At 47.5% G+C, this 71,415-nt stretch overlaps 5 protein-coding genes across 5 annotated transcripts; 1 reads left to right on the top strand and 4 right to left on the bottom strand.

Annotated features, from left to right (window-relative positions):
• Window positions 1-17,509: 17,509 nt before the first annotated feature.
• Window positions 17,510-18,444, bottom strand: LOC139830288 (uncharacterized). Its single transcript, XM_071818295.1, has 2 exons — window positions 18,040-18,444; window positions 17,510-17,572 (listed from the first exon to the last, which is right to left on the bottom strand). Exons 1-2 carry the CDS (start codon window positions 18,442-18,444, stop codon window positions 17,510-17,512), a joined length of 468 nt encoding a protein of 155 aa, XP_071674396.1.
• A 6,224-nt stretch (window positions 18,445-24,668) lies between these two features.
• On the top strand, window positions 24,669-27,630 carry LOC127296809 (uncharacterized). Its single transcript, XM_051327034.2, has 6 exons — window positions 24,669-24,861; window positions 24,959-25,056; window positions 25,327-26,841; window positions 26,926-26,994; window positions 27,108-27,176; window positions 27,263-27,630. The coding sequence occupies exon 3, from the start codon at window positions 25,365-25,367 to the stop codon at window positions 25,932-25,934; it is 570 nt and encodes a 189-aa protein (XP_051182994.1). The 5' UTR covers window positions 24,669-24,861; window positions 24,959-25,056; window positions 25,327-25,364; the 3' UTR covers window positions 25,935-26,841; window positions 26,926-26,994; window positions 27,108-27,176; window positions 27,263-27,630.
• Window positions 27,631-33,350: 5,720 nt separating this feature from the next.
• LOC127349179 (uncharacterized) lies at window positions 33,351-33,915 on the bottom strand. Its single transcript, XM_051374955.2, has one exon. The coding sequence runs from the start codon at window positions 33,824-33,826 to the stop codon at window positions 33,548-33,550; it is 279 nt and encodes a 92-aa protein (XP_051230915.1). The 5' UTR covers window positions 33,827-33,915; the 3' UTR covers window positions 33,351-33,547.
• A 4,279-nt stretch (window positions 33,916-38,194) lies between these two features.
• On the bottom strand, window positions 38,195-43,236 carry LOC127296810 (probable RNA helicase SDE3). The gene is made up of 5 exons (XM_051327035.1): window positions 43,049-43,236; window positions 40,809-41,590; window positions 40,574-40,735; window positions 39,019-40,470; window positions 38,195-38,944 (listed from the first exon to the last, which is right to left on the bottom strand). Exons 2-5 carry the CDS (start codon window positions 41,580-41,582, stop codon window positions 38,507-38,509), a joined length of 2,826 nt encoding a protein of 941 aa, XP_051182995.1. The 5' UTR covers window positions 41,583-41,590; window positions 43,049-43,236; the 3' UTR covers window positions 38,195-38,506.
• Window positions 43,237-47,717: 4,481 nt separating this feature from the next.
• Window positions 47,718-48,577, bottom strand: LOC139830286 (uncharacterized mitochondrial protein AtMg00810-like). The gene is made up of 2 exons (XM_071818294.1): window positions 48,254-48,577; window positions 47,718-47,735 (listed from the first exon to the last, which is right to left on the bottom strand). Exons 1-2 carry the CDS (start codon window positions 48,575-48,577, stop codon window positions 47,718-47,720), a joined length of 342 nt encoding a protein of 113 aa, XP_071674395.1.
• Between the last annotated feature and the right edge of the window lie 22,838 nt (window positions 48,578-71,415).

Genomic DNA, 71,415 nt, shown 5'->3' with positions numbered 1-71,415 from the left:
TTATCATGAGTCTCATGCATAAAATAATTACTACTCCCAACATAAGCATAGTCATTCTTATTAATTGTAGTGGGAGCAAATTCAACAAAGTAGCTATCATTATTATTCTCATCAAGTGTAGGAGGCATAGTATAATCATAATAAAATTTACTCTCCATAGTAGGTGGCACCAAAAGACCACTATCATTATAATCATCATAAATAGGAGGCAAAGTATCATCAAAGAAAATTTTCTCCTCAATGCTTGGGGGACTAAAAATATCATGCTCATCAAAACCAGCTTCCCCAAGCTTAGAATTTTCCATATAATTAGCAACAATGGTGTTCAAAGCGTTCATACTAATATCATTGCTACTAGCATGCAAATAAGATTCCATAGATTTTTTAATTTTCGCAGCAAACAATCCATGTCTTAACTCAGGAAATAGATTAAAAAGCTCACAGTTGCTTTCCATTATACCTAACTAGTGAAAAACAAGAAACAAAAAGATGCAATTGCAGGATCTAAAGGAAATAGCTTCGAGCACTTACAACGGCACCAGAAAATAACTTAGTTACCTGAGACCGGAGTGTGAGTGCCTTTTACCTTTCCTCCCCGGCAACGACGCTAGAAAATAGCTTGATGTCTACTCACGCTTCTTTTCCTGTAGACAGTGTTGGGCCTCCAAGAGCAGAGGTTTGTAGAACAGCAGCAACTTTTCCCTTAAGTGGATCACCCAAGGTTTATCGAACTCAGGGAGGAAGAGGTCAAAGATATCCCTCTCAAGCAACCCTGCAATCACGATACAAGAAGTCTCTTGTATCCCCAACACACCCAATACACTTGTCAGATGTATAGGTGCACTAGTTCGGCGAAGAGATAGTGAAATACAAGTGGTATGAATGAATATGAGCAGTAGTAACGGCGCCAGAAAATAGCTTGCTGGCGTGCAGTTGATGGTGGTAATATTGCAGGAAGTAAAGATGCAGTAAAACAGTAAATAAGCGATGATTGCAGTATTTGGAAACAAGGCCTAGGGATCATACTTTCACTAGTGGACACTCTCAACATTGATCACATAATAAAACCACTCTACACTCTCTTGTTGGATGATAAACACCATTAATTGTGTAGGGCTACAAGAGCACCTCAATGCCGGAGTTAACAAGCTCCACAACATTCGATGTTCATATTTAAATAAGCTTAGAGTGCATGATAGACCAACACAATTATACCAAGTACTAACATAGCATGCACACTGTCACCGTCAGACTACGAAAGGAGGAATAGATCACATCAATACTATCATAGTAATAATTAACTCCATAATCTACAAGAGATTACAATCATAAACTACGCCAAGTACTACATGATGCACACACTGTCACCATTACATCATGGAGGAGGAATATAGTACTTTAATAACATCGCTAGAGTAGCACATAGATTAATAGTGATACAAAGCTCATCATATGAATCTCAATCATGTAAGGCAGCTCATGAGATCATTGTATTGAAGTACATAGGAGAGAGATTAACCACATAGCTACCGGTACAGCCCTTAGCCTCGAGGAAGAACTACTCCCTCCTCATCATAGGAGACAGCAGCGGCGATGAAGATGGCGGTGGTGTCGATGGAGATGCCTTCCGGGGGCACTTCCCCATCCCGGCGGCGTGCCGGAACAGAGACTCCTGTCCCCCAGATCTTGGCTTCGCGATGGCAGCGGCTCTGGAAGGTTTCTCGTACCGTGGCTTATTCCCCCGAAGTTTTTAAGTCAGGGAGGCTTAAATAGGCGGAGAGTCAGAGTCGGAGGGCTGACGAGGCGGCCAGACAACAGGGGGCGCACCCCCTGGGCCGCGCCGCCCACACGTGTGGGGCCCACAGGGCTCCCCTCTGGTGCCTCTCCGGTGTTCTGGAAGCTTCGTGGAATTATAAGATGCTGGGCGTTGATTTCGTCCAATTTCGAGAATATTTCCTTACTAGGATTTCTGAAACAAAAAACAGCAGAAAACAGGAACTAGCACTTCGGCATCTCGTCAATAGTTTAGTTCCGAAAACGCATAATAATGACGTAAAGTGTGTATAAAACATGTGTGTGTCATCATAAAAGTAGCATGGAACATAAGAAATTATAGATACGTTGGAGACGTATCAGTCACACATAAGATCTTCATACATCGACTTCACTGTAAATAAACCATTTGAAGACAATTTCCAAACAAAACGATCATTTTCTTCATTCAAAGTTACCATCATGAGTTTCCTTCATAATTGCACCATAAAGTCCATTTATTTCCACTTAAAACCCTTCGGAATGTAATGTTCATCGGTGTTTGGGCTAATACCTGTGCAACTGTTATATGGTGTACAATATTATACAATGATGGATATTGATGAGCCAAATAAATATTTCCCAACCAGGTATCTTCCCAAAAGCGGGTATTCATACCATTACCCACTTTGAAGAAGCCCCTAGAAAAAAACTCCTGTTTAACTCCCATCAATCCTTTCCATAATGGGGAATCGGTAGGCCTAGTTTGTACCTCCGATAATGTCTTCTGTCTTAGGTATTTATTTTGTAGCAATTCTTGCCACACCCCGTCTTCATTAAGAAGTTTAAAGAGCCACATACTCAATAAGCATCTATTTTTGATTTCGAGGACCTCAATACCTAATCCCCCTAGTCTTTGGGACGACAAACAATGTTCCATTTGATAAGCCGGTATTTTCTTTTGTTTTCATCAGACTGCCAAAAGAATCGAGATCTATAGAAATCCAAGCGTTTCCTTACCCCAATATGTATTTGCAGGAAAGACAACATAAACATTGGTAAACTAGTTAATACTGAATTAATAAGGACTAACCTATCACCATACGATAGTAACTTCCTTTTTCAGCATCCTAATTTACTCTCAAACCTTGTTTCTACCGGATACCAATCTGAATTCCTAAGTTTGTTTTAATGGATTGGAATACCCAAGTATCTAAAGGGGAGTTGTCCAGCATCACATTCAAAGATCTGCTTATACTGGTCTTCTTCCTCCTTTGCCTTTCCAAAACAAAAAATCTCACTCTTCAAAGAGGCACAAAATTAATTTCATATTAACCGCTTTGTTGAGGTCATGTTCCATAAAAAGGATGGTATCATTCGCGTATTGTAGTATAGAGAGTCCTCCATCAATTAAATGTGAAATTAACCCTCCAACCTGACCATCCTCTTTTGCACGTTCAATTAAGATGACAAGCATATCCACTACAATATTAAACAACATTGGGGACAAAGGGTCCCCTTGCCTTAATCTTTTTTTTTTTGTCTGGAAATAATGACCAATATTATCATTCACCTTCACCCCAACACTACCTCCTTGAACAAAATGTTGCACTAATCTACCCCATTCTGGAGCAAAGCCCTTCATTCGCAAGGTTTGTTGTAAAAAAGGTCATTTCACCATATATAGGATGCATATTCTTAAGAAGACTGAAAATCGCTTGTTTCCAGTGTACTGGTTGTCGTTGCCTAATCGACGGTACCTCGGAGGAGGGATCCTCACGAGGGGGAGAAGAAGTAGGGGCCATTGGGCGGAGTGCACACGGGACGGTGGTACGCGAGTTACCCAGCTTCGGAACACCTGCACGATGACAGGGCCTACTGCTGCTTGTCTGGAATTATCTGGGCGCTTTCGCGTTGTTACAATGAGTTGTGGTTGTGCCTCTAGGGCTCCCGGGATCCGGCTTATAAAGGCGCACGGATCTAGGGTTTACATGGAGAGTCCTAGCCGGATTACAGATAGCCTAGCTACGGTACAATATCTTGCCGTGCACGCCACGGATCCGCCTCCCATACACGTCGTACTGGATCCGGGTTCCTCGTGGACCTCCATGGATCCGGGTTACTCCTATGTCGGTACGGATCTGGGCTGCTGATCCTGGGCTGGACTTCTTCCTTCATGATCAACAGCAACTGGGCCGCCCGATGGGCCACATGCCTCATCACCGTCTGTGGGCCACCCGGGCTTGCCGGATCTAGGCACTGTCGATGGTACACCCATGACGGATCCCCACAACAGGAGCCCCCGGAGTGCTCCGAGTTTCACCTGCCGTCTCCGCCCTGCTTGTCCCTGAAGTTTCCGGCATCGACGGCCCCGCGGCGAAACATGAAGACCTCCAACTTTGCATTTTCTTCTTTTTCCAACTTACAGTAGGAAAATGCTCTCATCCTGCGGGACTTCACCCATCGACGTTCCAAAGAACATTTCCGGGTTACTCCCTGCGCGCGAACGAGAGCCAACTTATCTTCACGCACTTTCCCGGAATCTTAAAAGACTCAAACGGTTCCGCCAATTCTGGCGCCATTTTTGCGCGATTCGCGCGGTAACTTATCTCTAGCCATTTTTACCGCTAGGGTTTGGGACACGTGTCACGCATCCAACGGCGCGACACTTGCGTTCCGACCACAGGATGCGGAACACGAATCTTATCCCCTCAGCCTATAAATATCAGCCGTCGACCCTTTTACCCCATTCACCCCCCTATTCATCTCTCTGCCGAGCGCCGCCCGTGAGCCCTTCCTCCGCCACGCCGGAACCTGCCGGAAAGTCACCGGAGCATCGCCGGAACGAGCCTTCCGCCGCAGTGTTCTTCGTGTTCTTAACTCCGGCGAGCCACCGCACGGAAAACTCGCCGCCGATCAGCTCCGTCCACCGCACGCACCATTACGGTAACCTTCGAGCTTTACTTTCGCGCCGTAGTTGGTAGGGATGAACTTGGGGAAGACAACGTGGGATCCGACTAAGAAAAGTTTCCGCCAACCTTTTTCTTCAGATGTCTTCAACAACTCCGCCTCCGAGCTCGGAGCCAATCATGGCGACGCCAATCTCCTCCGCCCCTCCTCCCTTTGTCCCAATCAGGCTGGATCCTTCAAAGGATTCCGGCAAGGAGACTGAGGGGACCTCCGCTCACCCGGAGAAAACTTCCAGGGCGGGCCAGTCGGAGCAGCAAACAGAAGAAGCTGCCAAGAAATCGAAAGCTCGGAAGCACGACTCCGAAGCTAAGGGAAAATGGTGGCCCTGCACCACCACCGAGATGGAATTGAAGAATCTCGAGTCGGAGGGCTTCCTGCAACCCGGAAGCTGGAGGTCAGTTCCAAATGAACCTGCTCCGGCTCCAAGGGACGACGAGATGGTGCTGACGAAGGCACTGGTGGAGCGCGGATTTTCATTTCCGCCTTCGGATTTCTTCCGGGAGATTCTGAAGACGTATGGACTCCAACCCCACAACATATCTCCGAACAGCGTGCTCGCCATCGCAACCACGTCGCTCTGCGAAGGCCACCTCCGGGTAACTCCAGAGCTTTCCCTCTTCCAATACTATTTCTCTGTCAAGAAGGAGAAGATCCGCCAAACTTCCGAGTTGGCGACTTGCGGATCTGTCACCTTCATCATCCGCCCGGGCCGCGTCTACCCCCCCCACCGACCGCCACGAATCCGCGAGATATTGGTCTGGGGGTTTTTTCTATCTGAAGGACGTCTCCGACCCCGCGAGCGACAAGAAGCTACCACCTTTCAAGAACTGCCCCGCCACCGAGCTTCCGTCATGGACGCACTGCCCCCACTTCTCCGACTCGCCTCAGCTGACCCGCGCTGTCAGGCGGATCTGCAAGCTCACGGAGGAGGGGCTGACGGGGAAAGACCTAACCCTCTCCTGGTTCACGAAGCGGATCCAACCGCTGCAACATAGAGACCGCCTGATGTTTGAATACACAGGGCGCGACGATCCGATGCGCGCCACCAAGGATAATCTCTCCGCCGACGCCATCGACAAGAGGATCCGGGTCCTCATCAAAATCCCTCGTGAACTCCACGTTCACGTATGCAACAAAGACATCCACACGGAGGGATCCGGAACTGCGGTACGTCGTCTTGACTTTGGTTTATCGTTTTTCTTCAAACTTTTGGCTAAGTGTAACTTTGAACTAGCTCGAGGCGCTTGAGGAAAATGAGCTCGGAACTCTCCTCCGAGTCCCATCCACCGGCCACGCGGATCCGGAAGCCACGTCAGAGGCGGAAGCTCCTGAAGCTCCACGTCCCGCGAAGAGGAAGAAGCCAGCCCCTTCCAGCCCTTACGCGAAACGCCCCCGCGAAACGCTCGCGCATCGCGGCTACCCGGAAAGCCGAGGCGGAAAAGAAGCGCCTCGCGCTGATTAATACCAAGAACAAAGGGCAGCCTGCCATCCAAAGACTTTTTCAAGCCTTCCGGTAAGCGTCTTCTTCCGAGACCCAAGTTCTGGTTTAACACTCGCTCTTATATTTGTATGTTTTTCCCGAAGTTCCGAAGCCAGCCTCCCAAGGCCCCAAGGGTCATCAAGAAGAAGGCCAAGCCATCTCCGCTTCTTTCCCTATCACTCCTGAGGTGGAAGTTCCGCCCAAGGCTTCTTCTGCCAGCAAGCCGGATCCGAAGGACATCATTGACCTTGAAGACCTTCCTGAAGACCCTGCTCACCATGGCGACTCCGCCCAGGGGACTTCCTCACCCATTCCTCCACCAGATCAACCAAGTTCCGCTTTCGCGGGAGCCTGCGATGAAGAGCAAGAGCAAAGGTCAAGCTTCTCCAAGTTACCAATGCGACCCGAGTCAGCCTCGAGCCAACTCCGTCCCTCCAAAACTTACCCTCGCAGCGTCACGCGGAAGTTTCCGCCATGCCGAACAAGGTATGGGGGAAACCGGAGGAGGAGGTGAGTTATCTCGCCGAGCCGGAAGACACCGAAGGAATTTTTCGCCAAGCACAAGGAAGTGCGGCAGGTAATACTAGCCCCCAAGCATTGGGTGATATAGTTCCGTGTAACATGTATTAGCCAATGCTTTCTCAAAATGTACCGTTAGGCGGAAATTTGAAATTTTTATCCAAGTCTTTGAAATCTTCGCCAGCCCCGCATTTTAATATCCGACTAACTCTCTCTGCGCTTCTCACCCACGCGGAATCGCACGAAGATTTGCGCATACACGTGCCGGAGCAAATCACGGAGATCGAGGGCCGCGCCAACACGCGGAAAATAGCCGAAAGGCTATCCAAACCGCTTGAGACCCGACTTCAAGGTACGAGATCCGGATCTTCACTTTTTTGTACCGACAGTTGTTCAGTGGTGCATAATATGTTCAACTCGCTTTCGTAAGAAACCGCCAAGCATTCCTCGCTTGATGAACTATCTCACAAGGTCAAGGTGCTTGAGGCGGAGAACGAGTCCCTCGTAAACTTCATGAAAGAATCCTCAAGCAAAGAGACTGAGGCGAGGAAGGAGCTCTCCGAGAAGCATGCCCGTGAGCAGGCGGAGCTGATTGACAAGCTAGAGAAAAGCCAGGGCCGCGTGATCTCCACAATTGCCAAGAACAAAGCCCTGGAAGCGGAGGCGGAAGCCATTGACAAGCTTATCTTTCGTAAGCATTTTTCCGCGTCGTTGCTCCGACCACCTTGCATGTTTTCTCCGACTTAACCGACCTCTTTCTTTCATAGCAAGCCTTGGCTTTGAGTGGACAAAAGATTCAAACCTGACGAGGACGGAGGCGTACGATGAAGCGCGGATGTCAATTGATGCGCTGTTTGAAGCCTGTCGCGGAATCGCCACGGCTCTGTCGCTAAAGAAGGCCAAAACCACAGTCATCGATACGATGACCAAACTTATGCGACAGTGCCGGAGTTCATCAAGGATCGGCAGAAGTCTTCGGCGCGCGGAGCCGCCTCCTTAGTCCTGGCCACCTGCAAGGCTTTCTTCCCCTCACTCAACTTTGGCGCAAGTTGCACGCGTGAGCTCCCGAGAGTTCCGACATGAGCGCCCTCCTCGCGGAAATCGAAGGCTATGAAGAGCTGTTTGTCGTGCGAGTGGATCACTCGTTCGGTACAACAAGCACAATCTGCCCGAAGGTTTTTCCGATGCAGAGGAGGAAGCGAGCGAGCAGTATTATGGGGAAGGATCCGGGTCCAAGAACGAGCACTCCGGAGAAAATTCTCGAGACGACTCAAGCCGGATCCGGTGGCAGCGACAACGGCTCCAGCCTACCGGAATCAAGAGGAGGACTCCGAGTAGAGTTCTCGTTTGAAACAATGAAACAAGTTGCATCATTTTGGCCCCGGCGAGGGTTTGTAATAAGACTAAATTCTTAAGTAGCTAGGAACGAAACGATTATGCATGGGGCGGAAACACTTATCCTGCTATCCGTTAAATATTATCTCGCATGTTTCGTTTTATGTCGGAAAGCAAGTGCTGACTTCGTTATTTTCTCGGCTTGCCCGCTTGACCTTCCACGAGCCGGAAAACCTTAGCCGGAAACGCTCGCCAATGCGACGAAGCCCAATGGCGATCCGTCCATAACCGCGGAAACAAGCCCCCAGGCATAGGTGCCGGAAATCGCTACTAGGAATCCACGAGTTCGCAATGTATAACAACTTAATCGTAAAACTTAAGCTTACGTCCTAACGGACGCCTTTTAACATCACAACTTTCATACACGCCTAGGCGGAAATATCCTGCTCTGCGGTTTTAGTCGGAAAAAACATCCACGATCTAAAATGAACAAGTAAAGGAGGTAAACGACTCAAAGAGTGAACCATAAGCTTTATTTCATTGATCATGTATAACTATTACGTAGTTTAGAACTCGGAAAATATATGCTAAGTGTAGAAAGGACGTATCTGTGCAATGTTCAAAGGGCGATCTTTTTCCTCGTAGATGTCCTCCGGATCCTCGCGCTTGCATTTCCGGGGCCATTTCGCAGGTGTCTCCCTTAGCGCACGGAAATCAACAAGGTAGTACGACCCGTTATGGAGCACTTTGCTAACGACGAAGGGTCCTTCCCATGGAGATTGCAGCCTTATGGTCTTTCACCGTCGAAGGCGGAGGACCAGGTCTCCTGCCATGAAGGAGCGTTTCCGAACTCGACGACCGTGATAACGTCGGAGCTTTTGCCGGTAGATGGCGGATCTCTCGGGTCTGCTAAGTTCCGAGCTTCCTCGATCAGGTCCACAGATAGCTGTCCTGCCTCGTCACTGTTTCTTCATTGTAGGCGGAAACTCGCGGTGAATCGTGGATGATGTCGGAGGGAAGCACGGCTTCGGATCCGTATACCAGAAAAAGGGGTAAACCCCGTCGATACGTTAGGGGTAGTTCGTAAACTCCACGTAACAGCTTCCAACTCATCAGCCCAAGCTCCACTGCTCGTCGCAGCCGGCCCTTCAAGGCGTGGTTTAATTCCTGATAATATTAGGCCGTTAGCCCTTTCAACTCGACCATTGGACTGTGGGTGAGCCACGGATGCGAGGTCCAGTCCGTATCCCCATTGTTTCACAATAATCCCTTAATTCTCCTTGAGCGAAGTTCGTGCCATTATCTGTGATTATGCCGTGTGGGATGCCGAATCTCATCACGAGGTCACAGACGAATTTTAGTGCCGTAGCACCATCGGCTTTTCTCACCGGCTTAGCCTCGATCCATTTGCCGAACTTGTCAACAATGACCAGGAGGTACTCAAAACCGCCAGGAGATGATCTTTTTAACTTACCAACCATATCGAGCCCCCGGACCGCAAATGGCCAGGTGATAGGTATGGTCTTCACTTCTTGGGCTGGAGCGTTTGGTTGAGTAGCGTAGTACCGACAACCTCGGCAGGTCTTGACTATTTTATCGACGTATTTTATCGGCGTCTTCTTTAGTCAGTAAGCCAATAGAAACCTAACCGAAAAGCTTTTGCAACGAGTGATCCGGGAGCGGCGTGATGCCCGCAATCCCTGCGTGGATCTCTCTCGAGGATTTCAATGCCATCTTGATTGGAGACGCATTTAAGAAATACCCCGCCGCACTTCGTTTGTAGAGCTGTCCATCAACTATTGTGTAGGTTCTTGCTCGTCGACGATCTGTCGTGCGAGGAGCTCGTCCTCCGGCAACTTCGATCGATGAGGTAGTCCAGGAAAGGCTGTGTCCAAGCCGGAATGATAGCCATCACTTCCCTAGCCGGAGATACCGCCACCTCTCGGGTTTTCCGGGTTAGCGCCCTTAATCGAGGGTATCCGGAGATGCTCCAGGAAAATGCCAGCGGAATTGGTTTCTGCCGGATCCGAGCTTGGATAGCATGTCCGCCGCCGTGTTATCGTCTCTCCGACGTACTTGACTTCGTATCCGAGGAAGCTCTTGGCGATCTCGTCAACTTCGTCTCTGTAGGCCGCCATGACGGAATTTCGGCGTTCCTGTGTTCCGGCTACTTGTTGTGCCACCAGGTCGGAATCTCCACAAAGATATGATGTGCTTGATCCCAAGTTCCTTAGCGATGCGCAGACCGTGTAATAGAGCCTCATATTCCGCCATGTTGTTAGTAGCTTCAAGTGGATCTGCAGAACATACTGCAGCTTCTTCTCCGTGGGGACTTCAGGAGTGACTCCGGCTCCCGAGCCTTGATGCTGCTTGGATCCGTCGAAGTGCATGACCCATGTCTCTCGGTTCCGGCTCCGGACTTGCATCCGAGCTTCGTCCAATCTGCACCGAAATCTGCGTAACTCGGGATTTTACCGCAGTCCTTGGCTTGTAAGCGATGTCGAAGGCGGATAATTCGATGCCCCATTTAGCCGTACGTCCTGTTGCGTCGGCGTTGTTGAGAATTGTTGACAGCGGAGCCTTGCTCACGATCACATCGGATGCTCTTGGAAATAATGCCTCGCCTTCCGCTGCCTAGGAACACGCCATAAGCTAGTTTCGAAAGTGAGGATATCTCTGTTTTGATTCCGTCAAGACTCGCTAATGTAGTAGACAGGTCTCTCGGACGTCATATTCATGACCTTCTTCCTTTCGCTCCACCACGATGACGAGGTCGACGACTTTGTTGGTAGCTGCCAGATAAAGGAGCATTGGCTCGACTCTACCGGAGCTGCCAAGATAGGAGGGAGGTAAGTATTTCCTTCAACCCTCGAAGAGCTGCGTCGGCCGCGTCATCCCGCATAAATTTGTCCTGCTTTCTTCAAAGCTTGTACGTAGGTAATGCCTTCTCGCCAAGACGGCTAACAAACCTACCGATTGCCGCGACACAACCAGCTAGTCGTTGCACATCTTTGAGACAAGTTGGCCTTTTGATACAACGTAATTGCCTTGATCTTTTCCGGGTTAACCTCAATGCCCCGTGAGAGACTATGAAGCCAAGGAGTTTTCCTACCGGCACGCCAAAGACGCACTTCAGCGGATTCAACATCATCTTGTACCTGCGGAGGTTGTCGAAGGTTTCCGTGAGATCGCTGATCAAGTCGGATCCTTTCCGGGTCATGACCGCGATGTCGTCGACGTAAGCGTGCACGTTCCGGCCAATTTGGTCCTTCAGCACCGCCGCATCGTACGTTGGTAGGTAGCACCTGCATTTTTCAAACCAAAGGGCATAGTAACATAGCAGTAAGTACCGAACGGTAATGAATGAAGTCGCCTTTTGGTCGGATTCCTTCATCCGGATCTGATGATACCCGGAATACGCATCAAGAAAACACGGAAGTTCCGCCCCGCCGTCGAATCAATGACTTGGTCAATGCGCGGCAAGGGGAACGGATCCTTCGGGCAATGTTTGTTTAAGCCGTAGTAATCGATGCACATTCTTAGTATTTCAGTGTTCTTTTTGGGTACAAGGACGGGATTCGCGACCCAATCGGTATGGATAACTTCTATTACAAAACCCTGCTTCTAGTAACTTTGCTAGTTCCATTCCTATGGCGCGGCGCTTCTTATCTCCAAAGCGTCGCATAGCTTGCTTCACCGGTTTGGCCCCGGATTTATGTTGAGGTAGTGCTCGGCGAGTTCCCTAGGTACTCCGGACATGTCGAAGGTTGCCATGCGAAGATATCCATGTTAGCGCGGAGGAACTCGACGAGCGCTTTCCTATTTGGGGTCCATGTTGGCTCCGATCGAAACCTGCTTGGAAGAGTCACCTGGGACGAGGTCATGCTTCTTGGTTTCTATCGCGGGTTTGAAGGAGGTTTTCTGCTCGGAGATTTGCTTCTTGGTGGTCTCGCATCTCGCTTGGATCCACCGCGGCTCTGTAGCCTTTCGGCTCTTCTCCTGATATCACGTACTCGCGAAGGCGGCTTCACCTAACTCGCACTCATGAGCCTTTTTGTAGTCTCCTGGATACGGTAATCATACCTTTAGGACCCTAATCTTGAGCTTGTTGTAGATGTAGCACGCTCTTGCGTGGAACTTGTGGTAGGTGGGCCTGCCGAAGATGACATGATAGGAGCTCTTGAAGGGCACAACTTCAAACGTGATCTTCTCTTCGCGGAAATTATGAACATCGCCAAAAGCCACGGGAAGTGTGATGTCAGAGGGAGTTCGCCTTCTTACCCGAACCACGCCATGAAACTCGGTGTTGCCGTGTTTGAGCTGTTCCTTGGTGAGGTTCATCCGCTCTAGAGTCTCCAGTACATGATGTTCAAGCTGGCTCCGCCATCCATGAGGCACTTGGAGAAGTCATACCCGTCTATGCGGGGACTTACAACCAAGGCGTAGCATTCTTTTGGCACAATTGCGGGGTGATCCTTCCGTCAAATGTGCACGGGATTTCCGACCACCGACGTATCGCGGCACACCGGAACTATGGCGTTCAGGATCCGGTAGCTGACTTGGAGGCGCGTACGTTGGGGTTCCGAGGAAAGTGTGGTAAGCCCCCACGCTCTTTTTGTCGAATGGATTGGATTTACCGCGGCTCCGCCTTGGGATCCGGCGAGTTATCATCCTCATCCATCGCCTCGGAACTATCGTCCTCCTTGTCTTTGTTCTTGCCCTTGCCACCTTTTCCGCGAGGGCGGTGCTTCCGGCGCGTTTGTATCCGGCCTCCGGTCGTTCTTTAGATCATTGACCCACTTGCGGTTGCGGTTGGTATGAGTGGACTTCCACCGTAACCGGATCCGTATGGGCCGGGCAGGGCATGTCTCTGTATTCCTCATAGGTTTGCGGGGCGCGGGATCCGGCGAAGTGACCTCGGAGGTATGCCGCCGACCCCCGCCGGCTCCGCCTCCGCGTCCGCGTCCTCTTCCGCCTCCCTGGACCTCCGCGTTGAAACGCCATGGCGACCATCTCGGATCCGCCACTCTTCCGGTCATCGTGGTTCTTGCGCTTATGGTCGCTGCCGCCGCCGTTGTCACGGTTCTTCTTTTGTTGATGCAGGGGGAGTCTCAGGCTGCGAGATCACCGCCTGCGTCGTCATCGGCGGCAGTGATCGCTAGCGATGGTGATCATGTCATCCAACGTCGGTTTATTTGCATTGACCAAGCAGGTTAGCTTGTGTCGCAGCAATCCTCCTCGCCGCAGCCCCCAATGAAGGCGTGCATTGCGTGCGGTTGTCAACGTTCTCGCACTCGTTTCGCATGCCAACCATCGGGTGAGGAAATTCCTCGATGTTTCGCCCTTCTTCCTGGATGCAAGCCCGTAGGTCGCTTGTTGTGGCAGGTCTCTTGTAGGTACCCCTGAAGTGTTTCTCAAAAGCGTTCTTCGTGTCGAACCAGCAAAAGATGGAGTTCTTCTCGAGGTCGCCGAGCTGGATCCGGCTGGACCTACAAGGTACAAGCTGGAGCATGCGGCAGCGATGTTAGGGGTTCCTCCGGCGAAGGTTACAAAGCATTGTAGTAATCCTCGATCCAGGTATCCGGCCTTTCGGTGCCATCATAATGCTTCAGATTTCCGGGTAGCTTGAGGTTCATCCTTGGCTTTGGTTCCTCCCGAATCATCCTGCCAAAGCACTTCGGGCCAATGTAGTCGGTTCTCAGACTCGTTAAGGCGGTCCCGCGCGTCGCGCGAGCCGTGGCGAGGAGACTTTGAGCGAGAACGAGATCTCCGGCCATTGCCTTCGCCTCCACCTCCGCCGCCACCGCTAGGTGGTGGTGAGGGAGACCGCGAGGTGGGCGGTCCGACTTCTTGCTTCCGCCATCCGAATCTCCTCGGCCTTCCCGGTGCCGACTCCGGCCCCCGTGGCTGCCTTCGCCTTGGCGCCGGCTGCCCTGGTCGTTCCGGCGAGGCTCCGGTCACGGCTCCGGCGAGGCTCGGGTCCCGGCTCGGCGAGGTTCTGGGTCGCGGCTCCGACGAGGTTCTCGGATCACGGTTCCGGCGAGGCTCGGACCGCGGTCTTCATTCCGACTCCGGGCTCGGGCTCATGAACATTGTTCCGATTCCGGCGAGGTTCCGGCGAGCGCTCCTCGTTTCTGTTTCTTGGCGACACGTTGTCGCGGATAACAAGCGCACCATGCCCTATGGGCCCGGTGTTTCCGGCTGGACTACGGCGGCGAGGGGGTCGCGGGTAACCGTTGGGCGGAGGAGAGGGGTTGCGGTATTTGTCTCTTCCGAGTACATCGCATCCTTTCCCTTTCTTGGATCCGACGGAGGCGTCTCGTGACGGAACGGGGATCGGATTTGGGTGCTCCCTGGCCCTTTTTCTCGCGCTCGAGGATCCGGTGTGCGATTCATCGTCCTTCCGCGCGGTAGATACACGATTATCCGGATTGGATTCCAACTGCGCAAGTATCTCGCTTGCTCTGTCGCCGTATTCTTTGAAGCGACAAGTGTGCGGAGATAGTTGATGTCAACTTCTTCGTCCTTCTTCTTCAAGCAATTCCGCGCTTTCGCATGTTGTCCTTTGGAGTTTCCAGTGGTGGTGATCTGCGGGCGTATTGAAGGGTATCCTGCGAGGCGGAATTGCTTCTCTAACAATACGATCGGCCTCCGCTGCGCATAGGTCATCTTTCCTTCCCACTCAGCCCTCATGTTCTTGACTCGCTCGAGTGTGGCGGTGATCTCGCGGTCCCGTCTGTCGAAGTTCTCCACCAGCTGCATGATCTCGCCCTTCCTACCTTTAACGCAGCTTCGGTATGGGCGAGTCTCTTGGCTGTAGCCAGCATTTCCTTCTGGCGGTCTCTAGAGCCTCCAGATCCGCGGCGTCGCCCGGGGTTATAGGTGTGTTAAGAACTGCGCGCGGCCACCTCCTCTGCCGACAAGATTTCCTCCGAGGAAGGATCCCGTGGGGTCGCACCCGAGACATTGGAGATCCTTGTTGGGATGGTTGAGGGTCGATTGGCTGGTTGGCTCTTCGCATCCGGTTGTCCCTGCGCCGCTATCGTTGCGAGAACTTGCTTAGGCCGGCGGAGTCGACTTCGGGCTGATCACTGTATCCGTATTCCCTTATCTTGCGAACGAAGTCATCAGACTCCATGGAGGAGGTATCTCCGGAAATTGGGCTCAGATTGCCCAAAATCGACTCTTCAACCGGAGCTTCGCTTTTTCCGACAGGCTGAGCCTGATCCGGATCTGCGCCGTTTTCCGGTGCCTCTACTCGCTCAGACCAGCTCCGGCTTCTTGAGGGGCGGTTCCGGCGGTATGGGCCAAGAAGTGTACGAAGTGGCACCTCTCGCTTTTCTAACACAGGAGACCAGTGCGGATCCGCATTGGTCTTCCACCGTTGTTTCGCTTAGGGCGGATTGGGTGGGCTTTGGAATTTCCGGATCTAAGGCGGAATCTTCCTTGGGAAGCTCCCTGCATCTCGGATCGGATCTTCGCGACAGCGTCCGGCTCTGCGGCGGTCGCGTCTGCGTTGCTTACCAGTGGGTTTCCGTCGGAATCGACGGTTTCCCCGATGAAGATGTGAATGCCGCCTATTGGGACGATGGAGAGCTTGACGGGGTTTGTCCTAGCCGGAATCCAGCACTCATCCGGAGGGACGATCGGCAGATTCCCGGCGTAAAGGACGCGCCCCACAGCGATGGTGTCGTCGTAGCTTCCCATGGCGGAACCCTCCCGGTTCCGGCCTCCAGACGCCACAGGCCCCACGGTGGGCGCCAACTGTCGTTGCCTAATCGACGGTACCTCGGAGGAGGGATCCTCACGAGGGGGAGAAGAAGTAGGGGCCATTGGGCGGAGTGCACACGGGACGGTGGTACGCGAGTTACCCAGCTTCGGAACACCTGCACGATGACAGGCCTACCGCCGCTTGTCTGGAATTATCTGGGCGCTTTCGCGTTGTTACAATGAGTTGTGGTTGTGCCTCTAGGGCTCCCGGGATCCGGCTTATAAAGGCGCACGGATCTAGGGTTTACATGGAGAGTCCTAGCCGGATTACAGATAGCCTAGCTACGGTACAATATCTTGCCGTGCACGCCACGGATCCGCCTCCCATACACGTCGTACTGGATCCGGGTTCCTCGTGGACCTCCATGGATCCGGGTTACTCCTATGTCGGTACGGATCCGGCTGCCGATCCCTGGGCTGGACTTCTTCCTTCATGATCAACAAAGAATCGGGCCGCCCCGATGGGCCATATGCCTCATCACCGTCTGTGGGCCACCCGGGCTTGCCGGATCTAGGCACTGTCGATGGTACACCCATGAAGTATACCCACAACACTGGTGGGGCCGCAATATATCTTTCATTGGCAAGGTATATACAACAAGCGATATTTTTTACCGAAAATGAGGGGATCCCTCGGCTTCAGCATATCAATTGACAGGTGCAACCATCTTTATCAGAAAGTATCACACCATAAAAAAAAACTTAAGGCTAGAACAACCCCAATGTAGATTACATTTCACACTTACTACGGTAAGTAAGCCAAATTTGTTGAGCATAGCCCTTGCTACCATCAGCAAGTAGACATTTGAGCCTTAAGTTGTCTATATAGTACGCCGTTAATTAATCCCAAACATATTTGACATATACTACTAGTTTGTATTAATTCCAGCCAGCCAACCAGCACCACATATGTATACATCTAGGGCTGGACAAAAAGCTCGAAGCTCAGCGAGTTAAATGAGTACTCGTTTGCTTGACTCGTTTAAGCTCGGCTCGTTTTGTTAACGAGCCGAGCTGAGCATTAGTTTTTGCTCGTTAAGGTTAACGAGCTAAACAATCGAGCTGACTATGTTCGTGAGCTACTCGTTAAGATCAGTAACAAGCTAGGTTTCACCAGTTTTGACTGCGAGTCACTTTAGTTATCTCAAATATTTGGCAGCAAGGGGCCAAGAAAAATAGTGTTCTTTAACCATGCTTGAAACTCCTACATTAGAATCTAAAAACCTATGTTTCCTCTCTTCATCACCAAGGAATGCACACATGTTTGTTTTCCATTGCCTCCTTAACGATCCTTAACGAGCTGCTCGCGAGCGCTCGCAAGAACATAATGAGTCGAGCCGAACAATGATTTCAGCTCATTATTCTTAACGAGCTTAACGATCCGAGCCTTAACGATCACGAGCTTAATGAGCCGAGCCTTAATCTGAGCAGCTCGTTAGTCCACCCCTACATACATCAGGTACCTGTATATTATTTTGCTTGGCGTACTTGTTGAGTGCTGTGAGCAAGATATTGCGTTGACGCTCTTGTATCCGCCTGTCCCGCTCCTCACGGGACGGCCGCTTGGGTATTCTACTCAGCTGAACTTCGGAGGCTACAACAAAAGTATTGCAGAGGTCCTGAACAGTAAACTTTGATCGTCTAGGGATAGGATCATCCCAGGTCTCCAATCCGCCAATGTCGTCATGTTCGCCGAGAGCCGGTGAGGGCGGTGATGTCGAGTTCGACCCAGGCATGGCAAATCACCTAAACAAACCAGATCGTCCAACTGTCAGCAGCAAATCAGCCCACACAATCTGAGAGATACAGTGATAGGGAAAATTGGTGCTACCTGTAATTAATTGACGAGGGATTGTGTCCGGTGAAGGAAGGGGATCGCCGGCGATCAGATTAACCGCCGAATAGTTCCTAGGGCTACGCAGTTCCTCTCCTCCTTTTTTTGTGTGTTTCTTATTGCCCCCGGTACTACTAGTATTTTTTTTTTTGAGGGGAAAGCCATACGGCGCATTTTATTTAGAAGCCAACATAGTTACATCATCCAGTACAAAAGGAATAATAAAACTAGGTGGAGCAACATCCCAACTTACTACAGAATTTGATTCAAAAGAAAATTTAGCTAATTGGTGCGCCACTTGGTTGGCTTCTCTTCGACAATGTTCAAAGCTTATATCTTTGAAAGAATGCGCCTTCAGAAAGCAATCGGCTAAAACTGCCGTATAAGGGCTCCATATTTCAATCTCCGATTTGCAAGCCTGAATCAATTCCAGTGAATCTGACTCAATATTAACAGATGACACCCCCAGTTGCTCCAAGAATTCTAAACCTTTAAGTAGAGCAAGTGCCTCTGCTGTAGCTGCATTGAAGACATGGTTTAAGGGGCCTGCATACCCCGCAATAGCTTCTCCACGATCATTTCGAAGGACAGCACCACTAGAACCTCTGCCATTTTCACGAAATGATGCATCAATGTTCAGCTTATATTCTCCTTTGGCTGGCTTCTTCCAAGTATGTTCACGCTCGATTGGATTCGCCGAAGATGCCGATACATAATTCGCTGTTATGGCCTGAATTGCAAAAGCTGTCTTGAAAGGCTCTGAAACAGTCTCCCCTTTCACCATCTCACGGCGCTGCCACCACACATACCAACAGGCCACCGCGATTGTTTCTTTGATCTTCAACATTCCCAAAATAGGTGTATTTTGGTTTGATCTGCGCAAAATTTCCTCTAACACACATGAGCCCGATCTCTCACCAATTAAAGCTTGGTCAATATAGTCGGATAGGCCCAAGGACTTCCAGACTTCTCTAGCACGCAAGCATGTGAACAACAGATGTCTCATATCTTCGGGACCTGCTTGACACACGGGGCACTGAGGATGTAGACGCATGTGCCTATCAGCAAGGATCGATTTGCCTGGTACTACACCATGTAATGCTCTCCACATGAAAATTTTAATCTTGCTTGGAACGTCTAGCTTCCAAACTTTCTCCCATACGGGATTGCAGCTAGTATTACCTTGGCCATCTGATCTCCTCATTCGGTTACCAAATTGATGATTCCATTCTGTGTAATATGCTGATCGCACCGTGAAAGAATGCGACTTTGTATTGTGCCAGGCTACAAAGTCGTCTGTCAAATGCTCACTAAGAGGTATCTTCAGTATACGTTCTGCATCAATTTGCAACAAATTTTCCCTTATTAGCTCTTCATCCCAAGTCCCTGTCACTGGGCTAATCAGCTCATCTACAGTACGTAGTAGACTTTGGCCTTTACTAGACAACACTTTTCTGGTATAGCTATTTGGGATCCAATGATCTTCCCAGATGTTAATGGTTGTGCCTGAACCAACTCTCAAGATGTGTCCGCGTCTAAAAGTTTGCAGTCCCGCAACAATGCTTTGCCATGTATACGATGAACCCTTCTTCGGACCTGCTTTCAAAATGTTACCATCAGGGTAATACTTCGCCCTCAACACCTGAGCACACAATGATCCAGGATTGTTAATCAAACGCCAGACTTGCTTAGATAGCATGGCCAGATTAAAAGCATATAGATCACGGAAGCCCATGCCTCCTGATTTTTTTGGGACACACATTCTCCACCAAGAAAACCAATGCAACTTTTTCTGTTCCTCGGAATCTCCCCACCAAAAAGCTGACATAGCATCATTCATCTCTTTGCATAGACTCTTTGGTAGTTTAAAAACGCCCATAGCAAATACTGGAATCGACTGAATAATTGCTTTTAATAGAATCTCCTTTCCCCCCATAGACAAAAACTTCTCCTTCCATCCTTTAAGCCTTTGTATAATCCTTTCCAAAAGATATACAAAGCTTTCACTCTTATCTAATCCAACCATGGTTGGTAGCCCCAAGTATTTATCTGTAATTGCTTCTGTCATTATATCCAACCATGGTTGGTAGCCCCCGGTACTACTAGTATTTAATACAGGCAGGCTGGTTATACAGGCAGGCCGGGCCAGTGACCCAGTTCGACACTTACAAAGTAATCCAGAAGTAACGGACGAGAACTCCTAAACACAATTACTCGTGATTAGGGTTAGCGACTCGAAGCTAGATCGCTGGCGGGGTTCATATGGTCTCTCCTTCGAGCATTACTAGTAGTACCCCGTCCTAAAACCCTAAAAAAACTGTTTTTTTATAGTTTTGAGCGATAAAAATGCGTAAACTAGAACCCTTAAACCCCTAAATCCCTAAAAAAAATTCCCAGGTCCAACCCCTACTCCCCCTTCCAACCTGTAGAAGTGGGGGTTGGAGAGGCATTTTTGCCCCAACCCCTACTCCTCTCGTTTCCCTTCGCGAACGAACGCGGGAGGGATTTTTCAGCTCGAAGCCGCGCCCTCCCACCGTCGCCTCCCTCCCCTCCGGCCGCCGCGCCGCTTCCCACGCCCTCCCGCCACCGCCTCTCTCCCCTCCGACCGCCCGCGCCCTCCCGCCGCCGCCTCCCGCGTCTCTCGCGCCTCCGGCCCCCGGGGCCCTCCCGCGCTCCGCCCGTTCCGCCCTTTTCCCGCCTCGCGCCCGGCCGCCCCGTGCCGCCTTCGCTTCTTCCCTGGCCGCGCCGCCTCCGTGCCCCATTGCCTCCCGCGCCGGTCGCCCCGCGCCGCTTTTCGCCCCTTCCCCGCCCGGCCGCCTGCGTCGCTTCCCGCGCTTCGCTTCTTCCCAGCCCCGCCGCTCGCCTCCCGCCGCCGGGTTGCCTCACCCCGGCCCTCCCGCCGCCGCGCCCCGACCGGCCCCGGCCCTCCCGACGCCCCGACCGGCCGCGCCTCGCCCCGTTATGCCCCTTTTTGTTTTATTTTTGTTTTATTTTTTCTTTTAGATACATTGTTGGAAACTCATATATTAGTTTTTGTTGTATTATGTAGATGGACACCGACAATACGACGTCGTTGTCCGATGATTCCGTTTGGTCGTCGTCGGATGATTCGGATATTGAGGAGTTGCTTCAAGACGACGATGTCGAGATGATGAGCCTCCTCGTCGACGTGCAAGAGTTTGAAGACCGCACGAACCTGATGGATCAGAGGAGAGGGCCGAAGATGGGGCGAGTCACCATCTACCTGAACCGCGCTCTCGGCCACGAGCAATTGATGCACGACTACTTCGCGGAGGTACCGACATACCCACGACGCCTCTTCCGGAGAAGGTACCGAATGCGTTGTAGTTTGTTCGTGAAGATTGTCACCGATTGTGCGGTCGCCTCAGATTACTTCAAGCGTCGTAGATCCGCCGCAGGTATCATGGGGTTTAGTGGGTACCAAAAGATATCGGCGGCAATGCGGGTTGGCCGGGTTTAATTGGTCATCCGGTTGTATGGTGATGTGTATCTTCGAGCACCCAACGAGCAAGATACAAAGAGATTGATGGAGATGAATGAAAAAAGGGAATGGCCGAGGATGCTTGGTAGTCTTGATTGCATGCATTGGAAATGGAAAAATTGTCCAAAGGCATGGCAAGGCATGTATTGCGGTAAAAGCCGTGATGCAACCATTGTGCTTGAGGTCGTGGCATCAGAGGACACATGGATTTGGCATGCATTTTTTGGTTTGCCGGGCACACTCAATGATATCAATGTGCTCAATAGGTGTCCTTTGTTTGCAAGATTATATTAGTTTCCGGGGATGCTCCTACTTGCAACTACAAGGTCATGAACAATGAGTACTTAATGGGATACTATTTCACCGATGGCATTTATCCCGAGTGGGCAACTCTTGTGAAGTCCATCAAAGAGAAAAATGGGGTGGCATTAACCAAAAAAAGGCTCATTTCACCAAGGCACAAGAGGCAGCCCGCAAGGATATTGAGAGAGCTTTCGGTGTTTTGCAAGCAAGGTTTGCCATAGTTCGGGGTCCAGCTCGTTTTTGGGAAAAAAACCTTGGAGAACATCATGAAATGTTGTGTGATTCTACACAACATGATCCTCGAGGATGAGAGAGGGTTAAACCTTCCTTGTTTCTATGACAATGTTGGTACCCGTGTGCAACCGGAAAGAAACAGTTCTCGCGTACAAGCTTTTCTTGAAGCACATCGTCAGATTGAGAATGAAAAGACTCATGCCCAGCTCCGGGATGATCTAGTCGAGCACCACTGGCAATTGGATGGGCGGCGCCAAGGCCAATGATCTACCTTTGTTTTACTTTTCTATGTCCTATTTGATTCGAATTATTATTGTTATTTGCAAAAACATTGTTGTAATAACTTGAATGATTTTATTATGTGCTTGAAAGTACTATTCTTTGTTGTAATAATAATTAGAATAATTATTGTTTCCTTCAAACTGTTATTGAGATGATGAAATTTGTGATATGTCATATGACAGTTTGAAGGGTTGGGGTTGGGGCAAAGACTAGAACCCTCAAACCCAACCCTTATAACGGAATATTCCGTTATAAGGGTTGGGTTTGAGGGTTCTAGTCTTTGCCCCAGTTTTTCAACCTCTAAAAGTGCCAAAAAATGCCCATTCTCAACCCTTAAAATGGTTTGAGGGTTTGAGCGTTTAGGGGTACTACTAGTGATGCTCTTACCCCGGCTATTAGGTGCACGTTCGGGCTAATCAAAGGAGTCCAACTGCCGGCCTTGGTTCTGAGGTTTGGGGTTGGGGAGACCGGGAGAGGTGTCAAGGAGTTAGAAACATGGCGACGTCCTCGTCAAGCGGTTCCTGCATCCTCATCCGGCGTCCGCTTCCGCTGCAATGATGGAGGATGGCAACAGACGAAGGCTTCGTTTAGCGGTTGGTCCCCAAAAGAATACTACTATGACTGTTATTTTCTCTCTAGTGGGGTATTTTTTGCTTTTGCTCTCCGGAGGCGATGATGGAACCCGTCCGGATATGAACCCCAGCAAGCGCAGCTGCTGGCCCCACGGTGGGCACCAACTATCATCATGGTGTAACAACAAATGCCATGGGTAGGCTTAAGATAGGGGCCGGATGTACGCTTGAGGATCCGGGAGAGGGATATGATAGAGGGGAGAAACACACTAGGCGATGTATTGAATTTAGGAACTTAGCCAAATGGCCAGAGGTTGAAGACGTACGGCTTACATGCCCAAATCTATTCACTACTGCCCGATCGTCCCGCACAGGGGTGCCCCTCCTCTCCTTATATAGTGGAGAGGAGGCTTACAAGAGAAGGAACCCTAGGGGCATCTTTGCTGACCTAAGCTACTTTATAAAGCCTTTTGACTCCAGGGTGATGTCCCTTCTTTAATCATAGGCCTGGTGACCTCGTCCAAATTCTTTTACGTCATCTTCCTCTTTGGTGTCAGGGCTTCGATTAAAGCTGAACCGCTTCGCTCATCTTGTCCTTTGGTCCTGGAGAGAATCTTTGACCGGGGTGCCGACATGCTACAGTCGAGCTCATGCCGGATCTCGGCACCTTCATCTATGAGATCCGGCCTCTTATGCTTTGTCTTTCTCAAGTTTCATCTCTTTGGCGTAGCCCCGGTTTAGATACTTCCGGTTGCCCTTACTCCATCATACTCCTATTGGTATACCGATTTGTGTTAACCTAGCACTGCTAAACAGAGCTTCCAGAATCCGGATTAATCTTTAATCCAGTAAATACACATTTTAACATGGCATATTTTCCATAGTCTTGACCTACCGGGGATCATCCCCCCCGACATGGATGATATCTGCTTATCATCTTATAATTTCTTAGAATCATATTCACATATAATTCCTGGAGGTTTATTATTAAGGTCTTTATTTTCTGTTATAGTCATTTATTTATAAACTCAAGTTATTATTGATAGATTCTTGCTCCTTAGGGTTTAACCTAAATACCATTCTCAAGGTTCTATAATCAACACCCACTGTTGATGATTAGGGTTTTGGCTTAACAAAGGTTTAGCTAAGAATATTTGACTCTCATCCTGAATGTCAAGTGCTTGCTCAAATAACTGGAGTATAACACTTTAGGTGGAGCTCTCTTATATAGGCAATATTATTCTACGTTTATGATGTGCTCACAAGATCTCTTTTAGGTATATAGATTAAGGCCCCACTTGGCCGAACTAGTTGGATTAGTTTCTTATTTACCATTTCAATGCATAGATATGGTCTCATTCTATTTCATACTGGATTACCTCACCACTCCAAAGTGAGATGTATTATATCCTAGGGTTTTGCTAAACATTACTAAATTATTGAATTGATCATCTGGATATATAGATAGTTCTCCTCCTTCCGTGAGGTTTTGTGTAGATAGATTTGGATAGATACAAGTGGGATAGACAATTGTTTATGATGATGTCATTGCCATGAGTTCATGATTAGGGTTGAATATATATATATACGATGGGAATCATGGTAAAAACATCAATTTAAGTAAAGAGATGGAAAAGATAAGTCAATAATAGTTTCTTAATTCTAGATTGTTCATTAATTTATTGTGGAATATGTATCCATATGTTGTAGCAACAAGGAGTACCATATTATGGTCCCTTAGAAGATCTCATAATTGACCCCCACTTAATGTGTTATTGTAATGAATCTACTCCCACTTGATCCAACCCATATATCAAATCACCTCTACCCAAATCGACAGATCTCAAAAAAATTGTACAAATTTCATGTGTCATTTTAAAAACCTGAATTTACCCGTCCCAAATTTTCGAAAAATCCGGAACGGTCCAGCTTCGATCCCAAAACCAAACAAATGCACCCTTTCACGGGCGCGCAGCGCATGGCCACGGGCTCCACCCCGGACCCCAGACGTGTAGTATGAAACCCGGTTTTGGGCCGTCCGTTCCGACTTTCGAGTCCGCGGCGTCGTGTAGCTGATACAGGGAGCTGCTGCTGCTTTCCCTTCCCTTCCACACCCCACTCCACCCCCACCCCAACCGCAACCACACCTCATCAGCTCCCACCCACCTCCACCTCCTCCCTCCCTTCTCGCCACCCAGATCTCGCCGCAGCGGCCAGATCCATCCACGCCCGCCCGCCCGCCCGCCTCGCGAGGATCATCCGTCCGCCGCTCCCCCACCACCCCGCGGACACGTCCCTCGTCGGATCGGTGAGTTGCGAAATGGCGCTACGTGCTTCTGAGTTTTTTTGGGGGATTTTTGTTGGTGGCTTGTTCTGATCCATGGTGGTTCGATTCCTCGATGCAGTGGGTGTGTGCTCGCGTGCCGAGGCATTTCCGGAGCTCTCAGATCGCCTCCGAGCTCCTCTGGGTTGCGATCCGTTCATCGGCTGTAGATCCGCCAAGGTACCCTCCGATCTCTAATAGATCTAGGCCGCGTCCGCAAATATCTGCTCTGCTCTGCATCTGTATGGTTTCGTTTCATGTAAATGGACCCGGGCGGGGAGCAATCCCTGTTACTCTATAAAAAAATCTGCTCTGCATGGTATAGTGTACCATTTCAACGCTGAAAGCGTAGTTCTGTATGCGATTATTCACACCAAAGTCGATGCTTTTGTCAAGTTCTCACCGATGAAACCACAATATCTGATGTGCGTTCCATTTGTTTGGCACCAGGGCTCGTTCGACCCGCCACTCGGAGAAAACGTCTGGCCATGGAGACTCTGGTCATCTCGCAGCAGCAGCAGCAGCGCAGCCACCACCACCACTCAGGCCGCCGGAGGAGGCCGTCGCCGCACTTCTCGTCGCCCCACCCCATGCGCGCCTACCAGGCCGTCAACTGCCGCGCCTTCCACTCCAGTGTCAGCATCGGCATCCTGCCGTCCCCGCCCACGCCACCACCCGCACGCCCAACACGGAACTACTCCCCGGAGCCCAAGACCCCGAAGCTGCACAACGGGAAGAAGCGCAGCCGAGCTATCCCCATCAGTCCATCAGCAGGGTCTCCTCCTACCGGTCCCGAGCTCTGGGCCGGCCCGGCCTACTCCAACTCGCCGCCGCCCAGCTCACTGCCCATACCCAAGTTCTCCTCCCTCCACCAGAAGCGCAGTGTCTCGCTCGAGTTGCCACCCGCTGACCGGTCCGACCATGTCGAGCTGCTTGTGCATGCCAAGTCAGCACCTTCCACACCCACTGCCGGCTCAACTCTGGGCTTCTTTGGTGGCGACGACACTGCCATTGCGACGGAGAATCTCAGGAGGATCCTCCATCTCGATATCGCCTAGCACTCAATCATGGGCGTCACCGTGTACATAGGTCATCAACAGCTAACCTTGCTACTGTGTATAGAGTAACTTAGAATAGCAGCAGCCTTCCACCTAGGTTCTTCTTCATCACTAGTACTACTCTTAGGTGGGTTAGCAAGCATATCAAGACTCGTTGGAAACTGCTGTGAGAAGGGTGTGGTGGTGGTGGTGGTGGAGCCTGTTGGGGTGGATGAGAGCACAGCAGTTTCTGAGTCGCCTTTGTAGCTTCTAGTCACCTCTATGGTTCCAACTCTCTTTAGGTATTAGATCTTCATTTCCATTCATCATGACCCAATAGTGGTAGTAGTCTGCATGATCCTAGCTAGTAGGAAACTGCACCTGGCAGGGGTAGGGTAGTAAGGTAGTATATTGTTCTCTTGTCAGATAACTGGAGCTTACACTCTGGTATCTGTTCCTGTGCTACAGTCTAGGATATCCGCATCTTATATTCTTCTGATACATACATTCTGCCTCGCCATCTTGACACTCCTCTATTCATCCCGACTTCTCCGGTGCTCTGCAAAGAACACCAAGATCTCTCCTCACTGGCTCTTCTGTATTTTTTGAATGAAGAGGCCCAGTGGTGATTTCAACAAGTCCCCTCACTCATCCGTCTACTAACTTCTATCTCTGCACCTCCTCTCCCACCTCAGTTTGTTTCATATGTAGCATGTCCAATCCCCTCCCCTGCCATGGAATCTTCATTTCACCCATAAACTCAACTTCATCTAGCAGCAGGGATGCGCTTCTTCTGTCACCCTGTATAGTTCATGGTCCCTGTTCATGTTCATGGAACATGTTGAGGATTCAGTTTCTGTTGGCACGTTTGATAAAGGATGTGAGACTCCAGATTTCAAAGACCTACAAGAGTACAAACAGTGATATGGTAATTACTCGTCTACTGCTTGTTTAACCTTATGCTGTTGTTTTTGGGCAATACTAATGCCATTTCTGTTCTGTGGTGCTGCAGGTTTGCTTCTCCAGTGCAACTTCATGGTACATGTACCTGGGGTTCAGATTGCCTAAGCTCTAAATCTAGGTAATCATAAGTTTCCTGCTCGCTTAACCTATGCTGTTGATTTTTTTTTTCGAGAATGGCTGTTGATTTTTTTTGGCTAATAGTAATGTTATTTCTATTTTGTGTCCTTGCAGGTTTGCTTCTCTGGTACAACTTCAGGGTACATGTACCTGGGTTTCAGATTTCCTAAGATGTAAATCTAGGTAATCACAAGTTTCCGGCTCGTTTAACCTTATGCTGTTGATTTTTTGGCTATTACTGATGTCATTTCTGTACTCTGTTGCTGCAGGTTCGCTTCTCCAGTGCAATTTCATGGTACATGTACCTGGGGTTCATATTTACCGAAGTTTCAATAAATCTAGTAGCTTGTTTCCTTCGTAGTTAACAAGCATCAGTTCAGTGCAGCATATGCTAGACTGATCCTTTAATGTAATGCCTACTTGGCTAGCTTTTTCTGTTACTGTTTAAACTAATCAGTATATGGTTAGTGGTGTTTCCCTTTATTAGTAGATGTTGCTGCTTTGTCAGCGTGCTGTTTCAGCACAAAAAATGCTAGACCTTTATATCAGTGTTAATCATGTGTCGTAAAATCTTTGTTGTTGACCATTGTGAAGACCAGTCATGTTTTATATAATCTAGTTAAACAGTTGGTTGTTATGGCTCAGCTTTTCATCTGTTGTGTGCATGTGGTTCTCCATCATCAAGTGACCTACGGCTAACGTAGTCACGTGATCTATGAAACGCTTATGGTAGTGGGAAGATGTTTGAGATGTTTTTTGTTTATAAATAAAGAGTCACTGTGACCTGGTTAAAGATGCACGAAGCATTATTATTTGTCAGCTAGCTTTGGAGGATACTCTCGGCCATAATCTGAATTGTAAGCATGAAACTGACAATCAGAATTACTTCAGGCCGTTTATTTGTATTTTCGGTGTTAACCTAATCCCCTTAGGACATGTACGATGGGGTGACTTTAGCCTTCCTTAAGAGGTGCTATGTTGAATTTTTGATTAGTTGGAGAGAGAAGGTTGTTTTTTCTTGCCTAAGGGATCATCTCTTAGAAAATAAGCGAATAAGCGAAGACTATTTTCTTCATTGTACGACATATCACAACATGTCTTCCCCGAGAAACATAATTTTCTATCAAATTTAATTAATTATCATTAATTGTTAGGGATGAGATAACGCATTGTAGGATTTATATTAGTTGTCTTCTCTAGATGATGTGGTGGGATAAGGAAAGATATGTCTTCTCTACCATTATATTGGAACGCGGCTTGCCTGTGCCCGTTCCATGCGACGATCTGTGCGACTAGGCCACCTGGGAACATCGTACGGCTTTAAAACTCTTACCCCAGTGCTGGCTTTTGCTAAAACTCTTACCCCAGTGCTGGCTTTTGCTTCAAAAAGAAATACGGCTCCCTTCCGTATTCTCCGCCACTCCGTGATACTTGCGTATCGTTATTAAAACCGTCCTTAAAATTGGACACAAAATAGGAGACAATCCCATCATGCGAAAATACATCAACAAAACATACAGTTGCGTGCCAAAACTAATGCACCGCTAATGCAAATAGAAAAAGGGGGGTGAACACAGAAATTAACAAGGCTCATTGGCTCAACCAGGACACTTACATGCTCTGGTCAAGGTATGGATTATACATTTATTTTATGATTGCACTAATTTTTTATGCACTGAAAAATTGCTACAACTTAGGGCATCTCGAGGAGTGGCTGTAAACTAGGGTTGCGCTAAAAAAACATCAACATACAACGCTGAACACGTTTTTTATCTTCCAGCATACGCTATAAAGTAGGTCGCGCTGTAAATATTTTAGTGCGCATGGCAGTTTGCGCTATCTAAAGCGGTATATCTGGTGCGCCAACTAGCGCACTATAAGCTAGCACTGCGATCCTTCCCCGCGTGAAGAAAAACGGTTCCGAAATGTCTTGGCCTCGCCTGTCTCTCTGTGCTGCGACGACGAGGAGGTCCATCGGCCGCGCTTGGCCTCGCCTGGCCCTCCGTGGACCTCCACCTGAACTTTCGTCGAGCTCCGCCGGCCTAGCCCGACCCCCGCATCCCGGAGCTCTGCCGTCGCGAGCTGGGCCTCGTCTCCGAGCTGGGCCTAAAGCTTCGTCGGCCATCTCTAGGTTTTGGCAGTGGAGTGGGAGTGGGTGTGTTTTGGGAGGCAGATAGGCGGGCCAGGGGAGGACAATGGGAGGGCGTGAGAGGGCAACCCTCGGTGTCCGCGGCCATGCAAACAAGGCCCAGATTTGGGCCGATTTTGGGTCATCCCGGAGTGGGTGTGTTTTGGGAGGCGTGGGGCCGACGCGTCAGCGGCTCGGATGCTCAACCGTCGCCTACGTAGGAACGGTGCAGTTGCCGGGAACCGGAACCGTCGCATCGGCAACCGTGTCGACCGACGCGCCAACCGCCGGAATGGAGCGCGGACTCCTCGGAAGAGCAACCGCCGCTCTCTTCGACTTCTGCGCTGCTGTTCATCCGCGCTTATTAAGACCCGTATGTAGGCGCTTTCGGATCTTCAACCGGCCGCCATTCATCCAAACTTCCATCCGACACCTCCAGCGATGATGAGCTACATCTCCCAGCTTCCATCCGACACCTCCAGCGAGGGCAAGTCTGCTGGATGGCGCCATTGGTGGGACAGAACTCGGACGCCCAGCAGCGGCGATGATTCCCTGCCGCCAGTTGACAGCGAGGAGGAATGGCTAGGCGTGGAGGAGGACACGGAGGAGGAAGGGTCAGAGGAGGCGGTGGCCCGTGCGAAGGCGGAGTCGGACGCGAAAGCGAAGGCCAAGGCCAAGGCGCAGCCGGCGAGCACCGGCGACGACGAGGAGGACACTAGTTCCTCCGACGCGTCGGCCGACACCGTCTCTTCGGAAGAGGTGACGAGCAGGAAGCGCCACCGTGATGACGATGACGAGGCGAGGCCATCATCGAAGAAGAAAAAGAAGTAGTTTAAAATAATTTATATGTAATTTAATTATATTTTTTTCGAAATTTTATATGTAATTTGTTTATTTGAACCGATTTGAATATTAGTAAAGAGTTTTCTTCTATCTACATGCCCTTACTTCCCTCAAATACTTTTCCTTAAAAATACATTAAATACTTTTACCAAAAATACATTAGTACATGAGAGTTTCTAATCTAGGCAAAAATGTGGAGATGCCAATTCCCGTACTTATCCTTAAATACTTTTCCCTATAAATACATTAGTATAATGGAGAGTTTCTAATCTAGGAAAAAATGTGGAGATGAAAGGGAATATCTCGGGATTATTTTGTTCAAAGCTGAAGAAGTAAACACCGCACAAACTGTAAGCATGGTAGAGACTAGATTTGACTCTAGCTTGAAGAAACAACACACATCCTAAGAGCATCTCCACCTGCACACCACATAGCGGTCTCGATAGCGATTTGGGGGTCGGGAGAGAAAATAGGCTCACACCGGTGCACCCCAAATAGCGCTGACGCTTTTCCGAGCCCAATAGAAGCGTATGCAACCCCGTGTCGGTCCCTTGGCCAATGGCGCGAACCGGGTGCGCCGGCGCCTCGTGAGGCGGAAAATTTTGGGCGTGGGAGCCGCCTGTTAGCAACACATCCCAAAAGTCGACGCCAGCGGGGAGTGGCGGGGCCAACACGTCAGCGGCACATTCAAATTTAACCTAACCATCGCCTACCTCGCGACGGGAGTTATTGGCGCGCAACGGCGGTGCAGTTTCCGCAGACGCGTAGCGAACCGTCCCGTCGCGCCTAGCTCTCTGTGCTGGCGTTAATGAGCACCACCGCTCCCCCGCCTCTCTCCGGCCTATAAAAAGGGCGCTCTCCCATCGTCCCTCCCACACAAACCCTAGCGCCTCTCTTCCCAACCCTAGCCGCCACCATTTGAAGAGACGACGCCATGTCTGGTCGAGGTCGCGGCCGTGGTCGTGGTTGTGGCCGCGGCAGAGTTGCACGCTCGCCGTCGCCTGCGACGTCGTCGTCTTCATCGTCGGACCTGCAGGAGGTGGAGCGGCAAGTGTTGTTCGAGTTCGTCGTCGTCCTCAAAGGCGACCCACTCAGCATCTAGAGGCTGTCGGACAAGTTTGCCAACTTCGTCGCTGGTAACGAGCCGGCCTCTCTGCATCTGCGGGAGGCTGCCTGCGGCTGCTGCCGGTGGATTGTGGACGTGATCCGCGACACGCGCGGCAAGATGTACCTCCATATCGGCTGGGAGAAGTTAGTCGCTACCACCACTCCGAAGCCGGCTTCGTGCTCACGTTATCCTACTTTGGCGAGGGGGATATGAGCGTCAAGGTGTTCGACGAGACGCGCTGCCACCGGTACTACCATAGCAACACCGATGAGGAGGACGACTGAGTGTTGTTTCTCCGTAGCGAAAATAGGCACACATGTTTTTGGATGTCCTTCCTCGAAAGAACCAACATGGGTACCGTCACCAGCTGGATTTTCCAGTTTAGGTGTCTGGGAGTGCCTGAGAGTGTTCTTTCTTGGCAGCGAACACACGAAACCTGCGATACCAACACTAGTTAGGTTTAGTTATTTTGCAATGTTTTATATTTGTGTCAACCATAGTTCAAACTATGTATTAGTTTGTGAAAAACCATGTTCCAAATTATATCTTCGTGTAAACCATGTTCCCAATTATATGCCTATTGTTTTTTGGCACGGAAATTAGCGCAAGCGTATTTTTTAAACAAGATCCCTAGCTGAACAGTTTGAGATCAACGTAAAATTTGGGAAATTCATATCTTTCTAACTTACCGTAACAAATTTGGGAGTTGGACGATTTGGGAGCTGAGCCGGGAGGGGGTAATTGAAAAAAAGCTAAGCTACAACCTTATATTCTGAAACAAATGCCAAAAATCTATAGGCACTATAGAAAAGAACGGAGGGAGTATTAGTTTCTAGAATGTTTCTTCTCTTTATTCGAATTTCTATGCTTTTATTTGATATTTTAGTTCAAATTATCTATCGAAGCCGCCGGTTTGGGGGCACCGGTGTGGGAACAACACCCCCAAATAGAGGATGCAGTGTCGGCGCCTCTACCGGCAACTATTTAGGGAGGGGGGGGGGGGGGTGCCGGTGGAGATGCTCTAAGAGCATCTCCATCTGGCACCAAAACTTGTGCCCAGCCAAGGCCCCTAAATTAGTTTTCATGTCACGACCCCTAAATTAATTTTTCTAAACTAGTTTTTCAGCCGGCAACCCAACTCTCCAGGCGTTCGTAGGCCGAACCCAGTAGAAAGAGAGACTAGCAGGGCATTGGCACGCCGCGTGTTTGCGGGAACGAAGCGGGAAGAAGGCGCGGTAAGCGCTGCTTGGATGTGGAATCGGCTCGTTATTGTCGACAGAGTCGTCTTCCTCCTCGCCTTTTGCGCCTGTCAAAGGCTGCTCGCCTTCAGCAACTGCTCGGCGTTCATGCTCGCCTTCGCGCTCATCTTCAGCGTCGGTGTTAATGCTCGCCAACACCCCCTCGACGTCATTTAAACCCCCGCGCCGCTTCCTCGCCGCACATTCCAGCCAGCGCCCTCCTCCATCTTCTCCAAAACCGTCGCCCATCTTCTACAACACTGGCGCCGTCGCCATGGACTAGTACGAAGGAGACGGCGCCGCTGCCAACGGCTTCGACCGCCGTTGGCTTCTCGACGCCGAGGCGCGCGCTCTGTGGATGGCGGGGGTACCCCGTCCCGCCGGACATGCGCTGTCCTTCGGGATGGGCGCTCAGCGCGGGCGGCCTGCCGGTCCCGCCGGTGTCGACAGGGGAGGTCAGGGCTGCAGCTATACCTCGCGCATCCGAAGGAGGAGCTCAGCGACGAGGAGGACGACTACGCAACGCAACGGTGATGTACCGCCGCCTAGGCCGTGGCGGCTATGGTGGCAACTAGTTTTAGGTTTTTTTAAATGTATATGTTTTTAAATATGAAAAAATATTGGTCAAGTATGGCCGAACTATCTATGAATCTACTAGAATCTACTATTTCTATGAATTGTGTTACATTTGAAAATTATTCTTTTTTAGTATAGGGGCTGCGAACTGGGAGCCGCCCGGCCTTATTTCTGTTTTGCCGCCGGCGTCCTCCATATGAGCCCTAAAACGGCTACGCCGGACTCCATATGGGGGATGAGTGGAGATGCTCTAATGGATAATCGGTAGATTGTCATTGGATGAAGGAAGATCGCACGCATGTAGCAGGGAATCGACAGGGAAGATGAGGACCAGACGGCAGGCATCATCACATCATCTGAAAGAAGAAATGTGATTCAGTTCGTCGTCTTGAGCTGAAGTTTCAGCGAGACTAACCAATAAACTGCCAATATGCAGTCTCAATCTAGCTGAGATTTATTACTTCACTACAGTACATTACATACTTGAACCCCTGGCTTATTGGCGATCAATGCCACACCAGCTCAAAGAGACTGATCACTTCTCATCCGCGTCGATCTTGTGCGGGACTCATTTTCTAGATGGCATGGCAGCGCCGAGTTCATCCATCGCCGGTGGCACACCCTTCGTGCGACGTGATCGCTCACTTCGGTCCGCCTCGTCTCACTTCGAGCGCCGCCGCCGGAGCAGCATCTGCCGCATGCCGTCGGCAACCCTGAGCGCGGGGTCCTTGCTCCTGCACCAGCCGCGGCAGAAGGCCATGTGGTCCTCCAGCGCCTCCTCCATGCCCCTCTTCCTCCCCTCCTCCCTCACCGCCTCCGAGCACAGCCCGCACAGCCACCGCCCGCCGAAGTCTGCCTTCACGCCCACGATGTAACCACGGGTGCAGTCCTCCCTTAGCTCGCAGCACTCGCACTTGGCCGACTCCACCTCCATCGCCATTGATGGCCTCCTGGAGATCAGCGTGGAGTGGTGGAGCAAGGTGTGGGAGAGAGGCAGAGAGACGTGTGATAACTGACGCACGCGCCCTTTGCGTATTTATGGAGGGAGAGACTTGGCTTCTGGAGTTGCATCGATCACCCAAAGTGTCTGGAGTCTACTTTTCAGTGGCACTCTGCCATTGGCTTAATTTAGCTTGATTTGGGTACTGCTAATCAGCTCACTTATGGAAAGTTCTCGCAGAGGTGCAGCATGCTGCATGATGTGATATCTGGGATGTATACTTTCCTTGTGAACACGGCACTCCCTCCATCCATAATAAATGTCGGAGGATTAGTTTTTTTGATAAAGGATGCTTTATTACTTTAATAAGCAATTACATCCAGCCTCTGCATAACCAGGATGCACACAGCCGTTTTGTTCTCTCAAGTTCAAAAGGATAAATAATAAAAACTAGGCGAGATACATATCGGAACGATGAATCATATAACGCCTAAAGTGTAGGTGGGGCATCTATCCGTAGACTATGCTGCCACCCATGTAGGGAAAAAACATCCCTCGCCGTAGCCTCCAACCGTGTACAGACCTCCGTAAATAGCTGTCGGTTCTCCACTCGCTGTAGAGGTAACCATGAACGGAGAATACCTGTACATCTGTAGATGACCTGCAACAAAGAACAATTTTTGTCATTGAAGATCTTGTCATTTCTACATAGCCAAAGCGCCCAGATAACTGCTAGCGCCCCCACCCTAAGAAGCAACTTAAACCTTGAATCTATACCATGAAGCCAATTGCCAAAGACATTGGTGACATAGTTGGAGGATACAATGTAGACGCTACTTGGATGACAGACCATATAGATCTCGCGAACTGGCACTGGAAGAATAAGTGTTTGATTGTTTCGTCCTGATGACAAAAAACACACCGTGTACTTCCATGCCAATTCCGCTTAACAAGATTGTCTTTGGTGAGAATAACCCCACGACGAAGATACCATCCAAATTTTTTAATTTTTAATGGTATCTTCATCTTCCAAATCTTCTTATTGTTGTCAACTGGTAAGTCAGAAAGAAGGATCGCATTGTAGAAAGATTTGACGGAAAAGGTACCATCTACATGAAGGTTCCATCTAAATTCGTCTGGTTCAGGTGATAAATGAATATCTCCGAGCCGTTGAATTAGGGTATTCCATGCCACAAGTCTTTGTCCAAGTAAAACCCGTCTGAACGTCACATTCGGAGGTGAGGTAGCCATTGCAGTAGCAATGGTATCACCTTGGCGATGAGCAATCCTATACAGAGCAGGATACTGTTCACTTAAGGGTGCATTGTCTAGCCAAGCATCTTCCTATCTGTGCTCCATTCCTGATTGAGAAAGTACCATGACGAAAGAAAACATTTTTTGTCGCCATAAGACCAGCCCAGAAGTGAGAATTCCCAGGTTTCCAAACCACTTGGGATAATGTCTTCGAACCGATATACTTTCTCCGAAGAATAATTTGCCAAGTCCCATCCTCAGTAAGTAGCTTAAACAGCCATTTACCAAGAAGAGCTGAATTCTTGACCTCCAGGTCATGAACTCCAAGCCCTCCTTGATCTTTGGGACTACAAACTATACTCCACTTAACTAGTCCATATTTCTTTTTCTCGCTGTCCCCTTGCCAAAAGAATCTGGATCGATAGTAATCGAGTTTATGCAGAATTCCTTTCGGTAGGATGAAGAATGATAACATATACAGTACCATATTTGTGAGTACCGAATTAATGAGTACCAATCTTCCTCCCAGGGACAACAATTTACCTTTCCAACTACTAAGGCGTTTTTGTAATCTTTCTTCCACTAATTTCCATTCCGCGATTGTAAGTCTCCGATAATGAATCGGAATACCCAAATAACGAATAGGAAATTGGCCTTGCCTGCAACCAAACAACTCTGTATACAGAGCCGTATCGTTTTGGGCATCACCGAAACAGAACAATTCGCTTTTATGGAAATTGATTTTCAATCCTGACAACTGCTCAAAAGCCGCCAAAATTAATTTCAGATTTTGAGCTTTTTCAAGATCATGATCCATAAACAGAATTGTATCGTCGGCATATTGAAGTATAGATAAACCACCATCAACCAGATGTGGAATCACACCTTCAATTTGGCCATCAGCCTTGGCCCGCTCTATGAGTATAGCCAGCATATCCGCTACAACGTTAAACAACATCAGTGATAACGGATCCCCTTGGCGTAACCCTTTTCGTATTTGGAAATAGTGGCCGGTGTCATCATTAACCCGGATTGCGACACTACCTCCATACACAAAATCATTTATTAGAGCGCGCCACTCTGGAGAAAAACCTTCCATCCTGAGTGTCTGCTGTAGGAAAGACCACTTAACTTTATCATACGCCTTTTCAAAATCTAGTTTTAAAATAACCCCATGTAATTTCTTAGAATACATCTCATGTCGGAGGATTAGTACTGTACAATTTTTTACTGAATCTCGACATCCCTCCGATATATAATAAGTGTCAGGGAATCAGTACAAAGTTAGTATGAATCGGAGGGAGTAACTTTTTATCCCATGACCAACTCACACCTTGATTCAGCTGGAGTAGGTGTTTCTGATAGCTTACTTCGGTTACTATGAATGTTAATACACTGATCTTTCGTTTTCGTCAAATTTGTACAGGAATCTCTTGGAATGTAAGTCCAGCGCGAAATGAGTAGGAAGACAGGAGCACGAGCATCAAGGGGATCTCTGCCATATTCTTGTTCCCTGTGTGCTCCATAAAGCTTGAACAGAAACCTTACGCAACAACTTACTCGCTGTCGACGGATCTAGGACCACCTAGCAAAAAAATTCTCCTCATATCCCTTCTGCTAGATTACGGTCACTGTTCATAGTACGACACAACTGGCCTTGTCGGATCGGTTGTTTCGCGGTCGATTCGCACTCATGGCCCATGATGAATTAACACTCATCCGCTCAACTTGTTAATCAATCGTCAGCCCTTCGACAGATCAGTTTAGCTTGGACAGAACTAGTGCTAGCTAGGTGGTAGGGACAGCTTGAACCCGCATGAACTGTCCATGGACTCAGCACTCAAGCTGAGTGCCAGTAATGCAGGACCCTACCATCCGTGCCAGGAGCTACACACAAGTTTTGGGGATCCTGCCTGTTTGGACATGATGTGTGTGTGAGCTAACTGACTGCACAAGTGCTACTGCATCAGGTAGCCTCAACTCTCAAGTGTATATCACAGGTGGGTTTGTGTACTCTGTACTGAGTTATTAGCTGCTAAGGTTGGTGATACTTTATGTTGGTGTTCATTTGTACAACTGGGTTGATCAATGGAAAGGGGAACTTGAGAAATCCAGCTGTGAGTTTGATGATCTCTGAACATCAATAATACCGTTGCTTGTTGTCCTAGGCAACTGTACCATGACCAAGTAAAACGAAAATTGTGATGTGATGAAGTACATTGCAGGACGCTGGACGCGAACAAAGACTAGCTAGTTCCTTTTTCGTAAGATCAACTAGGCAACTGTGTATCTGTTGCATTAGAGCTAAACACGATTGGGATAACACCGCTCTTCATGAGATCCACTACAACTACATCGGTTTAGAGTTCCATGATGTTCATTGCCTCCTGGCATCTTTGATTTACTGTTCACAAGGAGCTGCAGAAGCAATGATGGAAAGGAAGACGACAAGGAACCAGAAAAAACAGATGCCAATTGCTAATGACCACCACCCTTCTTGTATGTGAACTCTCAGAGCCCCTGTATATGTTCATTATGAGATCGAACAAGACCAATACTGCTCCATATATTCTCTTACCATGTTGGTGCCTTGGTGGTTTAGCAAAGTTATACTAAACCACCGACAATTATTATAAATCGGAGGGAGTACATTAATGATTTGTTCACAAATGGTCGTTGTCCCTCCTCCATTGGAGTCCAGACGCCAGACGCCAGACGCAAGAAGTTCTATCGGATACTGGTTGCCACGTGAGAGCCACATGCGCCTGCCCTCTGCCATGTACTAGTAAACACGATCTCGTTTCTAACTACATCGTCATATGTTGATATATACCTGAAACACGAAGTACGGAACTGAAGCTAAAAATAGTACGTTAACTCTTGTTGTTTACGCGGTCGCCTAGGGCGTACTACTGCTCTACTACTTGCTTGATTCCTTCATGAACACAACTAGAACCTTCACACGATGCAAAGTAGCACCTAGGAGTATTTATTTTTGTCCAAATGTCAGACGCAATGATAGTTTCCTGTTACCTGTAAATGAACCAACAATTCTAGTCTGATAGAAACCACATGACCTCAGGAGTAAAACAGAATATAAACATAAACAGCACATGCGAAGACAATTACATTCAGATTTCTTTTTAACAACAGGGACATAGTAGCACGTCCACCCATCCCACACAGTCAGCAACATCCAGTTCACGACGGCTTAATAAACAAGGAAATTCAGCAGACACTAGAGACATTCAGAATTAGCGAGGGTGAGTTCAACCCTTCGAGAGCAAAGAGAGGAGAGATGCCCGGGAAGTTTAGCTCCACGAGGGTGATCCCCAGGTTATTCTACAAACGGCAATGACCCTTACGAAAAGAAAAAAAATAGTTTATATCACCCATAAGGGGCGACTACGAGGCTGGTTGGGTTAGTCAGTCCCAGCCTGTCGCAGGGATGCTCGAGACGTCGCCCCAACCAGGAGGAAAGGTGTACTTCTGCACATATGCGGTGTCAACCGCACTGTCGTCGTTGGCTGAGTTCTGGCCAGGCTGCACGTCATCCTGCCCAGCCTCTTCATCGACCTGCTGCAGTGTCTCCTCCTGAGGTTCTGCTCCTGCGTTGGGAGCTGAATGGTAGTCCTCATCTGGCCTGTCGGACCATTCCAACACCTTTTCGGTGGAAGATGGGGCGCTGCCATGTCTGAAGCCACGGTCAGAGGGTTCTTGGTTGTACTCCCACCCAGCAGCAGGTTGGTCTCGGGTGTCACTGTATCCTGAATATCCGAATTCTTCTTCTGGTGGCGGAAGTGGACATCCTTGATAAGAACCATTGTCTGCACAGTACCTCAGGAGCTTATCCCAGTACCGATCCTGCAGCACCGCTTGTTAGTTTCATCAGAAACAGAAAAGGGGGAAAGAAAATAACTAGTACTACAGCAACACACCTTAGTGATAATGTGAGGGTTTCCTACTATGATGAGCAACGACTTCGCACGAGTTATTGCAACATTGAACCTTCGGTAATTGGTCAGGAAACCAAGATTGAAGATCTTGTCATTCTCATTATGCTTTACCGTTGACCTGACTGTTGAGATGATAATTATTTCCCTTTCTTGTCCCTGGAATTGTTCAACACTTCCGACTCTCAGGTCAGGCATCTCAAATGTCTCTAGGGCCCTCTTTATCTTGACAACTTGTTGACGATATGGAGTAATGACCCCGATATCAGCTTCACGGACTTCACCATCCCTTGTAAGAGTCCTGATGATATTTACTACTTTACTAGCTTCGATTCTGTTGAACCATGATGGGTTGTTGCCTTCTCTTTCATCACATCCCTGAATTCCAACAAAAAGAACAGGGAATGACTTGTTGGGAAGACCAATGCAATCGTAGACAGATGGCACTTCATCTCCCTTGCAAGCAATCAGTTCACTCCCGTAGAAAAGCTGCGATGGTAGCTCTAGGATTGCTGGATGACACCGGTAGTTCCTCAGTAGCTTGGTCACATAGTTAGGGTCCTCCAAATGGTACTGCTCAAAGTCACACAGCAGCCTTTGCAGATACGATGTCCCCAAACCATCCTTATCCGCTTGTTTACAGAAAACAACCGGCCCTAATTGCATAGGATCTCCTGCTAACACAACAACGGTGTCTCTTCCACAGAAGGCTGACACAGGAACCATTGCCTCTGGTTCAGAAATTTGGCTAGCCTCATCCAAGAAAATGTGTGTGAAATGCCCCCGGCGAATACCCTCAGCCTGTAGGGTTGATGAATACATGTAGGTTGATATAACTATCCTGTACCGCATTAATGCTCGCATTGGAGGGCACTTGAACACAGTATCTTCAAAGAAGCAGAACCGGATAAAATCAGGATTAACATCATCGTATTGACGACTAGGAGCATTTAGCCTAAAGATATCACTTGGGCGGATCAGATAGCTAGCAGATAGCAGTTTTTCCAATATATGGTCAGCAGCGCTATTGGAAGCAGCACATATGAGAACATTTGCCCTCCTATTGGATGTATAGAGCTGCAAAATGGCCTCAACAAGGGTCATGGTTTTGCCAGTTCCTGGAGGTCCATATATCAAGTATGGTGGAACCCCTCGGCAGCCAAGTATCATCCCGACTGCATCAGCTTGCTCAGTGTTTATGTCAGGATTCAGGGGTTTAAATGGAACCTTCTTGACACTTCTATAACGGGATTGGGAGGGAAACAGAATGTCAGGTCCAATAAGTTCTGCCTCGTGGACAGACTTGTATTGCCTTCTCATGTTCAATCTATTATATGTGAAGCTAGCGTCATACTTATTCCTGTCATGGTGAGCGTTGTGAAACGAATCATCAAATTTCAAAAATATCTCATCAGCTTCAACCTTGTGAATGAAGCCCTGAAGAAGAACAAATCATGATTCATGAATATCAATTGAAACTGAATTTTTTTTTGTAAGAATGCCCAACAGATATTTGAAGGCCAAAGAAAAAGGCACTAACTTGATAAGGCCTATCATTACTTCCAGCATGTCTGGCGACTATATAGTCTCCACTGATTAGTGAAGGCCTTTTTTCTGCCAATCCAAGGACCTCAAGAGACAAAAAACCATTACCCCTCCTTCTCATTGAGACACCCTCCATGTTATATGTTCTCATCTCCTCCTGCGAGTGGGTATCTCAAGTTAGCAAACAAGGATAGAAGCTTTACATTTATGACTACTACTACATGTGTTACCTCCAAATTAATTTCTTCCATGACTAAAAGAGTGCTAAAGAATTTCGCATAGTTTCTGATGCTCAGCTCTTCAGATAGGACATCAGGTCTCTGTTTACACTCAATGAGCTCACGGACTTCTACAGGTATTGCATACTGAGGTAACTTATACTTGAATCCTTGGGTGTGCTGCCGAACCGGCCGGGTACCTGGCACAAATGTAGAACACTCAAATTTCTTTCCTTGACTGCCACGTCCTCTGGAATAAGGTTTATCAGAAAATAATGCCTTTGAAACATTATCATCAGCCAATAGAAAAGCCACACGCTCAATCTTCTCGTCCCCAATATCAACATGCACTATTGATGTATGTAAACCAATTTCTTTTGGCATACAGGACAGCCAGATTGTTAAAGTTTGCCCAGGCTGAAGTGTACGATCTTCCACAGAAGTCAAACCAAGAAAAGCCTTCTTTGCCTCTTCATCAGCATCATTAGTCGGTGGTGTCATCATGGACAGCAAATAACTATCTTCTGGATTTGAAGAGAAAATTCTAACACTCCACAAGTTTACAGGTTCAGAAGAGGTATTCTCTATGCAAATGGTATCTGCGGATGTGTCTCCAACAAGGACAGATTTAGGCTTGCCGTTCTCAAAAGGGAAAGGAGTCGTAACAACCACAGGACCATCATCAGATTGATAATCCTGAAAAGTGTTATCATTCTGATAATCGATGAACTCAACTTCCGGCTTATCACCAGCCACTGAAAATTCCTCATCCGAATGATACCCCATCTTGAATCCTGATGTATCAAAAATATCGAAACAAAATTAATATAATCCATTGAGCAAAAAGAAACATTCTGACTTTAGTTTGCCATAACAAAGCCACTCAGGGTCCTCAAAAGACCAAGATAATATGAATAACAAACACATGATTATTTATTATTTTTCTGCAATGCACGAGAACTGGTATCATAACCAAACATTACATTACAACGTAGTTATCTTGATAACAAAGGAAAGAGTTTATATTGTTTTGGAAGATCATGCTTTTTTTTATTTTTATCCGTGGAACTTATCGAGGAGCTTCAGAAATTCACGAACAAAAGTAGTGATCATGAGCGTTCGAGCACGGGCGGGCGGCTAGGATAACGCTACACCCTGCCAACTGAGCAGCGACCACCCCTCGACTGTGAACTGATTACTTTCCACACATAAGGGTATGTGCACGTGAATATGAATTTCTGTCATTTAGTTGTACTCGCTATAATCCACATCCATAGATACAAATTTCCCGCTTGTTAGGCATACCGAGTCATTTTGTGAGGGCACTATTTTCCTTCTTTGTGCAAGACACGTCATGGCGAGGAAAGTAGGGAATTACACTACACCATGTCATATTTACAAACGTATGACTCTTAACATCCCCATGAGAACGGGGTTGGCGGGAGTGGCGTCGACCGCCCCACCCACCCAGTCTAGAACTCAGATGCCCACTCGTTGCAGTGAAGGCTAGATCTCCTGACCATAATTAGAAGGGGGGAAATCTACAACCCCTATCATTCCACTACTGCTTATCCTAATACAGCAAGACAGGATTTTTCAATCTGAATAGCCTGGAACGGCATAAACCGACCAGGACAGATATCTCCCTGCCGCCATATCACAACATACAACATACTGGGTCGCTAGGGGGGGGGGGGGGGGGAAGAAAACCCTAGGTAGCAGGCAGAGCAGGGCAGGGGTGTAGGCGGGACCTTGGCTGGCCAGAAAGGGTAGCCCTTGACCCTGGCGAGGACCAGGTCTCCGAGCCGCGGGTCTCTGATCCATTTGGTGCCCTTGGCGCCCCGCTTGGCGGCGGGAGCCATCGGGCGGCGAGGCCCCTATGCGCGCTGCTTCTTCCCCGGAATCCGCTCGTACCCCGGTGAAGAGTACAGGCCAGTCGGCGCCGGGGGGGACCGTGACAGACCCTATCCTACGGGGGGGGAGGGGGCGGTAGCGGTGAGGGTGAGGGTTCCTACGGCGGCGGGGCGGGGCGGTGGCGGCGATCGAATCCGCGCGGGCGGGCGGGCGGCGGTGGAGTGGATTACTGGGCTGCAACTGCGATTACAGGGGCAGACGGTGGCCGGCGGTAGACTAGGACAGGGATTCAGACCGGCGGCAATGGATCAAATCAAAGGACCGGGAAGAGGGGCAGCGGATCAAGTCGCAATGCTGCGTAAATCACGAAAAATACAGAGCAAAGGGGGGGAAATCACCTGCGTCTGCTGGGCGGGCCGACGATCGGAGATGCAGGAACGGCGGCGGATTGGACTAGAGCTCGGCTGAGGGGGCGGCGGTTGGAGGTGGGAGAGGCATGAGCGGGTTTATGAGGGGGTTGATGGCTCTGGTTCTGCCTCTCTCTGGAAACAAGAACACTTGCAAGTTATCGCCAAGAGTAAGTCAGGGGATCTCTCACACCAAAAGCTTTGGAGGAGTACTATTGTTTGGTGAGCACATTGAAGCGTTGGACTGGGAACGGACGGATGAGATGAACCAGCAGGCATCCCGATGTCCACGAGCACAAAGTTTTAAAGTATTATAATCCCTCTGATCCATAATATTTGCCAGAATTTTAGTTTTTTAATTTAAATTTGAACAACACTTATCATGAATTGGAGTAAGTACTACCCATAGTCACGACTAGCATAGTGTGTGTGTGTGGTATTTGTCTCCGAACCTCTTCATTTGCGTCGGTTCGGCTTCCACACAGGCACCTCATAGGTTGGCATCATTTTCTTCTTTCTCAGAAACTAGCCTCACTCTCCTCTCCGTCATTTAGATGAGCGCCGCACGATGTCAGAATGCACCGCCACTACCGACGAGAAGAGTCATATATTTCCTACTATCCTTTGGGGTTTCTATTTGTGAGCCATAGCTTGCAAATTGGAGATTTGATTTTGGGGATTGGAAGTTGAGATATGATAGCCTAAAGCTTCAATAGGATGGCGGGGAAAAACATGTCTTGTCAAATCAGAGCCACGAATTTCAAAGGTTCAAAATTTGGGTGTTGAACCATAAGAATTATTATCCGTGGGCTTCTCGAAATAGAGCAAGACCAAGGAGGTGTTACTCGCGTGGCTATGATGTAACAACTGGTTAAACTTGAGACAGCTATTTTGAAAGTGTAGCATAATCCGAAGTCGATAGTAAGATGTTGCAATGCCTTTTTCTTTAATTAAGGATAACAACGTGAGTAGGATCGTTTTATCACTTTGTTGGGAGCAGCCTATAAATATGAGGGGATAGCTACATGATCTTACAAAAATTAAGGGGGCTTGTCTTGTTGTGAGGACAAACTTATCCACCATTGGAAATTTAACCAAGTTAGGTAAGTGTTGAATGACAAGTATTGGTGTTGTGCAACATCCTCCAGTTGAATTTGTGTAAGTTAGCAAGTGTTGATTCAGGCCGGTGACCCTTGGCTCGAATTTGAGGGGGAAGTGTTGGTACACGAAAACATGTACGCCCTCTGTTCCTACGAGTAAGTCGTACATGTACTCCCTCGGTTCCTACTAGTAAGTCGTACATGTTTTCCAAGATTTAAATTTAACCAAATATTTGTTCTAGCATATGATGATTATTTGATACGAAATTGGTGCCACCGAAAAGTGTTTCGCGGAACGTAACTAACGGTGTCAGCTTTGCACAAGATAATCAAGATATAGCTGCTATCTTTTTTGGCAAAGAAAAATCGATCTTGGAGGCTGCACCGCGTAGAGATGTACACATTGAAGTACCTGCATAACTCAAATCTTTAACCTGGAGATAGAGGGTGAAGATACTCGAGGTATGGTAGGTAGGGATCCAAACTGGTGTTATATGTATGCACATGTTCTTGGTCATACGCCAATAGTAAATTGCACAGATTTCGTTTTGTCAAACATGAGGCTGGCTTCACACAGTGCTACGTATGGATCTAGGATTTTTTTTTTTTTGAAGCATTCATCCCTTCCTGCTACTGTCCGTCTCCCTCGCAATGAAATTTCAGTTCTGTATCGAGGCATTGGCTGGTGGAGATTGCAAGCAAGTTCCGTGGTTGGTGTAGCAAAAATGAGTAATAATGTTGTAAGCGATAGTGCGATACGATGATCGCGCGCCAAAGTCGTGACTTGTCTTGGGCCGTACCTAGGCGGAGGAGGCCGTATCCGAGAGGGGCCCACGTCCGCGCGCAACAGAGCTGGGCTACGCGTGATCGGGGGTCCAGGAGTCGGCACGAACAAGCCGTGACCGTGGGCTAAGATGGCACGAGGTTTGGCTGGGCCGTCCGGGGCGCGCGTTACGCATTTCCAGGAATTTCTCAGGCTGTCCTAGAAGAAAAAAAACCGACTTTGTCAGGCGTGAAAATTTGGGGTCGCGATTTTCCGACGAACCAGACCAAACGAGGTCGACGTCCGACGCATGCAGCTGCTCGCGGGTGGCATGGGGAAAAAGAAGCATGGAAGAATCCATCTCTCATGGGCATGCCATCGATCCAGGTGATACGAATCATCACGTCCAACCAAATCATCAACTTCACATGCAGCTCATCGACAACCCGATGGATCCAGCGCAACTTAGTACTTTGCTTTGGGGCTTTGGCCTTCGCATGCGTTTGACGTGACTCACCACAGTTTTTTTTTATATCTTCTTCTTATTACGTGCGTTCGTTCTGGAAGATGAACAATTCCAGCGGTTCGTCCACGTTATCTGTAACTTCACTGTCTCCGCTCGGCCAGACGTAGGGGTGTAAACGGGTAGGACAATTTCCACGTCGAAACCACCCTTTATTCGGTTGTAAGGTATCCATATTTGATTTTAAAGAATCCAGCGGATAAAGATATCGATTTCGAAGTGGTGCTCCAGATGCGATATATATAGGATATGGTATAGAAATAGCAAGTGGTTATGAATTATGTAAAATTCAATTAGGTTCGAAGGTTTTAAACCAGATAATCCGAAAAAAAAAGTCAAAATTAAGACCAATCTCAAAAAGTTAGTAGTTATTGAGTCACAAAACTTATTTCACCAGCATGTTTAGCTTAAATTTCTATATGGAGTTTTAATGTATTGTGTCTCTTTATTCTTTAGCTACACAAGAGTTAAATTTTAAATCTCTCTCAAGAACTGTAACTATTTACCGATGAGAGCACATGCATGTCAAACTATTTTGTTTTCGATCCTTGTCTGTTCCATTTCGATTCTAATGTGCTAGCTTAGCTATATCCATTGGAATCCAAAACAAATCAATATATCCTCAGTAAAAAAATATATGGTACGAGCAATTCGATCCATTCCATCCCACCGGTTTACAACCCTACCCGTACGCGTGGAAAACCCGGCTGGCCGGCACGCGAAATGGCGAGCTAGCTACATGTTTACGCTGGGGCTTGCAGTTCGATGGACGTGACGACTCATCAATCCACAAGTACCTAACGCGACAGCTGATCGACAACGACTGACCCGTCACGAGCCTCGTACATACATCGATCGAACTGGCCGTGCCATGCTTCACGCATGCATATGCGCGCGTGGCAGCAAAACTTCAACGGCTAACAGACAACACGCCGCTGCATGCATTTTTTTTCTCAGCTATATTATTGAATTTATACGGGATGCTCATTTTTTGAGAAACACAGTACAAACGCAGGCGCTCACATACACGCGCATACACTCACCCATATGAATGTACACATGCACACCCTACCTCTACGAGCACCTCCGGAAGATTGAGCCAGCGGATTGGATCTTGAAATTGATCTCAAGGCCTATTCTTGAGGAGTGCTTAATTTGTGGACTAGGTTTACACACTCAGCTCATTGCTACTTGGAAGAGTGTTGGAGTGGTTCATAAGAAAAGCTCTTCTACTCACACTAAGTGAGTGAAACGATAAGGATTTCGCGCGAATTCCTCATCCACTCGCTTCGCCACGCAGCGCTAATAGAGCTCGAGACTTGTTAAGAGAAAGACTAATTTGTTTTTATTTGGTGCATCAGCTCGGTTGGGTATATGTTGGCGAGCGTGTGCATGCTCAACATGTGTTCCTGACTTCCTGTCTTCGACCGTGTGGCAGTTGAGTCGGCTCTTCTCCTTCCAGGCTATAGTGGGACACGAGAGAAGGAATAGATATAAACCTCCTCATCGCTCTAATATTTTCCAATCCCGATGTCCCCGTGCTTGGCTGTCCGGAAAGCATGCCTATGATTGAAACCCGTCCGTTGAGACCCCGCACATGAAAATAAGTTGTTTGTGGAATGTCTCGGCGCGACTGCTCGCCTCCGTCTGCTTCCTCGGCGTCTTTCTTTCTCTAAGAGCATGGGCGACATCGACAATGCTGCTGCGATGGTGGCCTTCTCGGCCCGACATGCGTGTTCTTCTCATATTCTTTATTGCCCTAGTACTTGCTTGGGATGTGCTAAAACATATTTTGATTAAATATGTACTTTGGTAAACAAACACACTCAAAAATTGTTTATAATAATCTAACATACTATACACTACAAAAATGGTTCACAAGTAAAACATATATATGTCATAAAATACATGCATGGCAATGCATGTGTACAAGTCAGAGTAGTGTGCGCGCATACATAAATGCATCTGGGATGTGCACCAAAAAGATAGACTTATAGTTCTGTGACCGTGTGAGGCTGTGACAGACAGCTGCTTCTGCCGCACGCATGCAGAGAAGAAACAGCATTTCCAAAGGTGTACCAAGGTCGATCGTACTATCTTTGCTCCATCAACTAGTTTCCAAGCCCAAAGCCTTTCCTCCGGCTTTACAAGCCAAAGCTACGTACGTTGGATCAATGCATGTGTTGGTTGCTTCGCACTCTTCAGATGCTCGACCTCTCCCATATCTTTGCTCCCGAGGTGATGACCGAGATGTTTTTTTTTCTTCTTTTCTTTTCAAAAAGAACTGCCGATCTATTAATTACCATCAACAACAGTATAAAGAACACCAAAAATAATGGAAACCACAAGTCTGTTTTTCGACAACATAGCAAAGACTACGAGCACTCAGAGCAAGTTGCAGGCGCGCTGCCGTTCTTGCCTCACCATTGTAGAGAGGGATGCAACTCACAATGTATTGATTGGGTGCATATGGTGTTACATATATAGGCCACGTCCTCGACTATACAAGGAAAGAGGCGGGCCCAATAATCAATACAAAGATATGTATCACTATACATAACTACAGAAGATACACATCCGGATATACAAGGATATGTATCTCAACACCCTCCCGCAGTCGAAGCGTCGCCTGGTCGAACGCAGAGACTGGACCGGAACTCCTCAAATGATGCCGTAGGGAGACCCTTGGTCATGATATCCGCAAATTGTTGGGAGGTGGGCACATGAAGTACTCGAATGTGTCCAAGGGCCACCTGTTCCCGAACAAAGTGGATGTCCAGCTCAATATGCTTGGTGCGGCGATGGTGGACCGGGTTGGCGGAGAGGTAGACGGTGGAGACATTGTCGCAATAAACCACAGTGGCTTTGGCAACAGGACATGAGAGCTCAACGAGGAGTTGCCGCAGCCAAGAGACCTCGGCAACCGCGTTAGCAACAGCCCGGTACTCCGCTTCGGCGCTGGAGCGAGAGACCGTGGGTTGTCGCTTAGACGACCAGGAGATGAGCGAAGGCCCGAAGTAGACGTAGTAGCCAGACGTGGAGCGACGCGTGTCGGGGCAGCCTGCCCAATCGGCGTCCAAGTAGGCGACGATGTCCGTGGCGGTGGAGGCGTGGAGGGAGAGGCCGAAGTCCATGGTGCCACGAATGTAGCGGAGGATCCGCTTGACCGCTGCCCAATGAGGATCCCGCGGAGCATGCATGTGAAGGCACACCTGCTGGACAGCATACTGCAGCTCGGGGCGGGTCAAGGTGAGGTACTGCAGGGCACCGACGATGCAGCGATAAAATGACGCATCCGTGGCCAACGAACCATCTGTGGCGGAGAGCTTGGACTTCGTGTCGACAGGCGTGGCCGTGGGTTTGCAATTAAGCATACCGGCGCGGTCCAGGAGCTCGTGGACGTACTTGCGCTGATGAAGTAAGAAGCCGTCGGTGCGACGTACGACCTCGATGCCGAGGAAGTAGTGCAGGGCCCCCAAGTCCTTGAGGGCAAACTCAGCGCGAAGACGCTCGGTGATTTGTCGCAGGAGGTCCGTGGAGCTAGCCGTCAAGATGATGCCGTCGACGTAGAGCAGCAGGTACGCGGTGGTGGCACCATTGTTGTACACAAACAGCGAGGCATCAGAGCGGTGGAGCGGAAGCCGAGTTGGTGAAGAAACGCTGTGATGCGCTGGTACCAGGCGCGTGAGGCCTGCTTGAGCCCGTATAATGACCGCGAGAGCAGGCACACATGGTCGGGGTGTGCGCTGTCGATGAAACCCGTGGGCTGCTGGCAGAAGACCTGCTCCTCGAGATGGCCGTGAAGAAAGGCGTTGGAGACGTCCATCTGGTGCACGGGCCACGCACGGGAGACCGCGAGCTGAAGGACGGTGCGGATCGTCCCGGGCTTGACAACCGGGGCGAAGGTGTCAGTGAAGTCGACGCCAGCACGCTGGCGAAAGCCACGAACCACCCACCGCGCCTTGTGACGGTCGAGAGTACCGTCAGGATGGAACTTGTGCTTGAAGACCCACTTCCCGGTGATGATGTTGGCGTGAGGGGGTCGGGGAACAAGCGTCCATGTCTGGTTCCGCTGCAGGGCGTCAAACTCGTCTTGCATGGCCGCAAGCCACTGCGGGTCGCGGAGAGCAGCCCGGGCAGAGGCGGGCAAGGGCGATGGCGTGGATGCTGAAGGCGCGGAAGTTGACGCGGTGCAGACGTACTCGTCCGAGGGGTACCGCGTGCTCGGCACGCGAATCCCTGCACGGGCGCGCGTGAGGGGCCCCGTGGCCGACGGCGGCGGAGCCGGAGGCGAGGCGTCGCCTGGCGAGGACGGTGCGGCGCCTGAGCCGAGGCTCGAGGGCGACGCAAGCGGCGTCGAGGCGGATGAACCCGGCGAAGGGCGTCGCCCGGCGAAGACGGCGCGGCGCCCGAGCTGCGGCTCGAGGGCGACGCAGGCGGCGTCGAGGCGGGCGTCAGCGCAGGTGTCGGCGTGGGTGTCGGCGTGGGGTCACCCGAGACATGGCTCGAGGGTGACCCAGAGGGTGGCGAGGCAGCGCCCGAGACAGAGCTCAAGGGCGCGACGGAGAACGACGAGGCGGTGCCCGAGTCGAGGTCGAGGGCACTGCAGCCGACGGACCTGCAGGGGGTCGACGCCGGGGACCATCAGTAGTCGAAGGAGGAGTGGCAACCACCTGTCTCTGTGCAAAAGGAAAGCAATGCTCATCAAAGTACACGTGCCGGGAAGTGATGACGCGGTGAGAAACCGGATCATAGTAGCGGTACCCTTTGGTGTTAGCCGGGTAACCGAGGAAAACACACGGAACGGAACGAGGGGAGAGTTTATGAGGAGTGGTGGCGGCGATACTAGGATAACAACGACAACCGAAAATCCGAAGACCGTCGTAGGATGGAGGGGAACCGTAAAGGAGGTGATGAGGTGCATAGTTCCAACGGGGACGACACGGACGAAGGTTGACAAGGAGGGTGGCGGTGGCTAAGGCGTCAGGCCAAAAGGTGGGGGGAACATGGCTATGGAATAGGAGTGTGCGGACACAGTCGTTGAGGGTGCGGAGGATACGCTCGGCGCGGCCGTTTTGTTGGAACGTGTATGGACACGTTAGACGGAAAATAGTGCCGTGAGAGGAGAGTAGGGTGCGGACGGCGACATTGTCAAACTCTTTTCCGTAGTCAGTTTGTAGGGCGTGGATGGGGCGACCGAACTGGGTGGAAACATAGGCGTAGAAGGCTGTGAGAGTGGTGGCGACATCGGACTTTTTACGGAGGGGAAACGTCCACACAAAATGAGAAAAATTGTAAGGGTATTTTACCATTATCCATTATTTTGGTAACAATGACACCGTGCTAGAGTATTTGACCTAATACGTTTATAAGGATTATCTCAGGTATTAGGCAATGAGGCATAAATGGTGTATCAAAGGAACAAGAAGGCTAAAGGAGACCCCCCACTTCAACAACAATCGAAAAGGGGTCTACAGAAGAAATCCGGTCGGTCACCCGGTTGGACCGGGCCACAGACCGGACGGTCCGGCGCATGGTCCGGTCGACCGGGCGCCAACCAGGCGCCAACCGGGCGTCAACCGGGCTGCAAAACGACGCTGGAAGAATCCGGTTGCCGCCCGGTCAGCCGGGCTACAGACCGGAGAGTCCGGCGCACGGTCTGGTCGACCGGGCGCCAACCGGGCGCCAACCGGAGGAGCCCCTGGACGAAGAAAACGAGGATCCGGCCCAGCATCCGGTCGCAACCGGCTGGTCCGGTCACTGGTCCGGTCGGACTGGATTCCAGACCGGACAGTCCGGTCACTGCTCCGGTTGACCGGGTTTGACGAGAAGAAAGCTGAGGTGGCAAGTGACCAACGGCCATATTTCGAAGTACACTATAAATAGGCCTTCTCCTACCTCAGAACACTTAGGCAATACACTACAAGCTGTTCTTGAGCTCTCTCTCTCTTACTCCATTATTAGAAACACCAAAAGCCTCCGATCTCCCTCCTCCTCCACCCAAACTTAAATCCCTCCGGGGAATCACTAGAGGAGGACCCGATCTACTGTTCTACCAAGCCAAATCTCATCCCCCCTTGTATTCATCGAGAAGCTTGCTTCCTAGGGTTCCTTGGAAACCCTAGGTGGGCAAGAGGAGTCTGGAAGCATCCGGGCTGTGGATTTGCTCCGGGCAAGATTGTGAAGGTTTGGAGGCTACCTCAAAGTCTACCACAAGTGAGTGAGCTATTCCTTCGTGGGATAGGCTCCGGAGAATAGGGTGAGCCTTCGTGGCGTGGGGAATCCTTCGTGGGACCTCCACCCCTCCAAACGTGACGTACCTTGTTGCAAAGCAAGGGAACACGGGAATACATCCTCGTCTCCGCGTGCTATCGGTTATCTCTAACCGAACTCCTTACTTGTGATTTAATCGCTCGAGAGAGCCTTCGTGCTCGAGATAGTTGTATCTTCATATAGGTTGCTTCACCTAGTTTGCATTAGGCTCACCTTTATATTCCGCAAAGCCTAATATTGCAAAGAAAGAATTAAAATCTGTAGAAACCTATTCACCCCCCTCTAGGTTTACCATCTCTATACTTTCAATTGGTATCAGAGCCTGGACTCTTATTAAGGGCTTCACCGCCTTAAGAGTGAGATGGAAAAACTATTCGAGGGTCTAGATGAAAACTCTTACCTTTCGGTTAAAGAGATGAAATCTAGATTCTTGGCATATGATGCCGAGAAGAAGAAAAAGGAGGATGAGCTACAAAGCCAAATGGCAGAGATGTCTACCATGCTTAAGAACTTGACTAGTGGGCCTCCTAGTACGGCTTCGGCCTCACTAGGGAGCTATCGCGAAGTCAACCATGACTATCCCAAAAACACTTCACCCATGCCTCATATAAACCATAGTGGGAATGTTCCCCATTTTGATGGAACTCACTTTCCTTTTTGGAAATCTTCTATGGAATCTCATATTCGCAGCTGCAGCGTGGAGTTGTGGGAGATCATTGTTCATGGATACCGGGAGCCACAAGATCCCATTCGGTTGACCTCCACCGAATTCTACAACCGTCAACTCAACGCCTCCGCACGTGACAAGATTAGGAGTGGCATCAACCGCAAGCTCCTTGATCAAGTCAATGACATAGAGTCCGCTAAAGAGTTGTGGGATCGAATCGTAGTACTCCAAGAGGGAACCGATTTGATCCAATCCGCTCTTTATGAGACCGCAAAGCAAGAGGCTCATCAATTCATGATTCGAGAAGGAGAGTCTGTGGCCGATGCTTATGCAAGACTTGGTGCTCTTAGAGTAAGGGTCAAGGGACTCGGTGTTGAGAAGTACAATGACGGCTTCGAGTGAAGGAGATATACCCTAGAGGCAATAATAAAATAGTTATTATATATCTTTATGTTTATGATAAATGTTTATATACCATGCTATAATTGTATTAACCGAAACATTGATACATGTGTGATATGTAAACAACAAAGAGTCCCTAGTATGCCTCTTAACTAGCTTGTTGATTAATGGATGATTAGTTTCATAATCATGAACATTGGATGTTATTAATAACAAGGTTATATCATTGTATGAATGATGTAATGGACACACCCATTTAAGCGTAGCATAAGATCACGTCATTAAGTTATTTGCTATAAGCTTTCGATACATAGTTACCTAGTCCTTATGACCATGAGATCATGTAAATCACTTATACCGGAAAGGTACTTTGATTACATCAAACGCCACTGCGTAAATGGGTGGTTATAAAGGTGGGATTAAGTATCTGGAAAGTATGAGTTGATGCATATGGATCAACAGTGGGATTTGTCCATCCCGATGACGGATAGATATACTCTGGGCCCTCTCGGTGGAATGTCGTCTAATGTCTTGCAAGCATATGAATGAGTTCATAAGAGACCACATACCATGGTACGAGTAAAGAGTACTTGTCAGGAGATGAGGTTGAACAAGGTATAAAGTGATACCGATGATCAAACCTCGGACAAGTAAAATATCGCATGACAAAGGGAATTGGTATCGTATGTGAATGGTTCATTCGATCACTAAAGTCATCGTTGAATATGTGGGAGCCATTATGGATCTCCAGATCCCGCTATTGGTTATTGGTCGGAGTGAGTACTCAACCATGTCTGCATAGTTCACGAACCGTAGGGTGACACACTTAAAGTTGGATGTTGAAATGGTAGAACTTGAATATGGAATGGAGTTCGAATATTTGTTCGGAGTCCCGGATGAGATCCCGGACATCACGAGGAGTTCCGGAATGGTCCGGAGAATAAGATTCATATATAGGAAGTCATTTTATAAGATTTAAAATGATCCGGAAGGTTCTATGGAAGGTTCTAGAAGGTTCTAGAAAAGTCCGGAAGAAACCACTTTGGAAGGCGGAGTCCCAAAGGGACTCCACCTCCATGGCCGGCCAACCCTAGAGGGGGAGGAGTCCCAAGTGGACTCCCCTAAGGGGGCCGGCCACCCCCCCACATGGAAGGGGGGAATCCCACCCCAAGTGGGATTCCCACCTTGGGTAGGTTTCCCTATCACATGGAAGGTTTTGGGTTCGGGTCTTATTCGGAGACTTGTAGTCCAACACTTGGGGCTTCCACCTATATAATGAGGGGCCAAGGGGAGGGGGCCGGCCACCCCAACAAGCACAAGGTGGCCGCACCAACTCAAGTGGCCGGCGCCCCCCTCTCCCCAAACCCTAGCCGCCCCACTCCTCCACATCCCGCACGCTCAGCGAAGCTCCGCTGGATTTCTCCACCACCACCGACACCACGCCGTCGTGCTGCCGGATTCAAGAGGAGCTACTACTTCCGCTGCCCGCTGGAACGGGGAGGTGGACGTCGTCTTCATCAACAATCGAACGTGTGACCGAGTACGGAGGTGCTGCCCGTTCGTGGCGCCGTGACCAAGATCTTCTACGCGCTTTTGCAAGCGGCAAGTGAACGTCTACCGCAGCAACAAGAGCCTCATCTTGTAGGCTTTGGAATCTCTTCAAGGGTGAGACTCGATAATCCCTCGGTGCTACCGTCTTCTAGATTGCATCTTGGCTTGGATTGCGTGTTCGCGGTAGGAAATTTTTTGTTTTCTATGCAACGAATCCCTACAGTGGTATCAGAGCCGTGTCTATGCATAGATGGTTGCACGAGTAGAACACAATGGTTTTGTGGGCGTTGATGCTCTTGTTATCTTTAGTTTGAGTACTTTGCATCTTTGTGGCATAGTGGGATGAAGTGGCTCGGAGTAACTTTACATGACCGCGTTCATGAGACTTGTTCCTCGTTCGACATGCAACTTGTATTGCATAAGAGGCTTTGCGGGTGTCTGTCTCTCCTACTATAGTGAAGATTAAATTTACTCTTCTATTGACAACATTAGTATCAACGTTGTGGTTCATGTTCGTAGGTAGATTAGATCTCTATCAAAAACCCTAAACCACGTAAAATATGCAAACCAAATTAGAGACGTCTAACTTGTTTTTGCAGGGTTTGGTGATGTGATATGGCCATAATGTGATGATGAATATGTATGAGATGATCATTATTGTATTGTGGCAACCGACAGGAGCCTTATGGTTGTCTTTAAATTTCATGTTGAGTAGTATTTCAAAGTAGTTGTAATAGTTGCTACATGGAGAACAATCATGAAGACGGCGCCATTGACCTTGACGCTACGCCGACGATGATGGAGATCATGCCCGAAGATGATGGAGATCATGTCCGTGCTTTGGAGATGAAGATCAAAGGCGCAAAGACAAAAGGGCCATATCATATCACATATGAACTACATGTGATGTTAATCCTTTTATGCATCTTATTTTGCTTAGATTGCGACGGTAGCATTATAAGATGATCCCTCACTAAAATCTCAATATAATAAAGTGTTCATCCTTAGTAGCACCGTTGCCAAGACTTGTCGTTTCGAAGCATCTCGTGATGATCGGGTGTGATAGAATCAACAAGTGCATACAACGGGTGCAAGCCAGTTTTGCACATGCGGATACTAAGGTGGCCTTGACGAGCCTAGCATGTACAGACATGGTCTCGGAACACGTGATACCGAAAGGTAGAGCATGAATCATATGGTTGATATGATGAACACTTTGTATGTTCGCCATTGAAATCACACCTTGTCTTGTGATGATCGGACTTAGGTGCGGTGGATTTGGTTCGTGTGATCACTAAGACAATGCGAGGGATATTGTTTTGAGTGGGAGTTCACCTAGATTTTTAATTATGTTGAATTAAAATTTGAACTCAATTTGTCATAAACTTAGTCTAAAATTTTGCAAATATATGTTGTAGAGATGGCGTCCCCAATCAATTTTAACCAGTTCCTAGAGAAAGAAAAACTTAAGAGCAATGGTAGCAACTTCACCGACTGGTTCCGTCATGTGAGGATCTTCCTCTCTGGCGGAAATATGCAATTTGTGCTTGATGCACCGCTAGGTGACCCTCCTGCAGAAACTGAAACCGATGAAGTAAAAGCTGTTTACGCGACTCGGAAAACTCGGTACTCTCAAGTTCAGTGTGCCATCCTGTGCAGTCTGGAATCCGATCTTCAAAAACGTTTTGAGCACCACGATCCTCATGAGTTGATGAATGAGCTGAAAGCTATATTTGAGACTCATGCGGCCGTGGAATGCTATGAAGCATCGAAACATTTCTTCAGCTGTATGATGGAAGAAGGCAGCTCCGTTAGTGAGCACATGCTCGCCATGACCGGGCATGCGAAGAAACTCAGTGACTTGGGAATAGTGATTCCTAATAGACTGGGGATTAATCGTGTCCTTCAATCACTGCCACCAAGTTACAAGAACTTTGTGATGAACTACAATATGCAGAACATGAACAAGGAGTTACCTGAAATCTTTGGCATGCTAAAAGCTGCTGAGATTGAGATCAAGAAAGAGCACCAAGTGTTGATGGTCAACAAGACCACCAGTTTTAAGAAACAGGGCAAGTCTAAGGGAAAATTCAAGAAGGGTGGCAAGAAAGCTGCCACGCCTCCTATGAAACCTAAGAACGGCCCTAAGCCTGATGCTGAGTGCTATTACTGCAAGGAGAAGGGACACTGGAAGCGTAATTGCTCCAAGTACCTGGCTGATCTAAAGAGCGGCCTTGTCAAGAAGAAGAAAGAAGGTATATCTGATATACATGTTATAGATGTTTATCTCACTGGTTCTCGTTCTAGTACCTGGGTATTTGATACTGGTTCGGTTGCTCATATTTGTAACTCGAAACAGGAACTAAAGAATAAACGAAGACTACAGAAAGATGAAGTGACGATGCGCGTTGGAAACGGATCCAAAGTCGATGTGATCGCTGTCGGCACACTTCCTCTACATCTACCTTCGGGATTAGTTTTAAGCCTAAATAATTGTTATTTTGTACCCGCGTTGAGCATGAACATTATATCTGGATCTTGTTTAATGCAAGACGGTTATTCATTCAAGTCTGAGAATAATGGTTGTTCTATTTTTATGAATAATATCTTTTATGGTCGAGCACCTGAAAAGAATGGCTTATTTCTGTTAGATCTCGATAGTAGTGATACGCATATACATAACATTGATGCTAAGCGAATTAAATTGAATGATAATTCTACTTATATGTGGCAATCGCTGCCTTGGTCATATTGGAGTGAAACGCATGAAGAAACTCCATACCGATGGATTACTTGAATCACTTGACTTTGAGTCACTTGATAGATGCGAAGCATGTCTAATGGGAAAAATGACTAAGACTCCATTTTCTGGTATGATGGAGCGAGCTACCGACTTATTGGAAATCATACATACCGATGTGTGCGGACCAATGAGTGTAGCATCGCGCGGTGGTTATCGTTATGTTCTAACCTTCACAGATGATCTGAGTAGATATGGGTATATCTATTTCATGAAACATAAATCCGAAACTTTCGAGAAGTTTAAGGAATTCCAAAGTGAAGTAGAAAATCAACGTAACAAGAAGATTAAATTTCTACGATCTGATCGCGGAGGTGAATATCTGAGTTATGAGTTTGGCATGCATTTAAAGAAATGCGGAATACTTTCACAATTGACACCGCCGGGAACACCACAACGAAACGGTGTGTCCGAACATCGTAATCGAACTCTCTTAGATATGGTTCGTTCTATGATGTCTCTTACTGATTTGCCGTTATCATTTTGGAGTTATGCATTAGAGACAGCCGCATTCACTTTAAATAGAGCACCATCAAAATCCGTAGAAACGACACCGTATGAATTATGGTTTAATAAGAAACCTAAGCTGTCGTTCCTTAAAGTTTGGGGTTGCGAAGCCTATGTAAAGAAGTTACAACCGGACAAGCTAGAACCCAAAGCGGAGACATGCGTCTTCATAGGATACCCTAAGGAAACTATAGGGTACACTTTCTATCACAGATCCGAAGGCAAAATCTTTGTTGCTAAGAACGGAACCTTTCTTGAGAAAGAATTTCTCACTAAAGAAGTGACTGGAAGAAAAGTAGAACTCGATGAGATTGATGAATCTATACTCGTTGATCAGAGTAGCGCAGTACCGGAAGTTGTACCTGTACCGCTGATGTCTACGGGTGCTTCTATTCTTGTAGACAGTGTTGGGCCTCCAAGAGCAGAGGTTTGTAGAACAGCAGCAAGTTTCCCTTAAGTGGATCACCCAAGGTTTATCGAACTCAGGGAGGAAGAGGTCAAAGATATCCCTCTCATGCAACCCTGCAACCACAAAGCAAGAAGTCTCTTGTGTCCCCAACACACCTAATAGGTGCACTAGTTCGGCGAAGAGATAGTGAAATACAGGTGGTATGAATAAGTATGAGCAGTAGCAACGGCACCAGAAAAGTGCTTTGCTAGCGTGTAGTTGATGGTGGTAATATTGCGGACAGTACAGATGCAGTAGAACAGTAAACAAGCAGCGATAGCAGTATTGGAAACAAGGCCTAGGGATTATACTTTCACTAGTGGACACTCTCAACATTGATCACATAACAGAATAAATAGATAGATGCTAGACTCTACACTCTCTTGTTGGATGATGAACACCACTAACTGTGTAGGATTACACGAACCCTCAATGCCGGAGTTAACAAGCTCCACAATATTCGATGTTCATATTTAAATAACCTTAGAGTGCACGACAGATCAACACAACCAAACCAAGTACTAACATAGCATGCACACTGTCACCTTCACACTACGAAAGGAGGAATAGATCACATCAATACTATCATAGCAATAGTTAACTTCATAATCTACAAGAGATCACAATCATAACCTACGCCAAGTACTACACGATGCACACACTGTCACCATTACACCGTGCAGGAGGAATAGACTACTTTAATAACATCACTAGAGTAGCACACAGATAAATTGTGATACAAAACACATTGCAATCATAAAGAGATATAAATAAGCACTTCACTATGCCATTCATAACAGTGAATAAGTATTCTGTGAAATATAGCCTAAGAGACCCACACGGTGCACACACTGTCACCTTTACACACGTGGGACAAGGAGTCTCCGGAGATCACATAAGTAAAACCCACTTGACTAGCACAATGACATCTAGATTACAAGCATCATCATATGAATCTCAATCATGTAAGGCAGCTCATGAGATTATTGTATTGAAGTACATAGGAGAGAGATGAACCACATAGCTACCGGTACAGCCCCGAGCCTCGATGGAGAACTACTCCCTCCTCATGGGAGACAGCAGCGTTGATGAAGATGGCGGTGGTGTCGATGGAGGAGCCTTCCGGGGGCACTTCCCCGTCCCGGCGGCATGCCGGAACAGAGACTCTGTCCCCGGATCTTGGCTTCGCGATGGCGGCGGCTCTGGGAAGGTTTCTCGCATCGTGGCTTTTCCGTATCGAAGATTTAGGTCGAGGACCTTTAAATAGGCGAAGAGGCGGAGTCGGAGGGGCGACGAGGCGATGACACAATAGGGGGCGCGGCCCCGGCCGCGCCACCCCGTCATCCTGGGGCCCCGTGGCCCCCTCCGGCGGCTCTCGGGTGTTCTGGATGCTTCCGGGGATTCTAAGATGCGGGCGTTGATTTCGTCCAATTACGAGAATATTTCCTTAGTAGTATTTCTTAAACCAATAACAGCAGAAAACAGGAACTGGCACTTCGGCATCTCGTCAATAGGTTAGTTCCGGAAAACGCATAAATATGACATAAAGTATGCATAAAACATGTAGATATCATCAATAATGTGGCATGGAACATAAGAAATTATCGATACGTCGGAGACGTATCAGCATCCCCAAGCTTAGTTTCTGCTCGTCCCGAGCAGGTAAACGATAACAAAGATAATTTCTGGAGTGACATGCCATCATAACCTTGATCATACTATTGTAAGCATATGTAATGAATGCAGCGATCAAAACAATAGTAAATGACATGAGTAAACAAATGAATCATAAAGCAAAGACTTTTCATGAATAGTACTTTCAAGACAAGCATCAAATAAGTCTTGCATAAGAGTTAACTCATAAAGCAATAATTCAAAGTAAAGGTATTGAAGCAACACAAAGGAAGATTAAGTTTCAGCGGTTGCTTTCAACTTTGTAACATGTATATCTCATGGATAGTTGTCAATGCAAAGTAATATAACAAGTGCAATATGCAAGCATGTAAGAATCAATGCACAGTTAACACAAGTGTTTGCTTCTAAGATAGAGAGAAATGGGTAAACTGACTCAACATAAAAGTAGAAGAATGGTCCTTCAAAGAGGAAAGCATCGATTGCTATATTTGTGCTAGAGCTTTGGTTTTGAAAACAAGAAACAATTTTGTCAACGGTAGTAATAAAGCATATGTATCATGTAAATTATATCCTACAAGTTGCAAGCCTCATGCATAGTATACTAATAGTGCCCGCACCTTGTCCTAATTAGCTCGGATTACCGGGATTATCATTGCAATGCATATGTTTTAACCAAGTGTCACAAAGGGGTACCTCTATGCCGCCTGTACAAAGGTCTAAGGAGAAAGCTCGCATCGGATTTCTCGCTATTGATTATTCTCAACTTAGACATCCATACCGGGACAACATAGACAACAGATAATGGACTCCTCTTTTATGCATAAGCATTCAACAACAATTAATTTTCTCATTTGAGATTGAGGATATTTGTCCAAAACTGAAACCTCCACCATGGATCATGGCTTTAGTTAGCGGCCCAATGTTCTTCTCTAACATTATGTATGCTCTAACCATTCTAGTGGTAAATCTCCCTTACTTCAGACAAGACGGACATGCATAGCAACTCACATGATATTCAACAAAGAGTAGTTGATGGCGTCCCCAGGAACATGGTTATCGCACAACAAGCAACTTAATAAGAGATAAAGTGCATAAGTACATATTCAATACCACAATAGTTTTTAGGCTATTTGTCCCATGAGCTATATATTGTAAAGGTAGAGGATAGAAATTTAAAGGTAGCACTCAAGCAATTTACTTTGGAATGGCGGAGAAATACCATGTAGTAGGTAGGTATGGTGGACACAAATGGCATAGTGGTTGGCTCAAGGATTTTGGATGCATGAGAAGTATTCCCTCTCGATACAAGGCTTAGGCTAGCAAGGTTATTTGAAACAAACACAAGGATGAACCGGTGCAGCAAAACTCACATAAAAGACATATTGTAAACATTATAAGACTCTACACCGTCTTCCTTGTTGTTCAAACTCAATACTAGAAATTATCTAGACCTTAGAGAGACCAATTATGCAAACCAAATTTTAGCAAGCTCTATGTATTTCTTCATTAATAGGTGCAAAGTATATGATGCAAGAGCTTAAACATGAGCACAACAATTGCCAAGTATCACATTATTCAAGACATCATACCAATTACTACATGTAGCATTTCCCGTTTCCAACCATCTAACAATTAACGAAGCAGTTTCAACCTTCGCCATGAACATTAAAAGCTAAGAACACATGTGTTCATATGAACCAGCGGAGCGTGTCTCTCTCCCACACAAGCATTTATTCAAACAAAAATAAAAACAAAAACAAACAGACGCTCCAAGTAAAGTACATAAGATGTGACCGAATAAAAATATAGTTTCAAGGGAGGAACCTGATAATTTGTCGATGAAGAAGGGGATGCCCAAGGCATCCCCAAGCTTAGACGCTTGAGTCTTCTTGAAATATGCAGGGATGAACCACCGGGGCATCCCCAAGCTTAGACTTTTCACTCTTCTTGATCATATTGTATCATCCTCCTCTCTTGACCCTTGAAAACTTCCTCCACACCAAACTCGAAACAACTCATTAGAGGGTTAGTGCATAATCAAAAACTCACATGTTCAGAGGTGACACAATCATTCTTAACACTTCTGGACATTGCCCAAAGCTACTGGAAATTAATGGAACAAAGAAATCCATCCCACATAGCAAAAGAGGCAATGCGAAATAAAAGGCAGAATCTGTCAAAACAGAACAGTCCGTAAAGACGAATTTTATTGAGGCACCAGACTTGCTCAAATGAAAATGCTCAAATTGAATGAAAGTTGCGTACATATCTGAGGATCACCTACAAAAATTGGCATAATTTTCTGAGTTACCTACAGAGAATTAGGCCCAAATTCGTGACAGCAAGAAATCTGTTTCTGCGCAGTAATCCAAATCTAGTATGAACCTTACTATCAACGACTTTACTTGGCACAACTATGCAACAAAATAAGATAAGGAGAGGTTGCTACAGTAGTAACAACTTCCAAGACACAAATATAAAACAAAATTACTGTAGTAAAATAAACACATGGGTTATCTCCCAAGAAGTTCTTTCTTTATAGTCATTAAGATGGGCTCAGCAGTTTTAATGATGCACTCGCAAGAAATAGTATTTGAAGCAAAAAAAAGAGAATCAAGAGGCAAATTCGAAACAAATTTAAGCCTAACATGCTTCCTATGAAAAGGAATCTTGTAAATAAACAAGTTCATGAAGCATAATGCAACAAGCATAGAAAGATAAAACAAGTGCAGCTTCAAGATTTTAAGCATATAGAGAGGTGTTTTAGTAACATGAAAATTTCTACAACCATATTTTCCTCTCTCATAATAACTTTCAGTAGCATCATGAGCAAACTCAACAATATAACTATCACATAAAGCATTCTTATCATGAGTCTCATGCATAAAATTATTACTCTCCACATAAGCATAATCAATTTTATTAGTAATAGTGGGAGCAAATTCAACAAAGTAGCTATCATTATTTATAGGAGGCATATTGTAATCATAATCAAATTTATCCTCCATAACAGGCGGCACCATAAGACTACTATCATTATAATCATCATAAATAGGAGGCAAAGTATCATCAAAGTAAATTTTCTCCTCAATTCTTGGGGGACTAAAAAGATCATGCTCATCAAAACCAGCTTCCCCAAGCTTAGAATTTTCCATAGCATTAGCAACAATAGTGTTCAAAGTGTTCATACTAATATGTTCCATGGGTTTTTTTAATTTTTGGATCAAACCATCCATGTCTTAAATCAGGAAATAGAATAAGAAGCTCATTGTTGTCCATTATGCCTTACTATTGTAAACAAGAAACAAAAAGATGCAATTGCAGGATCTAAAGGAAATAGCTTCGAGCACACACACAATGGTGCCAGAAAAGTACTGTTACCTGGAACCGGAGTATGAGTGCCTTTTACCTTTCCTCCCCGGCAACGGCGCCAGAAAAGTGCTTGATGTCTACGGGTGCTTCTATTCTTGTAGACAGTGTTGGGCCTCCAAGAGCAGAGGTTTGTAGAACAGTAGCAAGTTTCCCTTAAGTGGATCACCCAAGGTTTATCGAACTCAGGGAGGAAGAGGTCAAAGATATCCCTCTCATGCAACCCTGCAACCACAAAGCAAGAAGTCTCTTGTGTCCCCAACACACCTAATAGGTGCACTAGTTCGGCGAAGAGATAGTGAAATACAGGTGGTATGAATAAGTATGAGCAGTAGCAACGGCACCAGAAAAGTGCTTTGCTAGCGTGTAGTTGATGGTGGTAATATTGCGGACAGTACAGATGCAGTAGAACAGTAAACAAGCAGCGATAGCAGTATTGGAAACAAGGCCTAGGGATTATACTTTCACTAGTGGACACTCTCAACATTGATCACATAACAGAATAAATAGATAGATGCTAGACTCTACACTCTCTTGTTGGATGATGAACACCACTAACTGTGTAGGATTACACGAACCCTCAATGCCGGAGTTAACAAGCTCCACAATATTTGATGTTCATATTTAAATAACCTTAGAGTGCACGACAGATCAACACAACCAAACCAAGTACTAACATAGCATGCACACTGTCACCTTCACACTACGAAAGGAGGAATAGATCACATCAATACTATCATAGCAATAGTTAACTTCATAATCTACAAGAGATCACAATCATAACCTACGCCAAGTACTACACGATGCACACACTGTCACCATTACACCGTGCAGGAGGAATAGACTACTTTAATAACATCACTAGAGTAGCACACAGATAAATTGTGATACAAAACACATTGCAATCATAAAGAGATATAAATAAGCACTTCACTATGCCATTCATAACAGTGAATAAGTATTCTGTGAAATATAGCCTAAGAGACCCACACGGTGCACACACTGTCACCTTTACACACGTGGGACAAGGAGTCTCCGGAGATCACATAAGTAAAACCCACTTGACTAGCACAATGACATCTAGATTACAAGCATCATCATATGAATCTCAATCATGTAAGGCAGCTCATGAGATTATTGTATTGAAGTACATAGGAGAGAGATGAACCACATAGCTACCGGTACAGCCCCGAGCCTCGATGGAGAACTACTCCCTCCTCATGGGAGACAGCAGCGTTGATGAAGATGGCGGTGGTGTCGATGGAGGAGCCTTCCGGGGGCACTTCCCCGTCCCGGCGGCGTGCCGGAACAGAGACTCTTGTCCCCCAGATCTTGGCTTCGCGATGGCGGCGGCTCTGGAAGGTTTCTCGTACCGTGGCTTTTCCGTATCGAAGATTTAGGTCGAGGACCTTTAAATAGGCGAAGAGGCGGAGTCGGAGGGGCGACGAGGCGATGACACAATAGGGGGCGCAGCCCAGGCCCTGGCCGCGCCACCCTATCATCTGGGGCCCCTGTGGCCCCCCTCTGGCGGCTCTCGGGTGTTCTGGATGCTTCCGGGGATTCTAAGATGCTGGGCGTTGATTTCGTCCAATTCCGAGAATATTTCCTTACTAGGATTTCTGAAACCAAAAGCAGCAGAAAATAGGAACTGGCACTTCGGCATCTCGTCAATAGGTTAGTTCCCGAAAACGCATAAATATGACATAAAGTATGCATAAAACATGTAGATATCATCAATAATGTGGCATGGAACATAAGAAATTATCGATACGTCGGAGACGTATCAACCGCCTACACCGGCAACAGAGGAAGCTAATGATAATGATCATGAAACTTCGAACGAGGAAACTACTGAACCTCGCAGATCGACAAGGGAACGTGCCACTCCTGATTGGTATGATCCTTGTCTAAATGTCATGATTGTGGATAACAATGATGAGGACCCTGCGACGTATGAAGAAGCGATGATGAGCCCAGATTCCAACAAATGGCAAGAAGCCATGAAATCCGAAATGGGATCCATGTATGATAACAAAGTATGGACTTTGGTAGACTTACCTGATAGCCGCAAGGCTGTCGAGAATAAATGGATCTTCAAGAGAAAAACAGATGCTGATGGTAATATTACTGTCTATAAAGCTCGACTTGTCGCAAAGGGTTTCTGACAAATTCAAGGAGTTGACTACGATGAGACTTTCTCACCTGTAGCGAAGCTAAAATCTGTGAGGATTTTGTTAGCTATAGCTGCATTTTTCGATTATGAGATTTGGCAGATGGATGTCAAAACGGCGTTCCTTAATGGAGACATTGAGGAAGAGTTGTATATGGTACAACCCAAAGATTTTGTCGATCCTAAAAATGCTGACAAAGTATGCAAACTTCAGCGTTCAATCTATGGACTGAAGCAAGCATCAAGAAGTTGGAACCGACGCTTTGATAAGGTGATCAAAGACTTCGGGTTTATACAGTGTCATGGAGAGGCCTGTATTTACAAGAAAGTGAGTGGGAGCTCTGTAGCATTCCTGATATTATATGTAGATGACATATTATTGATTGGGAATGATATAGAACTATTAAGCAGTGTAAAAGGTTAATTGAATAATAGTTTTTCAATGAAAGACCTTGGTGAAGCATCGTATATATTAGGCATCAAGATTTATAGAGATAGATCAAGACGCCTAATAGGGCTATCACAGAGTACATACCTGGACAAGATTCTAAAGAAGTTTAGAATGGACGAAAGTAAGAAAGGTTTCTTACCTATGTTACCAGGCAAGGTCTTGAGTAAGACTCAAGGACCGGCTACGGCAGAAGAAAGAGAAAGGATGAGTAATATCCCCTATGCCTCGGCAGTAGGATCTATCATGTATGCCATGCTATGTACTAGACCGGATATAGCACATGTTGTTAGTTTGACTAGCAGATATCAAAGTGATCCAGGAATGGAACACTGGACAGCGGTCAAGAATATCCTGAAGTACTTGAAAAGAACTAAGGATATGTTTCTTTGTTATGGAGGTGACCAAGAGCTCATTGTAAATGGTTACACCGATGCAAGTTGGAACACTGATCCTGAGGACTCTAAGTCACAGTCTGGGTACGTGTTTATATTGAATGGTGCTGCAGTAAGCTGGGCAAGCTCGAAGCAGTGCACGGTGGCGAAGTCTTCAATAGAATCAGAGTACATAGCGGCTTCAGAGGCTTCATCAGAAGCGGTATGGATGAAGAGGTTCATTGTAGAGCTCGGTGTGGTTCCTAGTGCATTGGACCCACTAGTCATTTACTGTGACAACATGGGTGCCATCGCCAATGCACAAGAACCAAGGTCACACAAGAGGCTGAAGCATATGAAGCTGCGTTACCACTCGATTCACGAGTACATCGAAGATGGAGAAGTAAAGATTTGCAAAGTACACACTGATCTGAATGTAGCAGATCCGTTGACTAAAGCTCTCCCTAGGGCAAAGCATGACCAACACCAGAATGCCATGGGTGTTAGGTACCTTACAATGTAATCTAGATTATTGACTCTAGTGCAAGTGGGAGACTGAAGGAGATATACCCTAGAGGCAATAATAAAATGGTTATTATATATCTTTATGTTTATGATAAATGTTTATATACCATGCTATAATTGTATTAACCGAAACATTGATACATGTGTGATATGTAAACAACAAAGAGTCCCTAGTATGCCTCTTAACTAGCTTGATGATTAATGGATGATTAGTTTCATAATCATGAACATTGGATGTTATTAATAACAAGGTTATATCATTGTATGAATGATGTAATGGACACACCCATTTAAGCGTAGCATAAGATCACGTCATTAAGTTATTTGCTATAAGCTTTCGATACATAGTTACCTAGTCCTTATGACCATGAGATCATGTAAATCACTTATACCGGAAAGGTACTTTGATTACATCAAACGCCACTGCGTAAATGTGTGGTTATAAAGGTGGGATTAAGTATCCGGAAAGTATGAGTTGAGGCATATGGATCAACAGTGGGATTTGTCCATCCCGATGACGGATAGATATACTCTGGGCCCTCTCGGTGGAATGCCGTCTAATGTCTTGCAAGCATATGAATGAGTTCATAAGAGACCACATACCACGGTACGAGTAAAGAGTACTTGTCAGGAGACGAGGTTGAACAAGGTATAGAGTGATACCGATGATCAAACCTCGGACAAGTAAAATATCGCGTGACAAAGGGAATTGGTATCGTATGTGAATGGTTCATTCGATCACTAAAGTCATCGTTGAATATGTGGGAGCCATTATGGATCTCCATATCCCGCTATTGGTTATTGGTCGGAGTGAGTACTCAACCATGTCCGCATAGTTCACGAACCGTAGGGTGACACACTTAAAGTTGGATGTTGAAATGGTAGAACTTGAATATGGAATGGAGTTCGAATATTTGTTCGGAGTCCCGGATGAGATCCCGGACATCACGAGGAGTTCCGGAATGGTCCGGAGAATAAGATTCATATATAGGAAGTCATTTTATAAGATTTAAAATGATCCGGAAGGTTCTATGGAAGGTTCTAGAAGGTTCTAGAAAAGTCCGGAAGAAACCACTTTGGAAGGCGGAGTCCCAAAGGGACTCCACCTCCATGGCCGGCCAACCCTAGAGGGGGAGGAGTCCCAAGTGGACTCCCCTAAGGGGGCCGGCCACCCCCCACATGGAAGGGGGAATCCCACCCCAAGTGGGATTCCCACCTTGGGTAGGTTTCCCTATCACATGGAAGGTTTTGGGTTCGGGTCTTATTCGGAGACTTGTAGTCCAACACTTGGGGCTTACACCTATATAATGAGGGGCCAAGGGGAGGGGGCCGGCCACCCCAACAAGCACAAGGTGGCCGCACCACCTCAAGTGGCCGGCGCCCCCTCTCCCCAAACCCTAGCCGCCCCACTCCTCCACATCCCGCACGCTTAGCGAAGCTCCGCTGGATTTCTCCACCACCACCGACACCACGCCGTCGTGCTGCCAGATTCAAGAGGAGCTACTACTTCCGCTACCCGCTGGAACGGGGAGGTGGACATCGTCTTCATCAACAACCGAACGTGTGACCGAGTACGGAGGTGCTGCCCGTTTGTGGCGCCGTGATCAAGATCTTCTACGCGCTTTTGCAAGCGGCAAGTGAACGTCTACCGTAGCAACAAGAGCCTCATCTTGTAGGCTTTGGAATCTCTTCAAGGGTGAGACTCGATAATCCCCTCGGTGCTACCGTCTTCTAGATTGCATCTTGGCTTGGATTGCGTGTTCGCGGTAGGAAATTTTTTGTTTTCTATGCAACGAATCCCTACATCGAGATGAATGAAGCATTCATAAAGTCCAAGGTCATTGCTATGATTGCCGTCAAACAAGAAGACACCAACCTTGCACTCAACTTGCAAATCATGACCAAGAGTGCCGACCTCAACTCCGATGATCTAGTCTCCTATGTGGCCGCCAATGAAAACATGGCCAAAGCGGGAAAGAGGCTCATGGCAATGAACCGTGTTGATGAAGCCTCACACAACCATGAAGCGCCACACAACCTTGCTCTCAAAGCTAGGGCCGATCATGAAATCAAGGAAGACTATGAAATTGAAGAAGATGAAGAGATGACTTCAACTAGTGACATGGCTACCGACTTTGCTTTCTTTGCCAAGAAGTACAAGGCTAAGTTCCCTATGCTCCTCAATGACAAGAAGAAGAAGAGAACTTGCTACAATTGTGATGAAGATAGCCACTTTGCAAATGAGTGCCCTTATGAGAAAAGGGTGGACAAGCCAAGATTCATCAAAGGGGCCAAGCCAAGATTGAAGCCAAACCCAATCAATGATCGATACAAGAAGAACAAGGGAAGAGCCTTTGTTGGGGCCGAGTACTTGTCCGATGATGAAGAGGAAGATGAGGAGAAGGAGGCCGGGTGGCCGGTTTGGCTTTCTCTAAGCCCGGGTCACTCTTCACATATGACTACTCCAAGGACTACTCCACGGAGAATGATGTTGGATCTTCCTTCATGGCAAGGATAACTCAAGATGATGACTCCGATGACTCTACCTCATCTACAACCGTTGGCTCTTGTCTTATGGCAAGGGAAACCAAGGTAATGGAACCTCCACCTTCCCTATCTAGTGTTCTTGATGATGAAAACGAAAATCAAGATGAATTAATTGTGCTTAAGGAACTCTATGATGTTAGATGCACCCTTCGTGGTGAAGCTCTTGTCAAGTTTGATTTCTTGATGGACTCACTCAAAGAAAAGGATGAGTCCATTGAGGAATTAGAATATCATTTGAATGAGAAGGAACGGAGATTCAATCTCCTAAGACAAGAGCTAAAAACCGAAAGGTGCATATCTCAAGGCCTTAAGCAACAAAATAAAACTTATGAACTTGATAAAGTTAAGGACCTAGAAACTATTGATAGGGCTCAATTATTGACCCAAGAGCTCAATGCCTCAAAGGAGGAGCTTGAAGTTGCTCATGCTTCTCTCACTAGGGATCTTGACCACCTTGAAAAGGCTAACAAGCTTGTCAAGGATGAGCTCAAGAAACTTGGAGAGAACCATGATCTACTCCAAGAATCCTACAAAAAGGCTCTTGGATCAATGAAGGATCCCATTGATGTTGAAAAGCTTGCTTGTCCCTCCACTTCCTTTACTAGTGAGCATGCTAAACTTGTTGAGGAACATGTTCGTTTACAAGAGGATCTTTCTTTGCATGTTGAGACCAATGCATATCTTGAATCCTTGGTGACCAAATATGGTCTTGACTATCATCCTAATGAATCTTATTGTGAGCAAGCATCTATTCTTGAGGAAAATGTTAGGTTAACAAAGGAACTTGCAAAGTTCACCACCGCCAAGAACAAGATGGGATTGGATGACCTCTCGAGTAAGCAAAGGTCAAACAATCAAAAGTATGGACTTGGATATGCTCCCAAGTCCCACAAGAAGAACAACTACAAGAAGGAGAAACCCGCTCAAGATAAGAACAAGAAGGTCACTAATAATGGCAAAGCCTCAAAGGGCAAAGCCACCAGTGGTGACCGCACGGGGCCAAACGATCACTATGCATTATTTGTTGATTATTATGGTGATGTCTATGCTAACTATGTTGGCCCTCCTAATGGCTATGCTTATAGAGAGTACTCAATTTGGGTACCTAAAGATATTGTTGCCATTGCAAAGGAACCCATTAATCGATGGGTTCCTAAATTCTCTACTTGATTTTGTAGGGGTATTGCTCCGGTGGTCCAAAATGGGTGTTTGATAGTGGATGCACCAATCATATGACCGGAGGAAGAGGTGTGCTTGACCAATTCATTGAAGATATCAACAAGAAGTCGAGCATCACTTTTGGTGACAACTCAAAGGGAAAGGTACTTGGGTATGGCAAGGTAGCAATCTCTAAGGACTTGTGCCTTGAGACGGTTATGCTTGTTGAACACCTTGGCTATAACTTATTTTCTATATATCATCTTGCCGATGCCGGTTACAATTCATATTTCACTAAATATTATGTGAAAGTCTTTAGGAGTGACAATCTCAAATTGGTCCTTGTTGGATATGTGGAGAACAACCTTTATGTGGTTGACCTCTCGAAAGAGAGCCCCTCTTTCTCCACATGTCTAATGGCGGCCAAGCATGACGAAGGTTGGTTGTGGCATCGCCGCCTTGGTCATGTTAACATGAGGAATCTTAAACAACTCCTAAAGGGTGAGCACATTGTGGGACTAACCGGCATTTCTTTTGAGAAAGATCGTGTTTGTAGTGCATGTGTAGCCGGAAAGCAACTCAAGAAGAAGCGTCCTATCAAGAGTATTGTTACCACATCTAGGCCTTTGGAGCTCCTTCATTTGGATCTCTTTGGGCCATCACATTATGATACTCTTGGTGGGAGCAAGTATGGACTTGTCATTGTTGATGATTACTCAAGATACTCTTGGGTCTTTCTCCTTAAGTCTAGGGACGAGACCCATAGAGAGTTCATCATCTTCGCCAAGAAAGCTCAACGCATGTATGAATCCGAGATCAAGGCAATTAGGACCGACAATGGCACCGAGTTCAAGAACTACACTATGCAAGAGTTTGTTGATGATGAGGGCATCAAGCATGAGTTTTCGGCGCCATACACCCCTCAACAAAACGGTATTGTTGAAAGGAAGAACCGGACTATCATTGAGATGGCAAGAACCATGTTGAGTGAATTCAACTTACCCCACAATTTTTGGGGAGAAGCCATCTCTACGGCCGTTCACTACTCCAACCGGCTCTTCCTCCGTCCCCTCTACAACAAAACTCCATACGAGCTCC

The sequence above is a fragment of the Lolium perenne genome, chromosome 4, assembly GCF_019359855.2.
Source record: "Lolium perenne isolate Kyuss_39 chromosome 4, Kyuss_2.0, whole genome shotgun sequence".
Classification (NCBI taxonomy): Eukaryota; Viridiplantae; Streptophyta; class Magnoliopsida; order Poales; family Poaceae; genus Lolium; species Lolium perenne.
This window is presented reverse-complemented; position numbering and strand designations above follow the sequence as displayed.

Bases quoted from the DNA above. Each gene is read 5' to 3' on its own strand.
- LOC139830288 (XM_071818295.1), bottom strand. From the start codon at position 18,444: ATGGTGAAAGGGGAGACTGTTTCAGAGCCTTTCAAGACAGCTTTTGCA. The intron at 17,573-18,039 runs GCAGTTTTAGCC...TGGTTTGTTTAG, and splicing joins AAATATGGAGCCCTTATACG to GTGATTTGCCATGCCTGGGT.
- LOC127296809 (XM_051327034.2), top strand. From the start codon at position 25,365: ATGGAGACTCTGGTCATCTCGCAGCAGCAGCAGCAGCGCAGCCACCAC.
- LOC127349179 (XM_051374955.2), bottom strand. From the start codon at position 33,826: ATGGCGATGGAGGTGGAGTCGGCCAAGTGCGAGTGCTGCGAGCTAAGG.
- LOC127296810 (XM_051327035.1), bottom strand. From the start codon at position 41,582: ATGGGGTATCATTCGGATGAGGAATTTTCAGTGGCTGGTGATAAGCCG. The intron at 40,736-40,808 runs GTAACACATGTA...ACCCACTCGCAG, and splicing joins TGGAAGAAATTAATTTGGAG to GAGGAGATGAGAACATATAA. The intron at 38,945-39,018 runs GTGTGTTGCTGT...GCGGTGCTGCAG, and splicing joins ACCCTCACATTATCACTAAG to GATCGGTACTGGGATAAGCT.
- LOC139830286 (XM_071818294.1), bottom strand. From the start codon at position 48,577: ATGGACTTCGGCCTCTCCCTCCACGCCTCCACCGCCACGGACATCGTC.